Here is a 71,428-nt window from a genome sequence, read left to right on the forward strand (position 1 = left end):
GACTAAATGAAATCATGTATTTGAGAGTACCTGATTAGTAAGCTCCAGGCAGGACCCTGTGACAGTGCCTGGCACACACATGGTGTTCAAGCAATGCTTTTATTTTTGTGCCTCTGGGAGGTGGCACTGCATATTAGGTAAAAGCCTCAACTCTGCAGCCTGAATTCAGATCTGGGCTCTGCTGCTTACTAGATGGGTGATCTTGGGCAAGTTGCTTAACCTCTCTGTGCCTCAGCCTCTTCCTATATAAAGTAGGCATAATCAGAGCACTTTTCTCATAGGGTTAGTATGAGGCTTATATAATATCAGTTCAGAATTATAAAGGGCACATGATACATGGTATTGGAGTGTTATATTAAATAAAATTAAATTAGCCGGGCATGGTGTCATGCACCTGTAGTCTCCGCTACTCGGGAGGCCGAGGCAGGAGGATGATGGCTTGACTCCAGGAGTTGAAGGCTGCAGTGAGCTATGATTACACCACTGCAGTCCAGCCTGGGTGATAGAGCAAGATCGTGTCTCTTAAATAAATTTAATTTAATTTTTAAAATAAAATTTATTCCCCACCTTCCCAGCCTAGACATGCTCATCACCTGTCTGCTGGCCAGGGTTCAGGCCTTTTGCAGGCCCTGTCCTGTTAGTTCAGGGAAGTCCTTCCGGATCTTGTGTCTATTTTTTATGGGAGAGGTGAGGAAGCCATGCTCCAGAAGAGGCTGGGTGAAGGCCTTGACTCAGCCTCTGGTCCTTGCCTCCCACCCCACCCATCAGCCTGGTCAGAAGCCAGGACCCAGAGCTCCTTCGTGGGCTGGCTCTCGGGAGTGGGGGCTGGGCTGGGCTGAGTGAGCTGCTCCTCACTGCTCAGGAAGAGAACGACAGGCAGGGAACACATTCGTAACCACCCAGCGGTCAGCACAAAGGTGGCGCAGGAGGAGCTTCCTCTTCAGGAGGAAGGGAGAAGGTCGGCAGCCCATATCCGGCCCTGCCCGTTCCTCCCAGATGCTGTGGAAAGATGTCCTGGCCACTCCGTCATTGCTGGGCGGGGTCTTTCCTTCACACTGGGGCGGGTCTCTTTGAGGACCCTGGTCTGCAGGGCTGGGCACATACTCACAGGCACACACACACACACACACACACACACACACACACACACACACACACAGTACAGGGGTAAAGCAACTGATTAATGACTTGGCTTGTCTTCCAGGGGGCTGTTCCAGGCTGCAAGTCTATACCATGTGATGCACACTGGGCTGTTAGGGATGATGGCTTAGCTGTCGGTGCTCATTGCCCAAAAGGTCAAGGTCATGGGTCAATCCCTAGTAGGGTCATAGATTTTCTTCTCTTTCATAGCCACAGGTGCCCTCCTGCACCAAGGCTTACTCTCTTCATGTGTGACATGCACAAAAGGGAACAACTTATGACTCAGCTGAAGGATGAAACTAAGTCTTCTTGCTGCTGCCCACTCTTGCTGGAAGTGGGTTATTCCAAGCATCATCTTGAAAGGGGACTATAAATTCTGTGACATGGGCTGTCTAAGAAGGTCATTTCAGCCAGATGCCGTGGCTCACATCTGTAATTCCAGCACTTTGGGAGGCCGAGGCAGGTGGATTACCTGAGGTCAGGAGTTCGAGACCAGTCTGGCCAACATGATGAAACCCTGTCTCTACTTTAAAAAACACAAAAATTAGCCAGGTGTGGTGGCGGGCACCCTTAATCCAAGCTACTTGAGAGGCTGAGGAGGGAGAATCGCTTGAACCTGGGAGGCGGAGGTTGCAGTGAGCTGAGATGGAGCCACGCACTCCAGCCTGGGCAACAGAGCGAAACTCCATCTCAAAAAAAAAAGAGAAGGTCATCTCACTAGGGCTACTGCCATTCCCCTTTACCCAATGTAGAAACTGAGGCTTTGGAACAAGTGGAGACCTGCTCAAAGATCCCACAGCTGGTTTCTTTACAGTGGGGATGGACAACTCCTGCTTTGTGTGTAGGGAGGTGGAGACCTAGGAGGGGCCCCAAAGAGATGGGAGTGCCCCATCTTCAAGGGAGAAGCAGAGTTCTGCAGGAAACCCCAGGCAAGAATACTGTTTCTGAGGCCTTTCTTGGGCAAGTTTCCTGTCATCTCCAAGTAGAGAACAGGCCTGTGTTCATGTGAAGGCTTCATGCAAGTCTCCTGAGTTTGAAACTTTATGCCTCTTCAGTCCACTCTAACCTGAATTGAGAATACAATGAGAACTAGAAGAGCAGATGCTGGGATAAGGTTGCCATGAGAGATGGTGAGCTCCATCCACACATTCATTCATCCATATACCCACCCACTCACCTGCACATTCTCCCACCCACCTATCCAGCCAGCCAGCCAGCCAGCGAGCTACTCATTAATCCATCCATCTATCCATTCATCCATCCATCCATCCATCTATCCATCCATCCATCCATCTATCCATCTATCCATCCATCCATCCATCCATCCATCCATCCATCCATCCATCATCCATCCAGCCACCCACCCATCCATCCATCCATCCAGTCAGTCAGCCACCCAGCCATTCACCCACCACATCCATCCACCCATCCACCCCATCTATCCACCCATCTACCCATCCATCCACCCACCCACCCATTTACCCACCCACTCACCTGCACATCCTCCCACCCACCTATCCATCCATCCAACCAGCCAGCTACTCATTAATCCATCCATCTATCCATCCATCCATCCATCCATCCGTCCGTCCATCCATCCATCCATCCATCCATCATCCATCCAGCCAGCTGGCTACCCATTAATCCATCCATCCGTCCAGCCACCCATTCATCCATCCATCCAGTCAGTCAGCCACCCAGCCATTCACCCACCACATCCATCCACCCATCTACCCATCCATCCACCCACCCATTTACCCACCCACCCATCCATCCACCCACCTACCCATCCAGTCACCATACTTCCATCTACCCACCCTCCCACCTACCCATATATCCAGCTAGCCAGCCACCCATCCACCCATCTACCCACTGATTCTTCTGCCCAGCCACCCAGCCACTCTACACATCCACCTACACAGCCATCCATCCAGTCATCTAGCCACCCATACATTCATCTACCCAGTCACTCACCATTCATCCACCAACTCATCTATCTAACCCCCATCCACCCACCCATACATTCATCCAGCCACTCATCCATCTAGCCAGCCAGCCACCATCCACCCACACACACACCCAACCCTTTCATCCATCTACCCACCTATCTACCCAAACACCCATTCATACATTCATACAGCCATCCATTCATCCATCTACCCACCCACTCATCCATACATCCACCCACCTATCCATCGTCCACTCATCTACCCACCCATCCATCTATCCACCCCACCCATCCATCCATCCACCCACCCATCCAACCACCCCACCCATTCACTCACCCACCCATTCATCCATCCATCTACCCCTGAACCCACCCATACATCCATTAAGCCACCCACCCATACATCCACCCACCTGTTGAGCACCCATAATAAGCCAGATTTGGTGTAGGTTACTGGAATCAGAGAGGTGGAAGCCATGGTTCTCACCTTCCAATTGTTTTCCAGTGAGAGTGACAGCATCAATCAGGATACAAGTACCTGGAAGCCCTACCTGAAATAAGAAGGAAAATTTATTTCACATAAGAAGGCCAGAGGTAGGGAAACTCTGGATTGGTCAATTCAGGGGCTCAAAGGCATCACTGAGAATTCAGATTTTTTTTGGTTTTCTGCTTGACCCACCCTCCAAGTGCCTGCCAGGTCAGCTCATGGTGCCAAGGGGCTACCACACTTCTGGTGACTGCAGACCATTCCTGTAATAACTGAAGTATAAGAGGAAGAGTTTCTTCTTGCATTTTTTTTTTTTTTTTTTTTTTTTTGAGACAGAGTCTCACTCTTGTTGCCTAGGCTGGAGTGCAACAGTGCAATCTTGGCTCACTGCAACCTCCACCTCCTGGGTTCAAGCAATTCCCCTGCCTTAGCCTCCCAAGTAGCTGGGATCACAGGCATGCACCACCATACCTGGATAATTTTGTATTTTTAGTAGAGATGGTGTTTCACCATGGTGGTCAGGCTGGTCTTGAACTCCTGGCCTCAAGTGATCCGCCTGCCTTGGCCTCCCAAAGTGCTGGGGTTACAGGCATGAGCCACCACACCTGGCCCCTTCTTGAATCCCTTTTTAAGAGAGGAGAACTTTCTACAGTCCCAGACAGAACTTCCCTTCTACTGTCATCGGCTAGCACTGCATCAATTATCCATGTGCAAATTAGTTTCTGAAAAGGAATAACCACACCTGGCTTAGGTGAGTCATGATTTATCCCGGAGCTGGAGATGGAGATCCCTTCCCCAAGGGAGAATGGGTATCTGATCAAGACCAGGGCTCTCTCTATCAAGAAGAAGGGGAAACTGACCACTGGGTTGGCTACTCACAGTATCTGTGAGCAACCAGGTGAAAAATCTAAATGTTTTGTGTTTCTTCGTCACCCCAGAAGCAGCATGGTAAACTCATTCCTGGCTTTCTCAGCAACCCCCGACGCAAGCCCCCACTCTGCCTGTTTGTTTTTCCCCTGGACTGACTGGCCACAAACTGCTCGTTGTTTGTTGTTAAAACTTGGCTAAGTGAAAACTTCCTGCCATAGCATTCTCTCTCTCTCTCTCTCTCTCTCTCTCCCTCTATCTTACACACATACACACACACACACACTATTCCTTTATCTAGATTTCAACTGAATTACTCTGAACATCTCATCTTACGGGGAAAGTAAGTTTCAGCACATTTTACCTTCCCCATCACCGACATTCCCCATCTATTTCTGACAAGGTTAGCCTAAGTAGGCATCTATGAGCCTCCATTTCTTCACAATCAATTTACAGCCGAAGACTGGGCTTGACCTAAAGCAAGGGAAAAAGAACACCTAAACTCATATGCACCACCCGGCCTTCCCAGAAGGAAGATGCTTCAGGAGGGCAGCACCCATGGAGGGAAAGAGGCTGCTCACCTCATTGGGTCAACACCAGGCACCAGAAGGAATCCCAATGGTAAAGATCTTTTGGCCGGGTACAGTGGCTCATACCTGTAATCCCAGCACTTTGGGAGGCCGAGGTGGGCAGATCACCTGAGGTCAGGAGTTTAAGACCAGCCTGGCCAACATGGCAAAACCCTGTCTCTACTGAAAATACAAAAATTAGCTGGGATGGCCGGGCGCGGTGGCTCAAGCCTGTAATCCCAGCACTTTGGGAGGCCGAGACGGGCGGATCACGGGGTCAGGAGATCGAGACCATCCTGGCTAACACGGTGAAACCCCGTCTCTACTAAAAAAAATACAAAAATCTAGCCGGGCGAGGTGGTGGGCGCCTGTAGTCCCAGCTACTCAGGAGGTTGAGGCAGGAGAATGACGTAAACCCGGGAGGCGGAGCTTGCAGTGAGCTGAGATCCGGCCACTGCACTCCAGCCCCAGCGACAGAACGAGACTTCGTCTCAAAAAAAAAAAAAAAATTAACTGGGCATAGTGGTGGGTGCCTGTAATCCCAGCTACTCAGGAGGCTGAGGCGGGGAGAAGCACTGAAACCTGGGAGTTGGAGGTTGCAGTGAGCTGAGTTTGCACCATTGCGCTCCAGCCTGGGCAACAGAGTGAGACTCTGTCTCAAAAAAAAAAAAAAAGGCTTGCTCCATCTAGCCCAGAGGCAGTCCAAGGCAGCTGACATTGTGGGGGAAACCAAAGAAGTTGTTGCAAGGGACTCAATTGCCTTAAGCATGAAGAGACATCAGACTAGACCCATTGCTTGGGATTCTGATGTTCTCTTCAGCTTCTTTCCCATTAGAAGGCTGGAGAACTTTCCTATGCCACCTACTACACTGAATACAAAAATCAAGTCCCTCACACACACCTGCTTGCTCTATGTAACAGGGCTCTGGCTCCCTCATGGGTCTTACCTGGTGTCACTCTCTCCGGTTGCCCCAGCTCCAGCTACATTGACTCTCTTGCTATTCTTTAAATGTGCTGGGCTGGGCATGGTGGCTCACACCTGTAATCCCAGTGCTTTGGGAGGCTGAGGCAGGCGGATCACCTGAGGTGAGGAGTTAAAGACCAACCTGGCCAACATGGTGAAACTCTGTCTCTACTAAAAACAGAAAAATTAGCCGGGCGTGGTGGTGCAAGTCTGTAATCCCAGCTACCTGGGAGGCTGAGACAGGAGAATCGCTTGAATCCAGGAGGCAGAGGTTGCAGTGAACTGAGATTGCACCACTGCATTTCAGCCTGGGTGACAGAGTAAGACTCCATCTAAAAAATAAATAAATAATAAAATAAAAATAAATAAATAAATAAATGTGCTGGGCTTATTTTCACTTCAGTTCCCTCTACCTCAAATATCTTCCTCCTATCTTAGCTCAGAAGCCAGTTTTTCAGAGAAATCTTCCTTTAATGCCTATATAGGGCAGTCCTTCCCCCTTTATTTGATTAATTTCCATGGCATTACGGCTGATTGGGAAATACATTGTTTTTCGTTTATTTATTTCTTATCCACCTCCCCTCCCCACTAGAATGTAAGCCTCTGAGCACCAGACCCTGGCTATCTTGATCCCCACTTTGTTTTAGGGCCCAGAGCACAGAGTTTAGCTTGTAGATGGTGCTCAGTAATGAATAAGTTAATGGTGTCTCCAGGCCAAACCACCTTTCTGGGATGACATGGAAAGAAAAAAAAAAAACAAAAAAAAAAAACACATACATCTGCTGCCAAAGTGCCTAATAGAGATTAGCTAGTATTATAGTCTCCCCACCCTACCTTGTACTGTACTGCAGAACACAGTGGAGTGAGTTGAATGCGAGAAGCAGGTATAGACTCTTTCCTAAATGCTACTCCTTCTCCTTACTCTTCACCATCCTCATCCTCTAAGGGTGATTGTACTTCCAGGGGGTTCAAGAACTAGAAAAGGGCCAGGTGCCCTGCCTCACACCGGCAGTCCCAGCACTTTGGGAGGCCAAGGCGTGTGGATCACCTGAGGTCAGGAGTTGGAAACCAGCCTGGTCAACATGGTGAAACCTCATCTCTACTAAAAATACAAAATTAGCTGGGTGTGGTGATACACGCCTGTAGTCCCAGCTACTGGGAAGGCTGAGACAGGAGATGAGACAGGAGAATCTCTTGAACCCGGGAGGCAGAGGCTGCAATGAGCCAAGATCACGTGACTGCATTCCAGCCTGGGTGACAGAGCCAGACTCCATCTCAAAAAAAAAAAAAAAAAGAAATAGAGTCCAGGCGTAGTGGCTCAAGCCTGTAATCCCAGCACTTTGGGAGGCCGAGACAGATAAACAAATTGTGGTATATCCACACAATGGAATGCTATACAACCTGCCTAACACAATTTCCTAGCATATTCTAAATAACAGTTCTATGAGGACACAACTCATATACAGTTCACCCTATTAAAATGTACAATTCAGTGGGTTGTACATACTTAGTGTATATTCACAGAGTTGTGCAACCATCACCACTAATTCCAGGTCAGGAGGTTGAGATCATCCTGGCTAACACGTTGAAACCCCGTCTCTACTAAAAAATACAAAAAATACAAAAAACTAGCCGGGCGAGGTGGCGGGCGCCTGTAATCCCAGTTACTAGGGAGGCTGAGGTAGGAGAATGGCGTAAACCCAGGAGGCGGAGCTTATAGTGAGCTGAGATCGCGCCACTGCACTCCAGCCTGGGCGAGAAGAAATAGAAAAGGATGGGAGGAGGTGGTGAAATCGTACTACTGTTGAATTCCTACTACATCTAACAGTATCGATGCCTGTGCACTCCCTGTGTCCCAGGCACTGTGCTGTGTGGATAAGATACAGATCCTTGTGCCCATTCTACAGATGAGGACTCTGAGACTCATGGAGGTTGAGTGACTTGTCCAAGGTCCCTGAACTAGTAGGGACTGAGCTGAGGTTGTACCCCTACAGTTTGACTGGAGAGTCTGTGCCCTTAACTACCCCCACTATATATCTCCTTAATTCCATGTGGGGTCACTGTAAGAATGAAATGCAATAGCAATCAACCTGCCTAACACAATTTCCTAGCATATTCTAAATAACAGTTCTATGAGGACACAACTCATATACAGTTCACCCTATTAAAATGTACAATTCAGTGGGTTGTACATACTTAGTGTATATTCACAGAGTTGTGCAACCATCACCACTAATTCCAGAGCATTTTTCATTACCTCCTCCCAAAACCCATACCTATTAGCAATCACTCCCATTCCCTCCTCCCTTTAGTCCTAGGCAACCACTAATCTGTTTTCTGTGTCTATGGATTTTTCTGTTCTGGATATTTCTTATAAATGGAATCACACAAAATGTAGTGTTTTGTGTCTGGCTTTTTTCACTTAGCATTATGTTCTCAAGGCTCATTTATGTTGTTTGTGTGTCAATGTCAGTACTTTTTTGTTTGAGACAAGGTCTCACTCTGTTACCCAGGCTGGAGTGCGGTGGCATAATATTGGCTCACTGCAACCTCTGTCCCCCAGGCTCAAGCTATCCTCCCACCTCAGCCTCCTAAGTATCTGGGACCACAGGCACATGACACCATGCCTGGCTATTATTATTATTATTGTTGTTATTGTTATTGTTATTTTGTATTTTTAGTAGAGGAGGGGTTTTTGCCACACTGGCCAGGCTGGTCTCCAACTCCCAAGCTCAAGTGATTTGCCCACCTCAGCCTCCCTTAGTGCTGTGATTATAAGTGTGAGCCACTGCACCCAGCCGTATGTCAGTACTTCATTCCTTTTTATGGTCAAATAGCATTCCATTGTGTGGATATACCACAATTTGTTTATCCGTTCACCAGTGGATGGACATTTGGGTTGTTTCCACCTTTTCCTTATCATGAATAATGCCGCTATGAACATTCATGTGAAAGTTCAATGCATGGACATTTGTTTCAACTCCCTTAGGTAAATACCTAGGAATGCAATTGCTGGGTCCTATGGTAACTCTATGTTTAACATTTTGGGGAACTGCCAGACTGTTTTCCAAAGAAGTTACACCAATTTACATTCCCACCGGCCATGGACCAGTGTTGCAATGTATGAGGGAGGCTAGGTGCTGTTATTATGACTGGTTATTATTACTGTTGAAATATGCAATTGTCTGACTGTCTGTTGAATCTGGCTCCATTAGGCAAAGATCCCGCCTGAAACTCGAGGATTCCCAAGGCAAGAATCACCAGCGTGACTTTCATTTTTTGTTCAGCTGTCGTTCCTTGTCCTCTGCTTCCTATCTTTCCTCCTCGCCCTAGTCTCTAACTCTTCTCCATCCCCAAGTTTGGTTTCCTTCTCCAGGTCTTACCTGTGCCCACCTCACATATAGTGGCAGGCCAGAGACGAGGCCAGGTCTCATAAGAAGAAGCCACGGCCAGGGCGGGCAGAGAACAGCTGAGCAGCCCCCTTCCTGGGGCAACCTTGAACTTGGCAATGGAAACCCTTGGGGTAGCAGGCCAAGGCATCCCATGGGAATTATTTTAAATGCACAACATTTGTTGATGCTACTAAGATTTCATTGTTAACAGTTTGTAACTTTTTCTGCACGTTTTTGAGGCTCTGAGGCCATCTATTTGTTGGCTGGGGGAGGGTGGGAGGTGGAAGGAGAAACGTTCTTTCCCACATTTTCCTTGGGGTATCTCAGCAAGGTCACAGTAGTGCCCAACGCTGAAAAATGTGGAGAAAGGTTGGCCCTTGGGTGAGTGGGATGGAGGGGATGCAATTAGGATGGCCCAGGCCCCGTGATCCATCCCCAGTAATGCTCTGCTCTGTCTCTAGAACATTCATACAGCCTCCTCCAGGACATCCTTTGGCCTACTTCCCAGTGTATTTTCCGGAAAAAGAGGAGATCACATTAGAGTCCATGTACCCCCTCTCTCCCTGAGCAGTCCTCACCTGGGTCCTGGGTGTGCAGGACCCACCCACTTGTTCCTCTTGTTTCCTCTTTGGAAAGTTCACAGCCAGAACCCAGGACCCAGGTAGGCGAGAAGCAAGGGGTTCAGGAGTCTCCATGATATTTTATTATGGAGCAGAGTCAATAAAGAAAGGTGGCCAGCACGGTGGCTCATACCTACAATCCCAGCACTTGGGGAAGCTGGGGTAGGAGGATTGCTTGAGCCCAGGAATTTGAGACCAGCCTAGGCAACATGATGGTGAGACTCCATCTCTACAAAAATAAAAAATAAAAAACAAAAAATAAAATAAAACAAGGTGCACCCAGAGCCTGCACAAGAAAAGCCATTCATCAAGCACGATCACTGCCCCCCCAGGAAGCTTCTCAATCCAGTGTGAGTCCAAGGATGGACTCCACGTCAGTGACTCTGTGGCCCCCAACACTGGCTCATGGTGCCTTAGAGTTCTAGTTTATGGCAACCCTGGGTGGGCTCCTCCAGGCTTCTAGGTCCTATGTCCTGTGGTCCAAGCGGTTCCAGATGTCAACAGCCCCAGGGGAAGGTGATCTTGGCTAATGGTAGCCTCAGGTTCTAGGCATTGATGGTCCTGTTAATGACTATTGGAGACAGTGGCCCTAGACTTTGGTAGCCCTGGGAAATCTGGGTGCTGGTGTTCCTGGGCGTTACTGATGGAGGCTCCACAGTTCCAGGTGCTGGCCGCCTTCTGAAACTAGGTCTCAAGCCTGTAGGCATTGGGCACAGCTGGTCAGAAAGAAAGGAAGAGGCGCCAAGCCAGAGTCGGCCTCGTGCTGCTGAGCAGCTGCGCAAGCATTCCTGGTACTCGAGCAGTTGCAGCAGGTTCTTTCTCTTCTGAAGTTCTCTTTCTGCTTATCTAGCGACCTCCAGGGGCACACCCACTAGCTTGTGGGTCTTCTGTAGTCCCCTCAGGAACCTATGGGAGAGTCACCGTCTATAGCATTTAACTTGAAGCTGCAAAGCCCTAGTAAGACCCAATAGTGTTGACTTGGGGACTTCTTTTGGCCTGGACTCTGGTAGGGGATGTCCAGCCCTAGATGCCCTCAGGGGCCCAGGCCCATGCTGTGTGACTTTCTCCCCACACACTCCCCTCCTGCTTGGGCACTGGAATCCAGGAGGAATAGGGGACAGTGAGTGGCAAGGACTGCCTTGTGGTGGGAAGGACGTCATTAGAAAGCAGCACATAGCTGCGAATGGAGGGAAATAGGCATGGCCAAGCTGTCGCTTTGCCTTGAGAGTGACCATGACAGAGCTTGACCAGTTCATGACCTGTGCGCTAACCTTGGTCTTTTTCAAATGTGTTTATTTGAGACAGGGTCTCTCACTTTGTCACCTAGGCTGGTCCCAAACTCCTGGGCTCAAGCGATCATCGTGTCTCAGCCTCCCAAAGTTCTGGGATTACAGGCATGAGCTGACACAGTGCCTGGCCTTGGTCTTTCTTTCTTTCTTTCTTTCTTTTTTTATTTTGAGAGAGAGTCTCACTCTGTCGCCCAGGCTGGAGTGCAATGGCGCGATCTTGGCTCGCCGCAACCTCTACCTCCCAGGTTCAAGCGATTCTGCTGCCTCAGCCTCCTGGGTAGCTGGGATTGCAGGCATCCGCCACCAGACCCAGCTAATTTTTTTTGTTTTGTTTGTTTTGGTTTTTTTTTAGTAGAGATGGGGTTTCACCATGTTAGCCAGGATGGTCTCGATCTCCTGACCTCATGATCTGTCCTCCTCGGCCTCCCAAAGTGCTGGGATTACAGGCGTGAGCCACCATGCCCGGCCTGGCCTTGGTCTTTCTTAATTCCCAGATGGAACCTCCTCTACCCCCACCAGCTTCCCCTTCAAGACCCTGCTCAGCACCAAGTTCCCGCCCCTCAAGCTCAGATCAGGCCCTGCCCCCACTCATCTCCTGGATCCTCAGGCACCTGCAGTAGGACCAGGGGCTTGCCCAGCAGCAGATGGTTCCAAACAAGGCAAGGTTCTTGGAGTAGCAGAAACTATTTCTGCACCTACCATATACCAGCACAGAGCTGTGGGGAAGCTGCTTCTCTGCAAGATGGGAGTAACAGGAACTGCCATGCAACGTTGCTGTGAGGACTGGTCAAGTCAATTATCAATAAGAAAATAAAACCTGGGAAATTCCCAGGCACAATCTTTCGGAACCTCTGCAAGACAGGGTAACAGCAATTATCTAGAGGCCTACTGAGAGAACCAAATAGTGAAAATGGTGGGGACAGAATGCTCAGACAGGCCAGGCACTGTGTCAAGCACTTCACTGCATCATCTCAATCTTCAGCCTCCATGGTAGGCACCACGGCCACTGTCCCCACCTCACAGGTAAGAGAGCTGTGGCACAGGGAGGTTCCATCCTCGTAACACAAATGGGGAAGTTAGGATTTGACTCTTACAGCCCAGCTCCTGAGCCTGCCTGGTTAAGCCTTGGGCTGCAGCTATATCAGAACTGGAAGCACTTTGTAAGGCTCCGTGTACAAGTTAGTTATTATAAGTCACTTGTGGGGCCAGGGTGGGGGATCCCAGCCAGCAGCCTCCGCACTGACCGGTGGCTGAACCCAGGCTGGGCTGTCTGCCCTGGGAGCAGGGCGATGCCTGGGGACGGATGGCCCTGTGTCCTCTCAGCTGGGCGCTGCAAGGGCCTAAGGCCACCTTCCTGTGGTCTCTGCTGCGGTGCGGGCAGGGGCCACTACCAAGGAAGGTGGGATCTGACCTGTCTGGGCAGGTCTGCTCTGCCAAGACCTGGCTGGCTCTCCAGTGGCTGGGATGCCCCAGAGCGGGCAGGCGAGCACGTCTCGAGCACAGGCCCCTGCCCGGGAGGCCTCGCTAATGACCTCGTGCATTCCGGCCTGCACAGCCCGGGAATTGGCTGTGGGCAGGCCCATTAGCTGGAATCCTCCCAATGCTCACACATCAGAGTAGAAGGGGGAGAAGTGAAAAGTTGAAAAAGAGCTAATTATCGCTTTTATCAGAGCGGGTGGGTTGATGGATCCTGCCCGAGGGCAGCTGGGACTGCATTAAAGATTAAACGCCAGGTGGGGGGAATGAGCTCGTCATTCCACAGGAGGGGGGCCGGCAGGCGGCCCCACGGAGACCTGGTGGCAGGCGGCAGCCTTAGATCTGTCAGCCAAGCCCTCTGTCCCAGCACCCACCACAGCCACATTCCACCAGGGGACCCCCGCAGTGCCGGCACTTCCGCCCCATGGGGAGGGCAGCTGGAGTCCACCTCTGCTCCCTCAAGGGCTGAAGGGTCGGGGCAAGCCTAATTATCCAATTGGTAGGTTTCCTGGCACCTGTCTTGGGGGACTTAATGACCCCTGCACATCACGCAGTGACCTTTTGTGTAAACCTACATTGGAATCTTATGAGGCCTGGCAAAATCCAAGTTCGGGTAGGCTGATCCGCCTTGTTATTACAGAGCAAGAACCCAAGGCCCAGAGAAGGAAAGGGACTCAGTCAATCACGTTGCCCACTCTGAAGTTAGTCCCGTGAGGCTGCAAGTCCATCGAGGACTCGGCAGCATCTTCAGCACCGGCCTTTATACCTAAGGTATTGAGATTAAAGAACAGGGCAACTAGCTCAGAACAAGGCCAGGATGACTTTGTTACACCATTGCAACCCAACAGTGTTTTGGATGTCCGAGGTGTTTCATGGGTGTTTGTTGGCTGTGATCAGGGTGGCACCTAAGCAGTCACAGTAGGCATTCTCCAAATCTTGGGGGCGAATTCACTGGCTGCATATAGAGGATGAGTATCCTGGTCTGGAGTTACAAACCAAGCCACGGGTGAGCTAGCTGTGCTAACCCCACCGTGCTCAGCATCATTGTTTGTGTCTTGATGAAGATGTCCACCACGACACCTCCACGCCCACTTGAAGCATGACATCCACTCTCTGGCCCCACCAGGGACCCTCAGCCCCTGGCTACCTTGGCTCTTCACGGGCTCTGCCCTAGCTCAGGAGAATTAATTGGACTCTTTGCTTCTTTCTCTTGCTGACACTTGCAATCTTTCTAGATGCCTCTAGAAGCCACAGCCTTCCAGTTTGTTGTTTTCAGGATTCCAACCTCAGCTTAGAACTCGATGGCTGTTCTTACATCTCCCCATGCTGAGGAGATTCCACAGGTGACATGTAGATACTCAAGTCAAGGGGGTCCTGGCCTCCCCTACTCTGCTCATATACACTGTCCCATAGGCAGACACCCTCCACCCAAAAGGCTCTGGGCTAGACTGCTCTAGGAGAGCCCCATAAATGCCTGGCTGGGAGAATGAAAGAGTCTGGACAAAAACAGATAAAAAGGATCTGAGGTCCATAAAGAACCCCAAGCTGTAGCTACACTGGCCACATGAGAATAAATGAGTTTGAGCAAAGATAGATAAAAAGGATCAGAAAGGCCGGGCGCGGTGGCTCAAGCCTGTAATCCCAGCACTTTGGGAGGCCGAGACGGGTGGATCACGAGGTCAGGAGATCAAGACCATCCTGGCTAACACGGTGAAACCCCGTCTCTACTAAAAATACAAAAAACTAGCCGGGCGAGGTGGCGGGCACCTGTAGTCCCAGCTACTCGGAGGCTGAGGCGGGAGAATGGCGTGAACCCGGGAGGCGGAGCTTGCAGTGAGCCGAGATTGCGCCACTGCACTCCAGCCTGGGCGACAGAGCGAGACTCCATCTCAAAAAAAAAAAAAAAAAAAAAAAGGATCAGAAGTCCCTAAAGGACCTCAAGCTGAAACTACAGTGGCCAGTGTCTGAGAGGCCAGCCAACATGATGCCGGATTGCTATGAAAGATTTGAATACAGGAACCTACTCCTCAGAACCAGGTATTTCTTAAGAAAGTTCAGGTAGCCAAGCAACGGGGCTCATGTCTGTAATCCTAGCACTTTGGGAGGCCGAGGCAGGTGGATCACTTGAGGTCAGAAGTTTGAGAACATTCCGGCCAACATGGTGAAAAGCCACCTCTACTAGCAATACAAAACTAGCCAGGCATGGTGGTGGCTCCTGTATCCCAGCTGCTCAGGAGGCTGAGCCACAAGAATTCTTGAACCTGGGAAGCAGAGGTTGCATTGAGCCAAGATCGCGCCACTGCACTCCAGACTGGGCAACAGAGTGAGACTCCACCTCAACAAAAAAAAATAAAGAAAGAAAGAAAAAGAAGGGTCAGGTAGCCCTGGACTGCATAAGCCAGCACTCTGTAGTTCTTCAACAGACACTTACATAGTGGTGATGAATCTTTTGATCAATTGTATGTATATTTGATGATGTACATCAGCCACTAGATTGAACATCTGTGAAAACTAGGATCATGTCTTTTTTTGTCCATCCCTGAGCCCGCAGTACCTGGCCTGGCACTTTGCAGGACTGTCTAAATATTTATTGAAGGAGAGAGGACAGACAGGAGGAAGGAAAGAAAGAACGGCAAGAATTTTTTCAGGAATTGAGGTGGCTGAGAGCCACTTCTTGCTCATAGAAAGCTCACAGTCCAGTGTGGGGAGAGAAAGAGATGGACAGATGGACACACACCTACAATGCTAGTGCAGGCATAAAGGGAAAAACAGTCTGATGGTGGAAGCTCAGAAGAGGAAGTGATTCAGGGGAGAGATTGGACATTTTCTACAGCTTGAGTCTTCAAGGCTGAGCAGGAGTGAGTTGCATGGACAAAGGCAGGAAAGTCATTGTCAGTAGGACTGGCATATACAAAGGCACAGAGCAGGGAACATGTAATCGGCATTCAGACAGGTGATTCGGCTCAGGGGATGGGGCTGTGGTGTACCTTGAGGGGCATTGGAGGTGTGGGTCTGGGAAGGTGGGCTGGATGGTGGGGAAGAGCTGAGGGACTTACCTGGGGTTTTTAGGCAGGGGTGTGACATTTCCAGCCACCAAGGGTAAAGGGAGGAGGCCGGCACAGTGGTTCACGCCTGTAATCTCAGCACTTGGGGAGTGCTGAGGCAGGTGGATCACTTGAGGTCAGGAGTTCGAGACCAGTCTGGCCAACATGGTGAAACCCCCTCTCTACTAAAAATACAAAAATTAGCTGGACGTGGTGGCATGCACCTGTAATTCCAGCTACTCCAGAGCTGAGGCAGGAGAATCACATGAACCCAGGAGGTGGAGGTTGCACTGAGCCGAGATTGCACCACTACACTCCAGGCTGAGTGACAGAGCAAGACTCCATTAAAAAAAAAAAAAGAGGCCGGGCACGGTGGCTCAAGCCTGTAATCCCAGCACTTTGGGAGGCCGAGACGGGCGGATCACAAGGTCAGGAGATCGAGACTATCCTGGTTAACACGGTGAAACCCCGTCTCTACTAAAAAAATACAAAAAACTAGCCGGGCGAGGTGGCGGGCACCTGTAGTCCCAGCTACTCGGGAGGCTGAGGCAGGAGAATGGCGTAAACCCGGGAGGCGGAGCTTGCAGTGAGCTGAGATCCGGCCACTGCACTCTAGCCTGGGCGACAGAGCGAGACTCCGTCTCAAAAAAAAAAAAAAAAAAAAGAAAGAAAGAAAGAAAAGAAAAGAAGAGTAAAGGGAGGAACTTGGAAACTCTAAGGACTGCCATTAACATTCACTAGAAACACAGACCGTTTAGTTTGGAGCCAAGAAAGTTCCAGGGTTCCTGAAGCCCCTGCAGAGGGAAGTCCTCTGGTCAGAGGATAAAGAAGGACCAGACCTAGCGGGAGGATGAGACTGGGCCACATGCAAGGATGTTTCTGGCTGGAAGGCTGTCAGGTCGGGTGGAACGGGAGGCATTTCATGGCAGTGATCATTTTCTCCCTGGTGTTCTGTACAGACAAACTGACATCCTCGCAGCTGAACTGATAGCCTGGGAAGGGGGAAGGTTTGAGGGTCCCACATGAGAGCCCCTGGCTGGGTATCCCCTGGAAGCCTCTCAGCTCTTGGCCCAACTGAGGACGCTGCAGATGGTGTGGTGAATGCCTACCATCCATCAAAGAGGTCAGAGTGCGGTGTCCTCACTGCACAGCTGGGCCCTGGCGACCTTGCTTTGGGTTCTGGCTGAGTCATCTCCCATCTGTGACCTTGGCAAGAGGCTTCATCTCTCCGAGCCTCAGTTTGCTCATCTGCAAAAGGGGACTATAAGGCACCCCTGCCTGCCTTGTGGGCTATGGTGAGGCTCAAAAAGAACAGCCACAGAAGACGCTTTGTAAACAGGAATGTGCTACACAAAGGTTAAATAGGATTATTAACACGTAATACCCAAGTCACAGGACAGGGAAGACCCAGACACAGAATTTCAGGGTCTGGACCAAATTTTCCAGAGGCTGGGACTAGCCAGAGAGCCTTGAGGCCACCAGGGGTCCCCCTCCTGTTTCTCCCCATCAGGTGCTTTGCAACCTGAATTCAAAATCCTACTCTTCCCCTTTCCAGCCTCTGGCAAGGCCCTCAGGCAAGGACCCTTCACTTCTCTGTGCCTCAGTTTCCTCAACTGTCAAGTGATGATAGGTGCACCTACCTCGGGGGCTGTCATGGAAATTAAATAGGATGAGGCTGGCAAAGTCCTGGCTCAATGTTGGGCCCACTGAACATAAGCATTAAAACGGGTGGTTCTTGGCTTCCTTCCTTCCTTGTATCCAACCCCCGCCCGTGCCTCTTGCTCCTGCTTTTGTCTCTTCCTGAGAGCCTTGCCCAGGGTTCCTGAGGGACCCTATGATCAGTGAGATCCTTGGAGCTTGGGCCTTTGGAAGGAAGCTTGTGACAAGGTCCAAGGGTTACTATGGACAATGCCATCCCAAAGAAAGGCCATGCCTGTGGCTGAAGAAGATAGACCCCAGTTCAAGGGCTGAGCACAGTGGTTTTGTGAGGAGTCTCTCAGTTGCAAAATTTCACAGCCCTGGGAATTCTCAAATGGAGTGACCAAAATGTGGTCCCAGAGCAGTGCCGTCACACGACACCAGTATGAGTCTACCCCGTGGCAGTGATGCTGGGATGCCAAGACCTTCCACTCCCTGGTCTTGGGGACTGAGCTCCTGATGAAAGCCCAGGAGGAACTGCTCCCCTTTGCCCACTCCCCACCATCCAGCCTCTTCTCGAATTGGCAGGAAAGAGGAAAGCCCACCAGGGAACTCACAGACCCGAATTCTTCCTCCTGAAGCACCCTCCAGCTGGGCAGCCCTTGTCCCTCATGGAGCACTTTAGGCAGAGCTGGGAAACCACAAACATTTTAAGCTGAGATGAAGGAACGTAATGGGCTCTAATCTGAACTGACAGCAGCATGATCAGTCGGCACAAGACTGCAGGAGCAGCGGGGGACTGGCAGAGAGGGAAGAGGAGCAAGGAGGAGGAGGGACGAGGGACAAAAAGACATAGAGCAGACCCAAGAATGAGGCAGAGCCTCAGGGGTGGAGATGCAGGCCGGGCTGAAATGGTGACATGAGAGGGGCCACTTAGGATAATATTTACGGTAATGGTAGTAATCGCAGAGAACGCTTATTTAGAGCTGACCATGTGCCAGGCACTGTTCTAAGCACTTGTATTAACGACTGTGATCCTTGCGACGTAGGTGTTAGTATCTTGATCCTCATTTTACAGATGATATAGAAATAAAGGCATGGAGAGGTCCATCGATAAAGAATGTCAGTCCTGTGTGCAAGGCTGAGGTCTGGTTGCTAGTAGAAGCTGCCTTCTGTCCTCTAGAGGTCAAAAGTCAAAGGTCCCACTTAGGAGTCCATGAAATGCAACTGACACTTTCAGAATGAATAAGTGCTTGGGGTCTGTGGCGAGGAGGGTGAGGGAGGGTTGTGTGGACCCCTCCATCCAGGGTTGGGAGGGAAGAAAAGGCATACTCTAATAATCACAGCACAGGTATGGATGTCGGGGGACCAAGAACACAGAAGTCAGAGGTCTTAATTAGCTTTTTAGGACTCAGAGGTCCATTTATCCCGGTGGGGGCTGATGGCCACGATCCCTGACAGCTGGCTGGTCTCCACTAAGACCATGATGAAGCTATGGGTTAATACATGACTTCCATGTTCTTCCAAGAAAGGACAGAGGGGACTTGGTCTCCAGCTCTGTTTGCCTGTTGTTAGCTGGCCCCACAGCTCTCCGAGGGTCAGACGTGCTGAGCCACCCCTGCCACGCCCAGGGAGGCACTTCCTGCCTGGCTAAGGCAGTCACACCCAGAGGTCCTGATTCTGAAGGGGACATCTCTGAGTGAGTGGTTCATTCCCTCCCCATCCTGCATCTAGATATAGTCAATTCCTGACCATCTGCCCCACCTGGAAATCAGATTTTCAAAATCTTATTGATGCCACCATGGGTTCTAAGTCTAGGACACGAATAAAGGTTGGGTTGTACTTAGTAGGCTGGGCAGAATCAGGAGAAATGATTCTCTTCCTGCTGCAGGGAAGAGCTGCAGAGGACGTTTTAGATATGAGAGCTCTGCTTTAGGGTCAGGAAGGGGCTAAGAGGCACCTGGAGTCAAAGCTTGACAATGTGACCTCAGGCAGGTTACTTAACCTTTACATGCCTCAGTTTCTTCATCTGTAAAATGGGGGTAGTGATTACAGTAGCTTGCTCTTGGTAGGGTGGTTGTGAGGTCAAGGATTTAATCAAATCCAAGTAAAGCATTTTGCACAGCACCAGGTGCATTGGTGGCGCTTGGAAACACTGGTTTTCATTGCTATGAACAGTATGCTGCTGCCTTGGGTCTGGCATGGGGAAATTTCTTGGTCTTCCTAGAAATGGGGAAATTTCTTGGTCTGTGACATAAGATGAGAAACCAGACAGTGTGGGGTTGTTTTGGTCCTGTGCTTGACAGGGAGCTGATTCTAGAAGAGCCAAGAATCCCCCTCACTTGACCACCCTGAGCTTCAAACTTTTCTCTGCCCTCCTATACCCGGGATTGGATTAGTGTAAACTGTAAAATGCAGCAGCAGTGTTAGGAGTTCCTGTCACCAAGCGCCTTTCAGAGGCCCAGGAATATATCAGTAGAGTCAGTGGCAGCCTTAGGGTCCCCTCTCCCTAGCCTCTGTCAATGACAGCAACCATAATTGAGGAATAATAATAGCTACCATACAGTAAGCACATCCTGTGTGCCAGGCACTTTCTGGGGACACTTTTAATCCTCCCAGTGACCTGCAAGGTTAGCGTTTGTCACCCAGCACCATAAAATCCCACTGACACCTGCATCCCTCTCCCTTCAACTCCCCACCTGACCCACACCTCCCTAAGATTCAGGCTGTAGCTGGGCTCTCACTTCTCTGGGAAGCTTTCTCTGACATCCCCCAGGCCAGTTAAGTATCCCTTCTCCCTGCTGATGTTCCCATAAGCATACTCTACGTCCCACTTGTGAAAACTCATCACATTTTATTTTTATTTATTTTGGATCAAGAATACATTCACATGGTTCAGAATTCAAAAGCAACAAGAAATGGAGTAAAAAGTCTCCCTGCTCTCCCTATCTCCAGTTCCCAGCCACTGAGTTTGGCTGCCCAGGGTGAGTAGGGTTGTCAGTTTCATCACATTGAATAATGATGACTTGTTTATCTGTCTTCTGTGCTTTAAGAGCAAGGACTCTGCCTGTCTCACTAATTGCTTCATCCCTGGGGTCCAGCACAGTGGCTGGCACGTAGTAGGAGTGCTACATGTGTTATCTATCTCTTTGAGAGATTTCTTTTTTTTTTTTTTTTTGGGAGAGGGAGTTTCACTCTGTCGCCCAGGCTGGAGTGCAGTGGGGTGACCTTGGCTCACTGCAACCTTCACCTCCTGGGTTCAAGTGATTCTCCTGCCTCAGCCTCCCAAGTGTCTGGTATTACAGGCATATGCTACCACGCCCGGCTAATTTTTTGTATTTAGTAGAGATCGGGGTTTCACCATGTTGGCCAAGCTGGTCTCGAACTCCTGACCTCAGATGATCCACCTGCCTCAGCCTCCCAAAGTGTTGGGATTACAGGCTTGAACCACGACACATGGCATTCTCTGAGAGATTTCTATAGAAAGATATCTATATAGAGATTTTTTTTTTTAATGAATGAGGCTCAGAGAAGAAAGGTGACTTTGCCTGCTTAGTTCTAACTCCCAAGACAGTGCTCACTGGGGACTCTGTTTATCTGAATTTTAATGACCGCCTGTCCCTTCTTCTTGGGCATTTGACCATCCTCTGTGAAATGGATCCTGATTTCAATTTTTCAGGCTTATTTTTAAATAGGAACATAAACAGTATCCTTCATTAATTATCAGGAAATAGAGCAATGCTATACTCCCAAAGTCCCATTGGTGCCTGCCCAGTCCTGACCTCATTTTACCACGACTCCAACTTTGTGTTAAGGATGTTATTGCTGGCTGGGCGCCGTGGCTCATGTCTGTAATCACAGCACTTTGGGAGGCCAAAGCAGGTGGATCGCTTGAGTCCAGGAGTTCGAGACCAGCCTGGGCAACATGGTGAAACCCCATCTCTACTAAAAACACAAAAATTAGCCAGGTATAGTGGTGCATGCCTGTAACCCCAGCTACTCAGGAGTCTGAGGCAGGATAATTGCTTGAACCCAGGAGATGGAGTTTGCAGTGAGCTGAGATCGCACCACTGCACTCCAACCTGGGCGACAGAGTGAGACTCTCAAAAACAAAACACGAAAAACAAAAAACAAACAACAACAACAACAACAACAAAAAACAGATGCTGTTGCTCACCTGGCCTCACTTTGCCCACCTGTAAAATGGTGTCAAGAGACAAAATGACAACAAATTTTGTTTAAAGATCTTAATTGGCTTTTATTCATGATTCTAGAATTGGGCAGCTCTCTGAACCACAGCACATTCAAAGAACTCCAACCAGCAACATGATCAGGCAGTATTTATGGACAGAAAACAGAAGTGAGATGTAGATACAGCTTAACTGGTAAGAGCTCAGCATCCTTGATTGAATCACTTGGCCACCTACATTGACAAATGCTCAGCTGCTGTAACTGCCCCAAAACTCAGAGATTTGTTACAACTTTTTGCAACTTAGGAGTATACTCCTAAGTTAATTGCATTTAGCATGAGTGACTCCATATTTGTCTGGTCTGTTGGGTCCATTAGAGGCACATAGTACAAACTGATGGCCTCCTACAAATCTTACTTAATAATTGTAAGGGGCCCAATAATTCTATGCATCTTTGATGTCTTCTTTAGTTTAACCTCCACCCCCACCAAGTGATATAGGTTTATATGCCTGCAGTAAATGGGATAGTTATAAAGTTAATGCTTATTACCAACACAACTAGTGCATGAAGTGGGTGAGGACAGCTTTCTGTCCTGGGCTCCATATCAGCCAGACTGGCTATGTCCCCAGCACTAGCCCAGGCCCAGGGTCAAGTACACACCGCTGTGCATCCTCTGAAGTGCTGGAGGGAGAGAAAGAAGTCCATCTGGGGAAGCGGGTGGAACTGAGACGGGGGGACCACCTTGGGGAGGGTGGGTTAGTCCAAGCGCCATCTCTCCCAGCGACCAGCATGCTGCTTTCCAGCTGGGTTAGCTCATTTCCCACCTCATCTTGCAGAAGCTCCAGGTTCAGCCTTCTGCACAGCTTTGTTCTTGTGGTTAAGGCAGCCAGGGATTCTGAGAGTTGGGAAGGGGAAGCCAGGGGGAATGAAGGAAGGAAAGGGAGAAGAGAAAAGGGTAGGTAGCATGGGAAATAAGGAGCCTGTGTGTCAGGGAGGGATGTGGTGCCAGCTACACCAGGAATCCTGCTATGGCAGGACACTGCCAGTGAGGGAAATAAGGATGGGTAAACAATATGGAGAACAAGATTTATAAATTCATTTGTTCATTCATTCATCCAATAAAACAAAGGATGCCAATATTGACAGATGGCTGTCACTTAAGACATACACAACATGCTAAGGCGGCCGGGCACGGTGGCTCACACCTGTAATCCCAGCACCCCTGGGAGGCTGAGGCCGGCGGTTCACTTGAGACCAGGAATTTGAGACCAGCCTGGCCAACATGGTGAAAACCCGTTTCTACTGAAAATACAAAAATTAGCTGGGCGTGGTGGTGCACACCTGTAGTCCCAGTTACTTGGGAGGCTGAGCAAAGAGAGTCACTTGAACCTGGGAGGTGGAGGTGGCAGTGAGCAGAGATCACGCCAGTACACTCCAGCCTGGGTGACAGAGCGAGACTCTGTCTCAGAAGAAAAAAAAAAAAAAAAAAAAATGCTGGCCAGGCACAGTGGCTCACACTGGTAATCACACCCGCACTTTGGGAGGCCGAGGCAGGCAGATCACCTGAGGTCAGGAGTTCGAGACCAGCCTGACCAACATGGAGAAACCCCATCGCTACTAAAAATATAAAATTCGCCGAAAATACAAAATTAGCCAGGTGTGGTGGCGCACCTCTAATCCCAGCTACTCAGGCGGCTGAGACAGGAGAATCGCTCAAATCTGGGAGGTGGAGGTTGCGGTGAGCCGAGATCTTGCCACTGCACTCTAGCCTGTGCAACAAGAACAAGACTTCATCTAAAATAAAAAGCTAAGGAAATATAAAAGAGTTGATGGGTTGCAGGAGTTGGGAAGCTGGGGGAGTTCACAAATTTCACTGGAGATATTTGAACCAAGTCAGGAAGCAAATATAGAAGCCAGGCCATAGTCCTCCCAGCTCCACGGCCTCTCCCTTCCCAGATCTCCCAATCCCAGTCCAGCTGTTGCCCTCACTGGGTCTGAACACTGGCCCTGCCACATACTTGCTGTGTGACCTCAGGTAAGTGATCTAACCTCTCTGAGCCCCAGTTTTCTCAGCTGCAAAGGAGGGATGACACCAAATTGGAGGGTTGTCATAAGATTCAAATACAACAATGCACGTGAGAGGCACTCTGCAGAGCACTTGGTAGCTGTATGAAGCCTGCGCAAAACAACTACTGTGGCTGTTGTCAGTACTGGCAGAGCAGCAAGCTCCATTTACCAAACCCTGGGCCTCTGTCATCAGGCTGGAAAGGAAAGCAGAGGCCATTCCAGGCGTCCCCCATCCCTGGCCCCCAGCCCTTGGGGAAACATGAGAAGCAGAGCTTGAGGATCTCCTGTGTGCCCCCTCACACCCCTTAATCCTTCCTGAACTTGGGGAGGGGGCTGGGTGTGGGGGGGGCGGCACCACTGCAACACCTGCACAGCTCTGACATCTCCCGCCTCTGGGCAGAGAAAGCAATTTCAGAAATGACATGTTGCCAACAAGCAGAAATCAGCTTCTGAATTAAAATGTGTCGGCGTCAGGTGACCCCGGGCTCGGAGGGCTGGCTGCATGAAGACAGCTGAGATTAGAGCCTGTCAGGCTCTGGAGGGGCTGTGTGGGAAGAGGTGGGGGTCCCGGGGGGCTATCGTTGCTCCCCAGGCTTCTGGCCACCCTGGACTTGTTGAGACGTGGGGGCAGGAATTCGGACGCTGAGTCAGGTTCTCCCGCGCCTCTGCCCGGCCTCCACCACTCCACTGCCCACTCTCCATGGCGGGAGGACAGTGGGGCAGGGGTAGGGGCTCAGCTCCCCTGAGACAGCTCCAGCGTAAACACACTAATGGGCCCAAGAGAGCCAGTGAGGAATGTGGGCCCCACAGCCCCTGGGGACTTGAGGAGGGATGGGAGTGGGGGGGATAAGACGCACAAGAGGCATCAGCCTCCTCTCCACAGGTATGCAGGGTGGGGAGAAAGAGAGAGAGGAGAAGACAAGGAGGACCAAGCAGCAGGATTAGAAGATGCCACCAGTCACCCTGAATCCTTGCAACTCCCTCATACCCCTTCTGTCTGTCCCCAGGCCATGCCTTGCACTCCCCAGAAGAGACAGTGACGAAGCTGTTTCATTTCCAGCCCTGCTACTTATTGCGTGGCAAGGGAGCCCCTCTGAGCTTTAGTTTCCTCATCTATAAAATGGGGATCATAGGCCAGGTGCAGTGGCTCATACCTGTAATCCCAGCACTTTGGAAGGCTAAGGTGGGTTGATCACCTGAGGTCGAGAGTTCGAGACCAGCCTGGCCAACATAGTGAAATCCCGTCTCTACTAAAAATACAAAAATAAGGCCGGGCGTGGTGGCAGTCGCCTGTAATCCCAGCTACTCTAGAGGCTGAGGCAGGAGAATTGCTTGAACCCGGGAGGCGGAGGTTGTAGCGAGCCAAGATCGTGCCACTGCACTCCAGCCTGGGTGACAAAAGCAAGACTCCATCTCAAAAAAGCAAAAACAACAACAACAACAACAACAAATAATGCCGGGCGCGGTGGCTCACGCCTGTAATCCCAGCACTTTGGGAGGCCGAGGTGGGCGGATCATGAGGTCAGGAGATCAAGACCATCCTGGCTAACACGGTGAAACCCTGTCTCTACTAAAAATACAAAAACAAAATTAGCCGGGCGTGGTGGTGGGCACCTGTGGTCCCAGCTACTTGGGAGGCTGAGGCAGGAAAATGACGTGAACCCGGGAGGCGGAGCTTGCAGTGAGCCGAGATCATGCCACTGCACTCCAGCCTGGGAGACAGAGGGAGACTCCATCTCAAAAAAAAAAAAAAATGGGGATCATGGTTGTATGGACCCTTGGGGACCTCTGGGGTTGCCCAGAGGGGAATGTGAGGAAATGGCCTGCACAGGAGTGCCTGTGTGGAGTGGAGCCTGCACAGAGCCAGCTACTGGAATTCTGGACACCGTGCATGTCAGCCATCTATTTGCTTGTCTCTCCCCTTGTATGGGACCTCCCTGAAGGCTGGACCTAGTCTCATTACCATGGCGTCTAGGACCCCGTCATGTGCCTCGTGCACCATAGGCCACCAATCGGTGTCTGCTGCATGATTGGTTGCAAGAAGGAACTGGTGAGAGATGGGGTGAAGCCAAGAATGGGAAAGAAATGGGGAAGGTGGGGGCAGGCATATAGGATGCTTCACCCCAGTGCCTCTCCTCCAGAATGTCCCCATCCCCATCATGGGTGAGCCTGTAATCCCAGCTACTCTAGAGGCTGAGGCAGGAGAATCGCTCAAACCCAGGAGGTGGAGGTTGCAGTGAGCAGTGAGCCGAGATTGCGCCACTGCACTCCAGCCTGGGCAACAACAAACATCCTGTGGCTCCTAACAGCATGCACAGAATAGGATACACATCACTCAAGCAGCTTCTTACCAAAATGTTTAACCTGAATCCAAGTATAAGGAAAGGATCAGGCATATCTCAGTTGAGAAGTGTTCTATGAGACATGCAGCCTGAACTCTTCAAACTATCACTACTATGAAAGCAAAGAAAGCAGGGGACTATTCTAGATTACAGGGAGGTGGAGAGACATAACAACAATGTGTATTGCCTAATTCTTGAGTAGATCCTGGGCCAGGAAAACATGTTTTAAAATGTTTTTAATTTTAATTTTTTAGAGACAGGGTCTCGCTCTGTCGCTCAGGCTGGAAGGCAGTAGTGCAATCACAGCTCACTATAGCCTCAAACTCCTGGGCTCAAGTGATCTTCCTGCCTCGGCCTCTCCAACCGCTGGGATTATGGATATGAACTGCACCTGGCCAGAAAATAATGTTATAAAGGACATTTTGAGAGACAATTGGGGAAGTCTGAATGTGGACTATGTAGTAGATAATTTGTGTCAATGTTACATCTCTTAGATGTGGTGATGGCCTTGTGGTTCTGTTGGAGAATGTTCTTGTCCTTAGGAGATACATGATAAAGTATGTAAGTGTCTTGGTGTCTTCAAAGGTCTCACAAATGATTCAACAAGATAGATATTGCATATGCAAAGAGAGATAGCACATGTGGCTGTTTTTAAAGGAGGGGGATATTGTGGTTAGGGTACCCACCTAGTGATTGTCTGCACAAGCCCTGGTTCTCCTGGAAGATGGTGGCACTGAGCAGCTGGAGGTGGAGAGGTCTGCCGGCCTGTTTGGGAACCAGTTTGCAAGTAGGAACAAGGTAAGGCTCAGATGGGGACAAGAGGAGGTGAGGATGGTGTATGGTAGAAAGAATATGGGGTTTGGAGGCAAAAGGCCTGGATTCACTTGCTAGCAATGTAGCCTCTGGTAAGTCACTTAACCATTTTGTGTCTCAATTCCCCTATCTGTAAAAAAAGAAGAAGGGTGTCCACCTTTTGAGATTTAAGAGAGGAAACAGATGAAAAATCCCTTGATAAACTGGAGCCTGCTGCTGCATGTGGACATGTCTGTCATTACTCAGAGCCAGCTGGTTTCCGGGCCCAGGAACACTGGGTAGAAGGAGCATGTTAGGACAGGGATGCTAGTGGAAATGTAGGCCCCTGCAGGGCTGGACTGCCTTCCACCCTGGGGAGCCCAGGTAAGGCAATGTGGACCCCAGCAGGGCTGAAGAACTGGGGCAGGGCAGGCCTGAGCCAGGAGACAGGCACACTCTGCTGTGCTTGACTCAGAAAGAGGCCTCCTCTCCCATCAGACCCCCAGGAGGATCCTGATGGGTGAGGCCTCCCAAAGCATGTTGGGAAGGCACTGTGGCCAGAAATGGGACACAGGGTTCATGTGTAAATGACCCAAACCACTGCATGGCTGTGCTTCCCATTTCTCCTGTTAGACTGTAGGTCCCTGAAGGCCCCTGCTTGGCTTCATCCCACCCCACCCTGACCTACGCTGCTTGCCATAGCATGAGAGCTCCGGAAACGCTTATCACCTCCAGGAAGGACCCAGGCTCTGGTCTGAGTTGGTGTGTAATCCAGGATGGGTTACTTCCTTCTTCTAGGCCTCACTTTACCCAGAATCCATAAAATGGGGCGATCCATCCCTGCCTGACCTATACTAGTACACAGAGGAAAAATCTCATACTTTGGAGGCTGGGAGATCTGTGTTCCAATCCTGGCCCCGCTGCCTGCCAGTTGCAACGAGGAGGCATCTCATCTCACAACCTCCATTTCCTTATCCATTACAGGGAACCTGTCCAGTGTGCAAAGTTATTGCAATAAATTGAGACAAAGTCAATGCAAATAACTGGCATGTCATTTATTGGTTTATTGTCTTTCTCACCCACTAGGATGTCAGCCCCATGAGGCAGAGACTTGGTCCTGTTCCTTGCTGTACCAAGCACCCGGGATGCTGCCTGGCATTCAATAAGAGATCCCTAAATAATCGTTGGTTGAATAAATGGACATAAGGGGCGCTCAATAAATGATGGTTTCCATTGTTATTCTAAAGTGTCCTGAGACAAAAAGCATTGGAAGTTCATGGTTTTTGGGAAAGGAAAGGTTCGAAAGCAAGTAATCTCCAGGGTTGGCACGGGGCTGTCTGTCTGCCAGGTGATGAAGGGTACCAGGAAAGCTGGGCTTATCTAGACCAGGGGACAGGACTATGTGCTCTCGAGAGGCAGGCAGGAGCATCCATGAGCAATGGGGGCACTCGGGGCATCCTGGCCAACAGGCTCCCTCGCTCTAGCTGCCTGTGGCCAGGAGGAAATGCAGGCCCAGTCTGCCAGTGCAGCTGACTTTTGCTAAAGCAGCCAGAAATCCAGTGGAAAACAACGAATTTTTACAAGCAAAACACAAATGAGAGCAAACAAAATTCATCTGTAGGTTGGGAGGGGCCCGGTAGTGTAGCCCAACCTTCTTGGGCGATGTGGGCAGAGGGACCCCTTGGAGTGGCCTCCGTGGGGTTCTGGTCTCTCCAGCCATCTCAGGCAGCCTCAGTCCCTGAGACATGGGACTCCACTTGGAGGAAGTGCCAACATGCCATCCAGATCCGAAAGGCCAGGATCACAGCCCGGGAAGGAACTGCTTCCCTGAGTTCTTGGGCTCACAGTGGTATCCAGGCTTTGGGACTCCTGGGCTCAGAGAAGTCAGCCCATAGCGCCTGGTCTATGGAGATGTTCAGTAAATATTCACCGAACAAGTCTCTTCATTGTGACTTTGAGCACAGCTCTCCGTCTCTGGGCCTCATCTACAAAATGGCCACAGTAATGTGGCCCCACCCACCTCGCAGAGATAACAGAGAAATCAAGTGAGACGAAAGGGGTAAAAGTTTTTGTTTCTGAACAGCAAAGTGCTTTACAAATGCCAGGTGTGGGCATTCTAGTTGTCATTATTATTATGAGCAAGACACTTTTGCCAGAGCAGAAGAAGGGGGCCTGGACCCAGAAGAGCAGAAAATCTATAAAAACATCACAAGGAGGGTCTGGATGGAGCCCACCAGGGCTCATCACAGAGGGAACATGTGCTCACCAGATCCGAGACAGACCCAGTCATGGGACACAGGCTCGACCTCCTTCCCAGCCACTTGGCCTCCTGCTCAGTGGGGGACCCGGTCAGGTCAGGCTGTATCTCCCTAGAGGGTTTCTGGGAAAACACACAAACCCCACCTGTGCTGTCCATGAAATACAGCAACTATATAAATAATATAAATACTTTCTCATATATCTTAGCTATATAAATTATACTCCTTTGCTCTAAAAACTATATATTTGAGGTAGACAAAAATACCCTGTGAGCATTTCCCTTAAAGCTGTAGAATGAGGGGTCAGTGGTCACTCTAGTCCCCAGGGGCCCCAAGAGGGCAGAGGTGGGTCTTTAGGGGTAACTGGAAAAGAAAGGGATGAGAGCAAGGAAGGAGAAGAGAGGGAGAGAGACAGACAGAGAAGACCCCACAAGCCAAAGAGCCCTCCGAACCTGCACTGTGCCATTGACTTGGGGTGTCCATGTTAGCAGCCAGCCACTGCCTAGATGGCTTAGAGCCTGCCCTTTGCCCTCCCGCGACCCTGGCACTGCCAGTCATGAAGTCAGAATGTGGGTGGCGTGTTGGTGGATCAGGGTGCTCTGGCCCCCAAGTTGCTCCCAGGCCCCCTGTTCTGCCAGTGAGGTCCCTGCTGCCTTATGCCCAGCACTGAGCCTGGGTGGAGGCAGAGTTGGGGTCTCAGAGGAGCAAGATGGATTGGGAAGGCAGAGAAAGTCTCTCCATGCTGTGGGAAAGTGGAAGAAACAAGAAAACCAGCCCTCTCCCCGTTTTTCTTCTGCCAAGGTGTGGGCCAGGTGCTTGGGTCAGCAATGTCATTTTAATGAGATGGGCGCAGGTCAGTTTGGCTTCTCAGCTGAGCCTCTGCAGTCAAAAATCCTTCCAGCATCCACCAGACTGCCCTGATCCACTGGAGACTCGGCAGCTCCTCCTCACCCTTGGAGGTCTCAGGGAGTCGGCCGGGACCCAGGGAGTAGGTCTTTGTCCTGGCGCTGGCACAGGAGAGGTTTCTGAGCATTCAGCTGATTCTGAAGTTTCCTGTGTCAGTGAAGGATCAGCAATTCTAGGTTTAGGGAGAAAGGAAGCTGACAGAGGGGCGTGGCAGGGCCAGCAAAGTGGCCAAGGGCTTCCCGAAAGAAGTCACTTCCTCCTGGCTGGCATCGGGCCCCACTCTGGGGAAGTACAATGCCTCCAGCAAGGTGACCCCTGCAAGGTCTTCATCCTGAACCAGAGGGGCGTGTGCAACAGGAATCCCCAGTTTGGTTCAGGGGCTGTGCATCCATGTGTGCCTGTGCGGAGGTGCCAGTCTCTCCTCCTTTCACAGAGGGCCTTGGCAGGTGTTGCTGAAAATGTCCACAGGATCTGAGGAAATTATCAAAGTCACGTCTCCTCAAGTAAGAGCCAAGGTGAGGGCCAAGTGAGAGGCCATTAGGCACTGAAGGAGGCTACCCAGGAGCCAGGCTTAGCAAGGACTCAAGCACCTATAACCCCAGCCAGGGCAAAAGCCTTAATTAGATGAGCAGTCATAAGAATAGAAATGTAACTTCAAGTCATAGCTCCTGAGCCTGCTGGTCTTCAGTACTGTGAACTCAGCTGGTGTGGGGGCATCACAGACCAGGCAGGCCCTAGCCACAGGAAGTCACCAAAGCTGTCTCAAGAGCCAGCTGAGAAACTGAGCTCGCCACGTCACTGCCAGGCACCAGGAAGCTGTCGCCCTCCTCCTCTGGGCTGGGAGTAAAGATTCCTTTGGCCAGGAAGGAACACAGGGAGGGGCCACTGTCTCCCTGTTCAACCTCAGGTCACTGAGTCTCGCCTTGGTGACTGGTTCTCCCACCTGTCTTACCTGCACTGGTGGTCATTTTGAGCACAGCTGGGTGAGTGTGCATAACCCAGCTCTCGAGACAAGAATAAGGCCTCAGGGGAGGCATATTTGAAAAGCCAAAACAAGGACACAGGGCTCCAGGGCACAGATCTCACTTGGGTTCACTCAAGCGTAGAAAGCTCTCCTTTCTCTGAATGGATGGCTTCTACCGCTTGGGCTTTCTCCCCATCTCTGGCACAGCAAAACCAGGGGAGTGGGGGAGGTGTGTGACACCTGGAGCTCACTGCACATGAGCAGGGCCACAGGACCCAACTGGCCCATCCCAGCCAGGATCCCACCTTCACTTCCAGCTGGCACTGCCTGCCTTGGCATTCCCAGCCCAGCAGTTCACCTTCCAAGAACATGCTGGCTCCAAGCCATTCATCCCAGGAAACAAGATGGAATAGGCCCTCTCGCCCTCCAAAACTTCATCCTGGTGTGCTCTTGGTCTCCCTTATTTCCCTCCACATCTTTCTCACTCTGCCTTCCTCTCCAAGTCCTCAACCAGGTTGGCGATGCTTGGGTTCAGGGATGAGGCTTTGCTTCTCCTTGTTGAGTATCAAGAGAGGCAAAAGGCAGGCCAAGGAATGGTGGTGAGTGGCACACTTGTGTGCATTGGCACACATGCTGGTTTATGCATGTATGTGATGACTGCCTGCCCAGCAGGCTGGCTGGGCAGCTGGAAGGGTGCCACGGGAGGTCCTGGCAGTGCAGACTGGCTTGCTGGGCAGTAGGCCTAGTGCTTGCAGGTGTACACAAGCTCCTCCTGCACACATTGCTGGCACTCCACATAGCAGCACCACTGCACCTGGCAGTGGCAGGAGAAGGCCACCAGGCGGCTCTGGGTGTCATAGCCCCGCCCGCAGCACAGGCTGCTGCAGCTGGCCTCCCGGGAGCATACCCTACCTGCCGTGCCAGGCGAGTACTTGCTGGGCCGGCAGAAGCTGGGCGAGTCCTCCATGTAGACCAGGTCCCCAGACCTCGGGGCCAGGCCTTTGGTGGGGCTGCCCTGCCTGGAAGGGGCCCACAGCTCTAGGCGGCCCAAGGCCTCATTGGTGGCACTGGACACCTTGACAGCCGAGTCATAGCGCAGTTTTAGCACTTGGCCCGTCTCACGGAACGGGGAGAGCTGCTTCCAGCAGGTGCGCACGGCACAGGAGCCTGACACGCCGTGGCACTTACACGTCGTCCTGAGGCCACTCTTTACAGCCTGTGGGGGGAGGCAGAACAGAGGCGTGGTCAGAGGCCTGGGCCCAGCAGCCAGAGCCTGCCCCCAGAGCACCACCCCCAGCAGGGCAGCAGCAGGAGAATGGGAAAGAGACAGAGGAAGGTTCCCATGAGAGGGAAAGAGAGAACCCAAGCTAGCCATGAGGCACCTTTGTGCAAACTATTAATAGTAAAAGACTCCCTTCCCCTCGGCAGAGACAGCCCTGTACTGTGCCAATGTGCATGCCTTGGTAACAACAGAATGGGCCAGGTCTCAGTCCCAGCTCCTCCCCTTAGCCTGGAGTTCTTGTGGAATAGACCACTTATGCAACTGAACACAGCAGCCCCAGTTCACACCAACTCAGTGATTGAACACAGTGGCCTAGGTTCACACCAACTCAGTGACTGAACACAGCGGCGCCGGTTCACACCAGCTCAGTGCTTGAACACTGTGGCCCCGGTTCACACCAGCTCAGTGATTAAACATAGTGGTCCCCGTTCACACCAACTCAGTGACTGAACACAGCGGCCCCGGTTCACACCAACTCAGTGATTGAACACAGTGGCCCCAGTTCACACCAACTCAGTGACTGAACACAGCGGCCCCGGTTCACACCAACTCAGTGATTGAACACAGCAGCCCTGGTTCACACCAACTCGGTGATTGAACACAGCAGTCCTGGTTCACAACTCAGTGATGACAACTCAGAACTTAATCTCGTAAACAGCTAAAGCACTGGCATCTCCCAGCCTCCTCGCCTCAATAGACCAGATACTTTTCACCCTCCAGGCCTCCCACTACTGTGTACCTCAGCCCCTTCCCTTCTCTGGGCCACTTCCATCTTCCCACCCATAAAATAGAGGAGAAGCGGGGTTGCTCTAGATGGAGGTTATCAAACAATGTTGGCTTCTAGGACCTCCAGGAAGGCCCAGTCCTTGGAATGGAGACCCCTCTCCAAGCATCTCCCTGCTTCACCAAGACCTAGTCCTAAGCCTGGCTCCCACTGCTGACCACTGCTCCCACCGATGACACTCATGACCCTTCCCTATTTCCGCTGTGTCCCTGGCACCCAGTCATGGCCCAGAGTAGATGCCAAGGGAATGTTGGTTGAAGACGTGAAGTTCATCCTGCCTTCATGAAGTTCATGGCTCTTCATCTGTTTTGGGGGGTGGGGTGCTAGCCTTCTTCAAGCCTTGCTCCCCGGCTCTGCACCCTGGTGGGAAGGCACTGTGGGCAGCCGGGGACATACTCACCTTGATGCCCACGTGGGTGTTGTGGGCGTCTGCCCGTGCCCGCAGGTCCTTGTTTCCTCTTTTGGACCCCAGGAAGTTGCTCAGAAACTTGGTGCTGTACTTGAGGTTGTCACCACACACGCCCCACTGCCAGGCCTGCCGGCTCTCCAGCCCCGGAGAGTCATCACAGGTGCAGCGCTCCATGCGCCCAGCGCTGCAGGCCCGGGCCAGGGTGTGGGTTAGGGCGGCAGAGGACACCGCGTACAGGAAAGCTGTCTCTTTGAAGCCTGGATCGGGCACCCAGGGGTATAGGGAGGGAGGAAGGGGGGAAGAGAGGAAAGGAGGAAGCTTAGAGGCTGTCTGCCACCCGCTGAGGGCAGGAGGCGGTGGTGGCAGCGCCATGATGGACAGGACAAGGGAATGTGGCTTGAGGACACAGCTCCGGGTGGGTCTCCCTGTCAACTGCCCCTTAAATTCTGACTGCAAGTTGCCATTTAAATGGAACTTCCAGGCTGGGCGCAGTGGCTCGTGCCTCTAATCCCAGCACTTTAGGATGCCAAGGCGGGTGGATCATTTGAGGTAAGGAGTTCAAGATCAGTCTGACCAATATGGTGAAACCCCGTCTCTACTAAAAATACAAAAATTAGCTGGGCATGGTGGTACATGCCTATACTTCCAGCTACTCAGGAGGCTGAGGCAGGAGAATCACTTGAACCTGGAAGGTGGAGGCTGCAGTGAGCTGAGACTGTACCATTGCACTCCAGCCTGGGTGACAGAGGGAGACCCTATCTCAAAAAAAATTTAAAAATTTGTAAATAAATAAATAAATGGAACTTACAAATTCACTGTGGAGTATGTGCCCAGATTCCCAGAGGGCAGCAGGCCAGGGGCTACAGCCTCCACCTCTCAGAACACTGAGATGCAAAGAGAAGCTACTCAGAAAACTGGTACAGGCACAGTTGGGGCTAAACCTGCCATTTTGACTCCAAGTCAGTGTGTGACCATTCGGACCAGCCTATTTCTGAGGCCCCTGAGATAAGCCCCGGGGGCTTCCTGTGAGGCATGATGGTTCTCATATGTCATTCTCTGCTACCCACTGTGGAATAGACCCAATGACAGAGTGACCTTGAGTCTCCTGGCTGACTTGCCCCAGACTGACCATCCCACCCACTCCGGGACCACTGCTCTCCTCTCTGCTGGGTGTGGCCCAAAGCTGGCCTCCCACCAGCTCACTACTTCCTGCCTGCCCTCCAGTGCATCTGGGTGCTGGTGACATCCCACAAGAGACACAGAGAGAGGCCATTAGCTTGGCTGCAGACTGTGGAGAGCACCTGGCCTAGGAGGGGCATGGCTGCCCTGTACAGCATGACTGTTTTTTTTTTTTTTTTTTTTTTTTTTTTTTTTGAGACAGAGTCTCGTTCTGTCTCCCAGGCTAGAGTACAGTGCTGCGATCTTGGCTCACTGCAACCTCCACCTCCCAGGTCAAGCAATTCTCCTGCCTCAGCCTCCCGAGTAGCTGGGATTACAGGCACCTGACACCATGCCGGCTAATTTTTGTATTTTGGTAGAGATGGGGTTTCACCATTTTGACCAGGCTGGTTACAAACTCCTGACCTTGGCCTCCCAAAGTGCTGGGATTACAGGTGTGAGCCACGGCAACTGGCCAACTGCAGTTTTTAAATATTTGTATTTTTAGTAGAGATGGGGTTTCATCCTATTGGCCAGACTGGTCTTGAACTCCTGACCTCAAGTGATCCACCCGCCTCAGCCTCCCAAAGTGCTGGGATTAGAGGCGCAAGCCACTGCACCCAGCCTGGAAGTTCCATTTAAAATGGCAACTTGCAGTCAGAGTTTAAGGGGCAATTGACAGGGAGACCCACCCAGAGCTGTGTCCTCAAGCCACATTCCCTCGTCCTTCCCCTTCAAAAGTCCTTTCCCCTTAGTGAGGGAGTCACATGGTGATCTGTGTTCTCCCTTCCAGAATGCATGGTTCCCGAGGGCAGCTGGGGTCTTGTTCAGCATCTGGCACAGTGCCTGGCTCACCATGAGCCTCCACGGATGCTTAGTGGGTGGGTGGAAGTGGGAGGGAGGTAGAATGGGAGTGGAAGGGAAGGAGGGACTGATGGATCGATGGATGTGATGAACAAAGGGACAGATAAAGGAGTGAACAAATGCATGGCCTGGCTCGTGTCATCGGGCCTGGAACCAGCTGCTGCCCATCCTCACATCTTCATGTGCCTTGTTTTGTGTGTGTGTGTGTGTGTGTGTGTGTGTGTGTGTGTGTGTGTGTGTGTGGCAGAGGGAGACAACTGGGGGACCCCCATCTCATCTGTGGGCTTCTCCAGGAATAGGCTTGTGTCTCCTTCTCTCTTGGATCTTCCTTGCTGCTCTGCTCCCCCAAACCTGAGGCTGGGCCACACCTGGCCTTCAACTGTCCCTCATTAATTCCTGGGACTCTTCTCATTTGGGACTGTGCTAGGGCAGGAAGGGCAGTGTGGCCTGGGCACAGGAGCCAGGAAAAAGGAAAGGGCAGCCTCCCCCAGTCTCCTCCTCCCTGAAGCCTTCTTCCCCCAGCCCTCCTCCTCCCCGGCCCTCCTCCTCCCCGGCCCTCCTCCCCACCTCTCTTGAGCAGGCCCGTCCTGCCCTCCAGGCTACAGTTCCAGCGCTCATGCCGGAACTGGAACTGGCACTCAAGCAGGCCGAGGTGCGCAGCGTCCCGCAGGGTCTCAGCCAGGCCAGGCTCCCTCCGGCAGAGCTGCTTCTGCCGCCGGGACAGCTTCAGCAGGTCGCACTGCTTCAGGTGGGCCCCGCCCTGTGCCGGGGCCGCCGCAGTGCCCAGTCCTGGGAAGGGCGTCAGGACCTCCCGCCCAGTCAGGCTAGAGAGAGTGAGAGGAGGGAGACGGGTGAGCCTTGGGGATGGTGGTGACGGGCAAGTGAAGGGAAGGGGCCTCCTCAGGGGCTTCATTTACTGCCCTTCTGGGTGGCAGGCTGACCCCCTGGAGGTCCCGTCCCCATTTTACTGGAAACCAAGGTTCATGTAACAAGGGTTGCTGCAGGACCTTAATCCTGCATTCCAGATTCCAGTCTCTGCTCTTCTTATCCACCCTATTTCCCAAACTGGCCCAGTTAGAAAAATCATCTGGGGTGCTTATTAAAAATATGCTTTCCCAGGATCCATGCTGGGCAATTCTGTATCTGTTGGTTTGGAATTGGGCCTGGAAATCTGCATATTTACCACAGTCCCTGGGCAGCTTTTGTGATCTGGGAAGTCTGGGAAATGATATGCAGAGTACTGGTGACTGCCTGGCCAGGAGAGCCACATTCCTAAGAGGGGGCAGGCAGAGGGGATGTGGACGTCGAGCAGACACCCAGCCAAGGTCCCCTGACATCCCTCTCTCCCTTATATTATGCTGCTGCCTAAGTAATGCCATACCAATCTAACATGTTTCCGTAATTCCCAGATAGATCTTCAACCATCCGACCACTCGGTGCCTGGAACAAATAGATGCCTGGGGAAACAAGGGGATGGAAGGAAAGAGAAAGGAAGGAAGGAAGGACTGATGGATGGCTAGATGAAGGTGTAGGAGCTGAATTCCCATCAGGCCATCAGTCCCAGACTTCTTGATCTCCTGCATTGAAAGTTCATCAATTCTGGAGCCAAGCTGCCAAATTCTAAGGCTGACATTCTAGCTATGCAATCTTGACACCTTGTTTTTTTCCCTTCTGGAAATTGGGCAGCATAATCTTCTCCACCTCCTAGGGCTGCTGGGAGGATTATATGAAATGGACTAACCACAGTGCCTGGGACATGCAGGCCTACCTTTCTACTGCCTGGAGCTTCCCAAACTTCTCTCATTTTGCAAGATGCTTTACTCTCCAGCTAAGCAGAGTCTCCCCTTTATCCAGATGAGGAAACGAAGGATTTATGAGGAGGCAGTAACTGGCCTGGTCATACAACAGATCAGGAGCAGGGTGGGAATTCGAATTAGAGTTTGCCTTCCCTCTTCCCAGAAGCTCTCTGTGAGATGGCTCTGCTGGTTCAAAATGTTTGCTGTCCTATACCCTGGCGCCCCCAGTGTGGGTGGAATATACATCATTCCAGGACCCAGCCCCAAAGAAGTAACCCCGTTCTGGGACATCCTGGCCTCATAGCCAGGGTAAAAGATCAAAGGTGGGCTGGGTACAGTGGCTCGCGCCTGTAATCCCACGCTTTGGGAGGCCGAGCAGGTGGATCGCTTGAGTCCAGGAGTTTGAGAGCAGCCTGGGCAACAGCAAAACCCTGTCTCTACTAAAAACAGAAAAATAAGGTGGGCATGGTGGCACAAGCCTGTAGTCTCAGCTACTTGGGAGGCTGAGATGGAAGGATAGCTTGATCCGGGGAGGTGGAGGCTGCAGTGAGCTGAGATTGTATCACTGCACTCCAGCCTGGGCAACAGAGCAAGACCCTGTCTCAAAAAAGAAAAAAAAAAGCAAAGGTGGAAGCAGGCAATGGCTCTTAGGGCTCCTGCTTGGATGTGGCACTTGCCACTGTGGCTGATGTGCCACTGGCCAAGGTAAGTCCTGTGGTCAAGCCAGGAGTGGTCAGAGAAGCCCACGTTCCTCTGAGCCAAGGGCACAGTTCTCCTGTTTGGAGCCACCTGCCTTAGCCAGAATGTCTGGCTGGAAGCCATGCCCTCTCTGTATGCCCCAGAAGTTGGAAGCCTCACCAGAGGGTATGTGGCCTGGCCAGGCCCCAGGTGCCCTCAGAAATCACCCATAGATTCCACACCCATCAGGTGCAGTCAACCCATCATGGAGCATATCTCCGAAACCTCCGAGCAGAGACAGATGCTATCGGGCTCCCCCTGGCCCAGCCTGGCCCTGGGCTCCTCTCCCAGACAGGGTGAGGGCAGGGACCTGTTAATCATTAATCTGGGGGCAAATGGGTAATTTTCCAGTCCACCAGGTCTACACCCAAACCCCTCCCTGCAGCCTGGCAGGAAACCCTCAGAGTTTGACCCTTGGCAGGTCCAGAGCAGAAATGGATGTCAACTCCAGCTGAGGAGGCCACGCCTTGACTGGCTTCCAGTGTGGAGGGCAGCTTGGGGGCTGCAGTTACCTTGCCCTCAAATGTCCTCCTCCTCATACTGAGGGCTGGTGTGAGCGGCAACTTTTGCTCACACAACTCCTGTGTTTCAGAAACTGGACCTCCCTGGTAGCAGCTGATTGACAGAGGGGAGAGCAAGCAGGGAGTAATGGAAATTTTGGCCAATAAAGCTGCATATCCTTCAAGACCTGCCTCACATGCCATTTTAAGAATAATAGCCGGCCGGGCGCGGTGGCTCAAGCCTGTAATCCCAGCACTTTGGGAGGCCGAGACGGGCGGATCACGAGGTCAGGAGATTGAGACCATCCTGGCTAACACGGTGAAACCCCGTCTCTACTAAAAAATACAAAAAACTAGCCGGGCAAGGTGGCGGGCATCCGTAGTCTCAGCTACTCGGGAGGCTGAGGCAGGAGAATGGCATAAACCCGGGAGGTGGAGTTTGCAATGAGCTGAGATCTGGCCACTGCACTCCAGCCTGGGCGACAGAGCGAGATTCCGTCTCAAAAAAAAAAAAAAAAAAGAATAATAGCTATGATTATTACATCATTATAGCTACATTATATGTCATATGATATGACATGATATATAACATATGATTATTATTTTTTGAGACAGTCTTGCTGTGTGGTCCAGGCTGGAGTGCAGTGGCATGATCTCAGCTCACTACAACCTCTACTTCCTGGGTTCAAGCAATTCTCCTTCCTCAGCCTCCCAAGTAGCAGGGACTACAGGTGTGTGCCACCATGCCTGGCTAATTTTCATATTTTTAGTAGAGACGGGGTTTCACCATGTTAGCCAGGCTGGTTTCAAACTCCTGACTTCAAGTGACCCACCCGCCTCAGCCTCCCAGAGTGCTGGAATTACAGGCGTGAACCACTGCACCCCGCCCAAGCTATGTTCTTGTCTGGGACTCCCCTATAGTGTGGGGTGAAGGCTCAAAGTTGGTTTGTCCAACTAAAGGCATCATCCTTGATTATGACCTCTGACATCTGAAGAGTGCCAGAATTCCCTAGGCTGTACTTGGGAGCCAGACCCAGCAAACCCCTTCACTCATTCAACAGGCATCTGGTTTTTGTTGGTTGGTTTGTTTGTTTTTGTTTTTGGTGTTTCTGGCATGGAGTGGGTGGAGGCCAGGGATGCTGCCCAGCACCCTGCAGTGCCCAGAACGGCCTCACCCCACCACGATGTCCACAATGCCCAGGGGAAGAGACCCTGGAGGGGTCAATGGGTCTCAAACAGTGCCCAGCTCTGCATGGCCAGCGTTGTTGGGAGCTCAGTGGAATGCAAATCCTCAGGCCCCACCCCAGAGGCATCTGTTTTTTAAATTTCATCTAATGGACCCTGAGATTGATGGCTCAGAGAGTCCAGTATCAAGTCGGTTAATTTTATTAGTGGTAATGACACTTAGTAGCGATTAATGACCAGGAAAGGCAGCCAACCGCATAGAGGCCTCAGGCCACATTGGGCCCTGGTCTGCCCAGGGCTGCTCTCAAAGAAGGCTCCCTGGCACAGCCTTGGGAACCCCACGGGGCCCATGAAGACAGCCTGGGAGGCCCAAAGACCCAGTTCCCCTCTGTTTGTTTTCTGTGTTGCTGTTTGAGATCATATTTCCTTTGAAGAAATAGTACCATGGCATCCCATGTAGAAAATGACCATCTATTTTCCTAAACAGTGAATTATCCTACACCTGCTCAGCCCATGGCTTCTGCTGGGAAGGTGTCTTCCTAGACCCCATAATAATTCTGGCTGTGGCAGGCTCCAGCCTGCTCAGAGGTCAGCAGGCACAATGTCATCCCCTGGAAGAAATCATACTCTTTGGCATCCCAGGCCTGCAGACACCGCTCACTGGGTCCTTCTGTGAAATCTCAATTACCCACAGTTAGCTGAGTGCTGAGGGGGTAGGATGGACAACTGGAGAAATTTGAGTGGGCTTCCTTAGTCTTATGAACCCAGAAAAATAAAAGTGTTTATTTTGGTGTTTTTTTTTTTTTTTAATGGAGTCTCAGTCTGTCACCCAGGCTGGAGTGCAGTGGCGAGATCTCGGCTCACTGCAACCTCTGCCTCCCGGGTTCAAGCGATTCTCCTGCCTAAGCCTCCCAAGTAGCTGGGATTACAGGCATGCACCACCAGGCCCAGCTAGTTTTTTTGTGTGTTTTTAGTAGAGATGGGATTTCGCCATGTTGGCTAGGTTGGTCTCAAACTTCTGACCTCATGTGATCCGCCCACCTCGGCCTCCCAAAGTGCTGGGATTACAGGCATGAGCCACCACACCCAGCCAAATACGGGGGTCTTAATGAAGACGCTGCCTTGTGGCCAGTCAGATGCAATCAGATCAGTCAAACAAGTAACCAGGGTTCTGAACTAAAGGGCAGAGGAAGGGTTATTTGCCAACTTGCTAATTGCTCTTCTGGGCTGGGGGCTACTGCCTGGCTCAGGTGCTCCTGAGCCTCCTGGGGCTACCACTCTTTTTTTTTTTTTTTTTTTTTTTTTTGAGAAGGAGTCTCACTCTGTCACCCAGGCTGGAGTGCAGTGGCCAGATCTCAGCTCACTGCAAACTCCGCCTCCCGGGTTTACGCCATTCTCCTGCCTCAGCCTCCGCAGTAGCTGGGACTACAGGCGCCCGCCACCTCGCCCGGCTAGTTTTTTGTATTTTTTTAGTAGAGACGGGGTTTCACCGTGTTAGCCAGGATAGTCTCGATCTCCTGACCTCGTGATCCGCCCGCCTCGGCCTCCCAAAGTGCTGGGATTACAGGCTTGAGCCACCGCGCCCGGCCGGGGCTACCACTCTTATCAGGCTGCACCTGCTCTGGCCCAGCTACCTCCACTATTCCTGTCTGTCTCAGGCTCCCCCAGGCCAACTTCCAGCCTCTCTTTTCCTATTAAGAAAGCTATGACCCCAAGTGAACAGCGGCTGCCTCCTCCCCTCGCTGCCCCCAGTCTGTGTCCCTCTGCTCTCTGCACTCTCACCCCATGGTCCTTGGTGGTCAGGTTGATCATAAGACCAGAGCCCCCACCTCCACACATACAATGACCTCTGGCTTGGACCCCAGGGTACCCCCAACCACTTAACAGACTAGCCTGTCTTTCTCTAGAGTGGGAGAAGTCAAGGGTGCCCCTCAGGGCTTCATCTCACAGACACTCCCACCCTCAGATCTCTTCCGACCTTCCTGAAACCTCCTGCCGCACCTCCTTTCACACTCTCCAACACACACCCCACCCACAATTGTGGCTAAAGCTGCCCTATTGGGGTGACCTTGAAGGAAGCAGAAGATGGCTCTCCCAGGTTTTAGGGAAAGCCTCCCAGGAGACTGCTCTGTCCAACATCAGCAGGACCCCGGGGACCTCACCCTTCAATAATCACCCACCCCCAGCCTTGAGAGTGGGGCCCAGGGATCTCATGCCTCAAGGCTGTTCTGGCCTGGGTACTCTGGTCCCAGGTCTGACTCACTCAGAGGTGACCTCAGGGTTGCCCCCTCACCAACTGAGCTCATTCCATCAAACAAATACATCTTAACTCATGGGAGGGCATGGCTGGAGCCAGACTGCCTGGGTTCAAATTCCCACCTCCACCTCTTCCTAGTTGTGCTACCTTGGGCAAGGTGCTTTTCCTCTCTGTGCTCTGAGAGCAGTGCCTGGCATACAGTAAGCTCCAGATAAGTATTTGTCATTATTGAGCACCTACCATGTGCCAGGTACAACTGGGATACTGTCCTGCCCTCAAGAAGATCACCATCTGGAGGGAAGCTGGTTGGATTCAGGAGTCCTCCAAAGTCTCTCAAGGCCCCAAGAAGGGGAAGGAAGAGAAAGCTTTGAACTGGCCTGGCTCCTTGAGGAAACACCAGTAGCTGCTCAAGGACCCAGATCAGAACTCCTGGCACCATGCAGGTGAGAACTTGATCCTGACCTGTCCCATCCTGCCTGTAGGAGGCCTGGGGGTGAGGAGGAGGCACCGGGAAGCTCTCAGGGAGCACTCCAGGCTGTGTGGGGAAGACACAGTGGGTGGAGAGCTTGGCTTATCACCTGAGAGTGCTCCAGGCTCTGTTCTTCCACCTACTCCCATCCTAGTTTCTGCTTGAGAGGGTCTGATGCTTTCAGCAGAGGCTATCCCCAGGATGTGGTGGGTGGGTGGCACAGGACAAGGCAAGTGGTTTCCAGGGCACCAGGTAATGCCAGTGTGTCTGGACTCTTAGCTGGAGGGTCCAGGAGTGGTACATTACACCAGGGCCATGCCAACTGCAGGCAGCTGCCTGGGAACCAGGAAAACCTGTGCTGCCGGGGGTGCTGGCCTCCACCCTGAAAAACCCCATCAGATGCTCCTGATAACAGGCTTCCGCTGCAGGGCCATTTGCATGGTGAGTGCGCCCTTTGTGCTTTCATCTCAGACGTCTCAGTCTACCTCTCCTGGCCCTCACTGATCCCCCTACACACACAAATACACACACACACTCACACTTGCTCTCACACACATTCACACTCATACACACACACACACCTGCACTCACACATACTCACACTCTCACACACACACACTCACACATACACACACACATTCTCACACACATACACAGTCACACACACACACACTCACACCCCCCTAGCCCCTCCCCTGCTCTCCACTCCTGACCTCTTCCCAGCAGCGGTGAGTTCAGTGAGGGCAGTGCCTGGCCCAGCAAGAGAGGGCACCATGGCCCTGGGCAGCCCTTCTGTGAGGGTGGCTGCTCAACACCAACTCCAGGCTTCCCTCCCCTCCTGCTTTTACACTGGGAGGCCCCAGATTTCCCCTACTATGAGCACACCCTCTCCTCCACCTTCCGGATGCCTTTCTCCTCTACAGCAGCCAATGCCACCTTGCACCTCCTCCATGACGTCCTGCAGCCAGGCACATTCGGAAGCTACTGTTTCCTACCTTCCTACCTTTATGCCCAACTCTCTCCACCCCCTCTTTTCACTTACTCGCTCATTCATTTATACCTCTATTAACTGTGTATCAATAAAAAAAGTACAACTATAAAGGATTTTTTGGTCGGGTGTGGTGGTGCGCACCTGTAGTACCAGCACTTTGGGAAGTCAAGGCAGGTGAATCACTTGAGCCTAGGAGTTTGAAACCAGCCTGGGTAATGTAAGTGAGACTCTTTTGAGTCTCTACAAAAGAAAAAATTAAAAAATTAGCTGGGCATGGTGACACGTGCCTGTGGTTCTAGCTATAGGCTAGGAGGATCGCTTGAGCCCAGGAGGTCAAGGCTGCAGTGCGCCATGATTGCACCACTGCACTCCAGCCTGGGCGTCAGTGAGACCCTGTCACACACACCAAAAAGGACTTTTCTGAGCGTCAGCTTTGTGCCCGGCCCACCCACAGACCTTGACACCACTTGTTCCTCCTGTCTCGGCTCCCCCACCCTCACCCCTGAATCCAGCCTTCCTTCCCTCCCCAGCTCTCACCCTCCATCCCCATGAACCCACCCTGAGGACTGAATCTGGCCACACCTCCCCGCTGGAGCCCACCCCACAGCTTCGTCCCCCACCCATCCCTGACTCAGAAAGGAAAGAGCCGGGTCCAGCTGTGGGCTTTGTCTCTCCAAGCACAGCCCCACTTCCTGTCTCACAGCCACAGACCGGGCTGCCTGCAAGGGATGGCATCAGGGAGATGTGTTCAGGGGCTAAGTGGGTAGTGAGCAGCTCGCACAGTGAGCATGCTTTGCATTTCAACAATCCCTGGCATTTAGAGTGTGGCTAGTTCAACATCTGTGAAGGAAATGCTTCCTCTTCTTCCTCCTGTCTCTCTCCCTCTCCACTCAGGCTTGGGCTGAAGCCAAGGAGAGGAAGCCTTTGTCCCTGGCATGCATGCGTCAAGTGTCACAGTGGCTGCGGAGGGTCCCCAAAGTCATTCCTGCAAAGAAGGATCCATCACCTCTTCAAGTCTGTGACTATAAACATCTCCCCCAGTTCCTATGCTGAGTCCAAACATGCACCATTCAAATAATTATGCATGAGAGCTGCAGAAACCCTTTAAGGTTACCAGGCCCAGAAGTTTTGCTCTGCTGGCTCCTGGAAAGTGTCCTGGAGGCTGTGTGGGGAAGCAGGAGGGCAAGGGTGTGCCAAGTGTGCAGGTCTCCGGTGCCCCACAAGTTCATGCAAGATTGGTCGTCCAAGGCGACCCACTGGCTTGGTAGCAGGGCTGGGTCTGTGGCCCAGGTCTCTTGATTGCTTCCACCGGACTGGCAGTTTCTGCTTGCTGACCCAGCACGTCAGGGAAGCCAAACCAGCCATCACCACAGCAAACATCTAAGGTGGTGGAAATGCAAGACAGCTAGGTTTTGAGGGGAGGAAGTCTGGTCAGGACTCCTCTGACCCCCTGGGTGCCCCAAGGGTGGGCCCCCAGGAAGGGAGAGAAAGACCCTCTGTTTAAAGGCTACTTTCCCTGGTCTGAGACTCAGTCTCTTTTCAACAAAAAGTCAGGAATCAGGCTTACAGAAGTGGCCTACCTATTCATACTAAAGTGTGAGGGTCTGATACAATGCCAGTGCTTGAGAACATACTTGGCTAGATAGAGGGAAGATCAAAGGAGAGGGCCTCGTATGTGAAGAGAAGGAGTTGGGGGAGCTTGGTGTGGGGATGAGGAGGCAGTGGGTGGGAACTTCAGGGAAAGGCAAATCATGGCTGAAACTGCACTCCTGGTGGTAAGTTCCTACCCAACCAGGGTACTGGGTGACTCTGGCTGGGTGACTCCAACCAAGTTATTTAACCATGACGCGTTGACCAACTAACTAGTTTGGCAGGCTCTTGAATGCACCCTGGGCTCTGATCACCCTCTTTCCATGCACAGGCAGGCTCAGGCTGGGCTTGGGCCCTGAAAGGGCCAGGCATCTGGGGAATACCTTGTGCGTGACCCCTCAAGGATTTGCACAGGCTCTAGGCAGAGATGTTCCATGCTGCAGATTCCACTTGTTCTCCTACAGGTCCCACGGATGGCCCACACCCTCCGCCCAGTTCTAGGGACAGCAGGAACCTCCCTGCCTGATCAAGGATCCACCCCCAGAGTAGTCCAGGATACCTGCTGGAATGGATGTAGTTGTGAGCAGCTCCCTTGGGAATAGAACCACTAGGACTGTCCTAAACCCAGAGCCAGCCAGGGCTGGAGCAAGGGGCTCCTCCCCTCAGCCAGGCTAGTTCTCTCCCTGTCCTCTGCCATGTCTAACTTGGTCCGACCTCCATGCCATAACCTCTGCCTGGGATACCTTCTCCTAGTCCAAAAGCCGTCATGGATCCCCTGGAACCTTTTATAGCCACGTCCTTTTTTAACACTTGACTCAAAAATGCAGAGAATGGGAAAGGTGATCCTGAGGTCCCACACAGCTCTAGCATGATGTGATGTTTGTTTGCCTCCTCCAGGAAGCCCTGCTTACTTGCCAGCCCCATCCCCCTCTAACCATCCTCTTTCTTTGTCTTCTCCAACTTTCATGTATATAGTGCCATCAGTTCTGCATGGCTGACACTTCTTTCTTCTGCTTCAAAGCTGTATCCTGTAAGGTCCTTGGTAAAGGCCATGGTTTTCCATACCCTGAAATCCATTCTTTCCCAGTCCAGATGCCTGCTCCTCCCAAGCAGATGCTCCACAGACACCTGCTGGCTGCATATTATGCCCCTTAGGTGTCTAACCCCACACAAGGAGTGCAGCTCGGGGCTCTCCCTCAGCCTCCCTGCAGTCCCACCCTGCTGGCCTCACTGTGGTCTTGCTCTCTGGCTGCAGAGGCTACCACCTAACGTTACCCTGCCACCAAACCTTCCCAAGCTCAGGCTGGGCGGGCTTTGGGAGGGCGTGGCTCTGGAGGAGGCTGACTGTGGCCACGCCCTCCCTCCCCTGTGACTGATTGTTGGCATATGCTCTCCCCATTGCCAGATCTCCGGGCCATCTGGCCCTGGTACTCAGCCCCTGTGGGGCCCTCTACCTTGGGGTCTGAGAGCCAAGCCGATTCCCTCTGAACCTCAGTTCCTGGGGAAGAACTGTGCTTGGGTAGCCTGGTGACATCCAGTGAGGACCAGCCAAGCATCTGGCCTGAGTCTTTGTTTAAAACTCAGCTTAGGCCGGGTACACAGTGGCTTATGCTTGTAATCCCAGCACTTTGGGAGGCTGAGGGGGGCAGATCACTTGAGGTCAGGAGTTTGAGACCAGCCTGGCCAACATGGTGAAACCCCATCTCTACTAAAAATACAAAAAATTAGTCAGGTGTGGTGACAGATGCCTGTTGTCCCAGCTACTCAGGAGGCTGAGGCAGGAGAATTGCTTGAACCCGGGAAGCAGAGGTTGTAGTGAGCCAAGATCCTGCCACTGCACTCCAGCCTGGACGACAGAGCAAGACTGTCTCAAGAAAACAAAACAAAACAAAAAAAACTCAGCTTGCACAACCTCTTGTGGTGACATGGGCTCAAAGTTTGCCACAGGTTCACAAACCTTTATCCACAATTCCAAATTCCAGGAAACTCAGAAAACTACAAGTTTTTTTTTTAACAATTGTGGTGAACTCATATGGCAGCAAGCCCTGATCCAAACCAGGGAGAATGTTGTGGTCTTTGTTTATCCCAACCTGTAGATGTCTTCCTGCAAAAACAATAGAGTCTGATGACAGGTGCTGCCCTCAACCTTGCTAGAGGTGCTGTTAGCCACAGAATATACAATACATTACCTTTCTATACTTTTACTTTCTTAATTTTATTTTTTTCTGCCTTCCCTACCTCCTATATCACTTTTCTTTCTTTTTCTTTTCTTTTTTTTTTTTTGAGACGGAGATTCACTCTTGTTCCCCAGGCTTCAGTGCAATGGCACGATCTTGGCTCCCTGCAAACTCCGCCTCCCAGGTTCAAGTGATTCTCCTGCCTCAGCCTCCCAAGTAGCTCGGATTACAAGCGGCTGCCACCACGCCCGGCTATTTTTGTATTTTTAGTAGAGACGAGGTTTCACCATGTTGGTCAGGCTGGTCTCAAACTACGGACCTCAGGTGATCCACCTGCCTCAGCCTTCCAAAGTGCTGGGATTACAGGTGTGAGCCACCGCACCCGGCCTGCTTTTCTAAAATTCAAAAAGCAATGTTGAATTCTGACAGCATCTGGCCTCAAAGGGGTTGTAACATCAGGAAAAACAAACCCTTTGGTCCTGCCCTAAAACCAGCCTCTTGGAAGTTTCCAGGACTGACCAGAGCTTGGGAGTTGAAGTCTCTCTGGCTCTAAGACTCTTCACCCTCCTCTTCAGCCTTCATCTCTCCACTGAGGGGCTTGGGTGTGGAAGAGGCCACTTTATCCCCCCAGCTCATGTCTGCTGCTACCAGCATGCCATGAGGCGGTGGGTGTGGCTTATTTCTGGAGTCTGATGGGGATAAGTCTCTGCTCTCTGCTTTGTGTCCAGTTCCCATCCTGATAGAAGCCAGGCCATGGCTCCCAGTTGGCCAGGCCTAGGTGAGGTAGTATGTGCCCCAGAGAGCCCCATGGAGGCAGAAGATGAAGGAGTGAATGGGACAGGGTACAGAGGGAGATTCCAGGGGAAAGGAAGGGCCAGTGAAAAGGAGAGGGCACTGCCCACCAAGACATTCACTGCAGACCAGGGAGCAACGCTAGGGACTGTGGGACTCAGCCAACAGCAGGGCCCCGAGGTCTCTACTGAAGGAAGCTACAAGTGAACTGAAGACCTGAGTGCCTGAAAAATTGGCTAATGAGCCAAGAGTTTGAGACACACAGGGCAAGAGATACCCAGGACATGTGCCAAGTGCAGGGCCTGGGCCACAGGGTAGGGCTTAGAGGGACAGAGCTGCCCTAAGGGGGCAGGCCTCCAATTGGGGTTCCACTGCCAGCGTAAGGCAGAGATGAAGATGTTGGCTTGGATTCTGACAGTTTCTCCCCAACACGCACACCTATAAATGAGGATAACTGACCAGGTATGATGTCCTGTGCCTGTAATCCCAGCTACTCAGAAGGCAGAGGCGGGAGGACTGCTTGAGGCCAGGAGTTCAAGACCAGCCTGGGCAACATAGTGAGATCTCATCTCTTAAAAAAATAATAATAATAATTAGCCAGGCATGGTGGCATGCAACAGTATTCCCAGCTACTCAGGAGGCTGAGGTGGGAAGATAGCTTGAGCCCAGGAGTTCAAGGCTGCAATGAGCTATGATCATGCTATTGCACTCCAGTCTGGGTGACAGAGCAAGAACCTATCTCTCTAAAAATTTTTTTTAAAAAGTGAAATTTTAAAATAAGTGAGAATTATATCAGCACCTACCTCCTGGGTTGCTACAATGTGAGGCTGAAGTAATACACATAAAGTGCTGAGCACAGAAAAGGCTGGGATTGTTCTGAATTGTACAGTGGCTGGGATACAGGCACAGAGAAGAAGGAACAGATGTTACCACCAAAGACTCCTCTTAACTTGGGATGCTGTATGGCAGACCACTAGATTTCTTGGAATCCTTATATAGAGATAGCATTTTAATACTTACATATACATTTATTTAACCCTTACAACAAGCCTAGGAGATCAAGATTAGCCCATTTTACAGATGAGAAAACTGGGGTCAGAATGGTTATCTGACTTGCCCTGGGTCAGTCAGTAAGCAGTAGATGGAGATTTGAACTCTGATCTGTGTGACCCCAAGCCCAGTGCCCCTTACACTATAAGAGGGCCTTGGGCCATGTCCCATCCTGCTCATGCTGATGCCAGGGTGGGAGTCACCCTCACAGCACTTGGCCCACCTCCTCTTGAGCCCAACTTCCTCCTGAGCACATAATCCCAAAGGCACCAGAACTTTTCTTCCTTAGGATATTCCAGCCTGGGAGTCTGCCAGCCCCGCTTCCCTCCTCTCCTCCTTCCCATTCTCAGTCACAGAAAGTCCACCATCATCCACTGAAGAGGCTAGGCTGACTCTCAACTCTGGAGCCCAGCTCCTCAGGGGTTACAGCTCAGCCAGGGACAAGCTGGCCTAAATTCCTTCCCAAAACACAATGATTCTTATCAGCGATGTTTGGCTTTCAATCTACCACCCCCAAAGCACTAAAATTTCTTTTACCCTTTCTTCCCTCCAACTGTGTTTTTCTCAGGCCCCAAGTCAATTTCTAAAAATGTGGGGGTTTAAAAAATAAAAACAATACCATCCAAATACATAGAGTGCATAGGAAGAATTTCTTTTTTAAAATTTTCAATGCCTGCACACTGAAAACTAGAAAACACCGCTGAGAGAAATCACAAAAGCTCTAAATAGAAGGATATGGCCTTTGTGCGAATCAGCAGACTCAATATTGTCAGAGCGTCAATCTTCCATAAATGGTTGTATAGATTCAGTGCAATCCCAGTCAAAATCCCAGGAGGCTTTCATGTGGATATTGACAAGATACTACTAAAATTTATGCCGAAACACAATGATCCTGAATAGTCAATGCAATTTTGAAAAAATAGTGCACGGTTAGAGAACTTACAGTAAGTAGTTTCAAGACTTACATAAAGCTATAGTAATCTAGGAATACAAAAGACTTATTGGGGAAAACATTTTTTTAAGTTACAGTAATCAAGGCTGTATAGTATTGGCATAAGGATAGGTATATAGATTAATGAAACAGAATAGAGTGTCCAGAAATAGGCCCACAGATATTGAATCAATTGATGAGCAACAAAGATGACAGTGGAGAAAACATCATCATTTCAACAAATGGCACTGAAACACATGGACGCTCATGTGCAAAATAATAAGCTTGCCCCTTACTCCATGCTGTACACACCAGTTAACTCAAAATGAACCATAGACTCAAGCATAACAGCTAAAATTGGCTGGGTGCGGTGGCTCACGCCTGTAATCCCAGCACTTTGGGAGGCCGAGGCAGGTGGATCACCCGAGGTCAGGAGTTCAAGACCAGCCTGGGCAACATGGTGAAACCCCATCTCTACTAAAAATACAAAATTAGCCAGGCACGGTGGTGGGCATCTATACTCCCAGTTACTCAGGAGGCTGAGGCAGGAGAATCACTTGAACCCAGGCGGTGGAGGTTGCAGTGAGCCAAGATCATGCCACTGCACTCCAGCCTGAGCAACAAGAGTGAAATTCCGTCTCAAAAAAAAAAAAAAAAAAAAAAAAAAGAAAGCTAAAATTATGAAGCTTCTAGAAAACAGGGCTGGGCGCTGTGGTTCATGCCTATAATCCCAGCAGTTTGAGAGGCCAAGGCAGGAGAACTGCTTGAGCCCAGGAGTTTGAGACCAGCCTGAGCAACATAGCAAAACCCCATCTCTACAAAAAATAAAAAATTAGCTGGGCATGATGGCGCATGCCTATAGCCCCAGTTACTCAGGAGGCTGAGGCAGGAGGATCACTTGAGTCCAGAAGGTCGAGGCTGTAGTGAGCTGTGATTGTGTAACACATTTAGTTTCCTTATGGGAACTATTTATACCCATCCTCCATGGCTCTAGAGGAACAGCTCTGAGGATCAGGTGAGAGAAGGGGCTATACAAAAAGTGATTTGTGAACTGCAATACTCGTTATTATGTTTTTATCACCATCAACAGAATTAGGCTCCAGGCTCACTCAAAAGCAGCAGAAGCAACTCTAGCCTGGAGGACGGAAATTCTCAAAAAAAAAAAAAAAGGGAAAAGTGAGTCTCTTGCTCTGTTGCCCAGGCTGGAGTGCAGTGGCACAATCTTTGCAACTTTTGGGCAGGCAGAGATTTCTTGGGTAGAACACCAACAAAGCACAAACCATACAAGAAAAGGTTGATACACTGGACTTCATCAAAATTAAAAACATCTGCTCTTCATAAGACAACAATAAGAAAATGAAACGGCAAGTCACAGGCAGGAATAAAATATTACCAATACTTGTGACAAAGACTTGTATCCAAAATACATAAAGAACTCTTAGGCCAAGTGGCCCATGCCTGTAATCCCAGCACTTTGGGAGGCTGAGGCGGGCGGATCACCTGAAGTCAGGAGTTCAAGACCAGTCAGGCCAACATGATGAAACCTTATGTCTACTAAAAATACAAAAATCAGCCGAGCATGGTGGCGCATGCCTGTAGTCCCAGCTACTTGGGAGGCTGAACCATGAGAATTGCTTGAACCCAGGAGGTGGAGGTTGCAGTTAGCCGAGATGGTGCCATTGCACTCCAGCCTGGGATACAAAGTGAGACTCTGTCTCAAACAACAGCAACAACAACAGCAACAAAATATATAAAGAACTCTTACGATTCAATAAGACAAATAACCCAATGAAATGATATTCAAATGACCAATATACACATGGAAAAATGTTCAACACACCATTCATCAATGGGGAAATACAAATTAAAACCACAATGACATACTACTACATACTTAGGAAAATAGCCACAAGTTAAAACTGACGATAGCTGACCATAGAATATGGAGCAACTGGAACTCTCATACATTACTGTGTAAAATGGTAAAACCACTCTGAAAAATGCCAATTCTATAAGTTATGCATATATCAACCATATGACCCAACAATCCACTCCTAGACAGTTATCCAAAAGAAATGAAAACATGTACCCACAAAAAGAGGTACACATGGATGTTTATACCAGGTTTATTTGAAATAGTCCAAAACTGCAAATAACCCAAATATCTTTTTTTTTTTTTTTTTTGAGACAGAGTCTTGCTCTGTTGCCCAGGCTGGAGTGCAGTGGCACAATTTTGGCTCACTGCAACCTCTGCCTCCTGGGTTCAAGTGATTCTCCTGCCTCAGCCTCCTGAGTAGCTGGGATTAGAGGCATGTACCACCACCACCACCACACCCAACGGATTCTTGTATTTTTAGTAGAGACAGGTTTTCACCATGTTGGCCAGACTGGTCTCGAACTCCTGACCTCAAGTGATCTGCCCGCCTCGGCCTCCCAAAGTGCTGAGATTACAGGCGTGAGCCACCATGCCTGTCCAAAATAATCCAAATATCTATCAAGTGGGGAATGGATAAACAATTTATGGTATAGACGTACGAAGGAATACTCAGCCATAAAAAGGAATCAGCTATTGCTATATTCAATGACATGGATGAATCTCAAAAGCTTTACGCTGAGTGGAATAATCCAAGCATAAGAGGCTACATACTGCATGATTTCTTGATATAAACTTCTAGAACAGGTAAAACTAACATATAGTGACTGAAAGTGGAGAAGTGGAGTAGCCGTGGGCTGGTGGGAGAGGGTTGATTGCAAAGAGGAACGAGGGATCCTTTCGGATGGTGGAAATGTTCCATGTAGTTATTGGAATCACCACAAATGTGTTATACAGGTGTATAATTTGTTAAAACCCAAACTGTGCACTTTAAAATGCATGTATTGGCCAACGGTGGTAGTGCACACCCATAATTCTAGCACGTTGGGAGGCTGAGGTGGGTGGACCACCTGAGGTCAGGAGTTTGAGACCTGCTTGGCCAACATGGTGAAACCATGTCTTCACTAAAAATACAAAAATTGGCTGGGCGTGGTGGTGTACACTTGTCATCCCAGCTACTTGAGAGGCGGAGGCAGGAGAATCGCTTGAACTGGGAGGCAGAGGCTGCAGTGAGCCGAGATTGCACCACTGCATTCCAGCCTGGGCAACATAGTGAGACTCCATCTCAAAAAAAAAAAAAAAGAAAAGAAAAAACATGCATTTCATTGTATATAACAACGATTTGGGGGGAAAATAAAGATTATGTTTTGTTTCTCTAATGGAATTATAGTAATGACACTTCCACCACCTGGGATGGTGTTTAGAACCCCAGCAACCACTGAGAGCGAGCCTGGACTGAGCACTTAGCACGCATGTGCCAGGTACCCCATCCAGCCCTTTCATTCATTGTTTCAATTAAGCCTCAAGCTCGCCTCTCAGACTGGTATTCTCCTAACCCAAAGCTCAGCAAGGTTAAGACATTTGTCCAAAGTCACACAGTTAGCAACAGGCAAAGCTGGGGTTCACTATCTTGTGCTTTCATAAACTTCTCTGTACTGTCCCTAGAGAGGAAAGAAATTCAACCAGTGCAGAGGTTACACACTGAAGAAACATCACCAAAGTTAACTATGATTTAAAAAGTTGCATCCACAGAAACTATTTCTTTTTTTTTTTTGAGGCGGAGTCTCGCTCTGTTGCCCGGACTGGAGTGCAGTGGCCAGATCTCAGCTCGCTGCAAGCTCCGCCTCCCGGGTTCACGCCATTCTCCTGCCTCAGCCTCCCGAGTAGCTGGGACTACAGGCACCTGCCACCTCGCCTGGCTAGTTTTTGTATTTTTAGTAGAGACGGGGTTTCACCGTGTTAGCCAGGATGGTCTTGATCTCCTAACCTTGTGATCCGCCCGTCTCGGCCTCCCAAAGTGCTGGGATTACAGGCTTGAGCCACCGCGCCCGGCCAGAAACTATTTCTAGTTACGGAGCCATTGGGATGACTTAAAGACTGGATTGGGGGCCGGGCACGGTGGCTCACACCTATAAGCCCAGCACTTTGGGAGGCCGAGGTGTGTGGATCACTTGAGCGACCAACATGGCGACCAACATGGTCTCTACTAAAAATACAAAAATTAACCAGGCATGGTGGCACACGCCTGTAATCTCAGCTATTCGGGAAGCTGAGGCGGGAGAATCCCTTGAACTTCGGAGGTGGAGGTTGCAATGAGCCAAGATCGCGCCATTGCACTCCAGCCTGGGTGACAGAGCAAGACTCCGTCTGTAAATAAATAAATAGACTGGATTGGGTAACTGGGCCTGTCTTGTGCGCAGCTCATCACATAATGCAGTGCATTTTCATTTATACAACATCACAGAAGTTAACATTTGTGGAATTCCTAGGCATTCAAAGCCAAAATAAAAACTCTTTGGCAATCCTGGACTTCCAGAGCCAGGACCAGCCCTGTTAGCGTTAGGGAACCTTAGGACCTCCAGGTGCTACTGACCTTGGAGATGAGTGACTTGATGAGGGACAACACAGAGAGTGTCCTAGAGCCAGGACTAGCTCAGCCCCTGACCTCTGGTCTGCCTCCTGTCCCACTGCCATCATGCTGTTCTGTGAGCCAAACTGACAGCCTAGCAGGGGTCAGTGCATCCCATCTCACTACTGAGGACAGAAAAGAACGTGTGGCCTTGCCCATCTCACTACAGCCAAGAGGGTCTGAAAGAGTCAATTAAGCAGGGAAGGGAGGCTTCCCTCCACCCTCACCCTCTGTAGCCTCTCTGCAGCCACTGCTGCCCTGGAGGAATCATACTGTCTCAGCACTGGAGGCTGTTCCCTGTAGGTTGAAGGGCCCAGACTGGAAGCAGGACAAGGTTTCTATTCATCCTCCCCCACCAATTCGCTGTGTGACATTGGGTTACTCACTGAACCCTTCTGACCTTCAGATTCCTTGTGGGAACTATTTATACCCATCCTACATGGCTCTGGAGGAAGGGCTCTGAGGATCAGATGAGAGAGGTGGCTGTATAAGAAAGTGATTTGGGCTGTGCATGGTAGCTCATGCCTGTAATCCCAGCACTTTGGGAGGCCCAGGCAAGTGGATCACCTGAGGCCAGGAGCTCGAGACCAGCCTGCCCAACATGGTGAAACCCCGTCTCTGCTAAAAATACAAAAATTAGCAGGGTGTGGTTGGGGGCACCAGTAATCCCAGCTCTCAGATGGCTGAGGCAGGAGAACTGCTTGAACCCAGGAGGTGGCAGTTGCAGTGAGCCGAGATCATGACACTGCACTCCAGCCTGGGTGACATACCGAGACTCCGTCTCAAATAAAGAAAAAAAGTGATTTGTAAACTGCAATGCTAGTTATGTTTTTTTTGGTTTTGTTTTGTTTTGTTTTCTACCACCATTAACAGAATTAGGCTCTAGGCTCACTCAAAAGCAGCAGAACCAATAGCTGGCTCACTGTGGTTTGGGGTTGGGGGGTTGCCTCACCTGAAAAATTAGGATAATAATACATGCTGCTTGAAGCAGTGAGTTTTGGACCAGAGATCCTTCTGGGGTCACTTCCAACTCTGAAGTCTATGATTCTATGATTTCAAAGAGCCCAAGAAGATCGGCCTCACTTGCCTTCCTGATGTTTGCATATTCTCTTATCAGGATGCCAAGGCACTTCGTGTTATAACCAAATGCAAATGACTGCAGAGGAAGAAGCACTTTGCCTCACTTTCCCACTACAGTGTAGATGACTGATACCAGATTCCTCCCAGAGAGCAAATGCAGATGGGAAGCTGGGAAACCTGGTCTGAGTCACAAGAGGGTTTTTTCACTGAGCGCTCAGGCTGAATCCTGTCTGTTCCCTGAGACCAAACACTTAACATCACGAGGCCCCAGTTTTAGCTGATTCTCTGAGCATCTGTCCTGCTCCCAAGATTGGGGTGGTGGCAGCTTTTGTGTCCTTTGTCAGCTCTTTCCAGCTGGGCTCCTGACCTGGAAGAGGTGGCTCCTATACTCCTCCCAGCTCTAACCCAGGCCTATTTGACCATCTCACCTGTCATTTTCAAGGCTGCTCCATGTTCAGTTACCTCAAATTCTAACCCCATGCACTGCTGAGAACACCTTTCCCTTCCAATACAGCTGCTAGGGTGGTCCTCCTGGAACCCCTCTCCTCTCATCCCTCCTGACTCTTGCCCCATTTCCAACCATAAAAACCAAGTAAACAAATGAATTGTGGAAATGAGCCAATGTGTAAGAGAATATAGGTACCATTTTTCCCATCCCTTTCCATTCCAGCTCAGAAAACTGTTATGGCTGGGACATCAAGATTCTATACCTGGTGTCCTTAATGAAAACAAACTATCCAGGCCCAGTGGCTCATACCTGTAATCCCAGCACATTGGGAGGCTGAGTTGGGTAGATTGAGGTCAGGAGTTCGAGACCAGCCTGGCCAATATGGTGAAACCCTGTCTCTACTAAAAATACAAAAAATTAGCTGGGCATGGTGGCATGCACCTATAGTCCCAGCTACTCAGGAGGCTGAGGCAGAAGAATCGTTTGAACCCAGGAGACGGAGGTTGCAGTGAACTGAGATCGCATCACTGCACTCCAGCCTGGGTGACAGAGGAAGACTCTGTCTAAAAAAATAAAATAAAATAAATAAAAAATAAAATAAAAGTCACTAACATTAGTTGAGCACTTACTGCATGCTAAACACTGTCCTAAGGGTTTTACACATACTAGCTCAATCCTCTTATAAAATAGGCAGTATAATCTTCATTTTACAGATTGAGAGACTGAGAGACAGAGAAGTTAAGTGACTTGGCCAAGAGGACACACCTAGCAAGTGGCACGACTGACCCCAGAGTCTATGCCCTAGTGATGACATCCTGCCTGCCGAGGCAACAACCATTCCTTCAAGCCTGAAATCTTTGGGCAACAAACATGTTGTGTACTGCTCTTGGGATGGATCGCAAAAGGATCAGTCATGTCAAGTTCAGCCTCTTCTTTGTACAAAAGGAGAAAGTGAGGCCCAAAGACTGAGTGGTCTTCGCATGTCATTAGCAAGCTGAACCCAGAGCTAGGGTCTGGGATGATACCCTCCTCCACAGCCCAGACATGTTTTCACCAGGGGTCATGACCTGGAAATTAGCCCACAGCCCTTACTCCAACCTGTGCAAAACTTCTCAGACCTTTACACACCTCTCCCTAGCTACTTCTTCAAAGCAGCCTCTAGCAGGTCACTTGCTTGGTGTTTTCTTGCCTTTGCTGTATATATCCAGACTGCAAGCCTCCTATTGATTAGGGGTGAAAATTTTAAAAGGAGGCAAGGCTTAAAGTAACAGGCTGTACATATTGGAATTGGCTTTGGGTGGAGGGTGGGAAGGTGCCTTCTTACCCATGATACCCGCCCCCATCCCTCACCAAATCCCTGCAATTCAGGGTCAGAGAAGAAGGGACTTGGAAACAATTGCCCTATAACTTCTGATCCAAACATTCCCCTCGTAGTTCCTGTCCCTCTCTCTCCCCAGTGTCACCTACCCCACTGTCTCTCCAAGTGTCACCCCCCACTGTGATCCTCCTTTTCCAACCATGTACACACACACACACATACACACACACGGCCCTCTCACTCTTTCCGGTGTTCTCCTGAGAAATCACCCCATGCCAGGTCTGAGATGTGGTCGGGTTTCCCCAGCGCACGGTTCCTTCCTGCGTCTCCAGCTGGCGCTCTCACGGTCCGAGGCTTCCCCCATTCACCCTGCACGCGCACGATCCTCTGCCCCGAGACCGGGAACAGCCCGCCCCACCCATCCACCCAGCCCTCTCGGTCTCCGCTCCGCAGGGCGAAGGCGGAGGGTGGGAAAGGAGTCCGAGGCAAGGACGGCTCGACGGAGGCCAGGATGGCGGCAGACGGGGCACCCGCGTGAGGATCCCGAGAGGGCATCAGAGAGCTGGACTGACGCCTGAACGGGCGGGGCCAAGACAGACGGGACCAGGGTCCGAGGCGTGCGCAGAGTCCAAGACCCGGCGGGATGAGAAGAGCGGCGGCGGAGGGGACCAGAGACTCGGACACTGAGCAGGGCGATAGAGTCGGAGTCGGGGAAGCAGGAGACCGAGCTCAGGGCGCGAACTCCGACTGCGAAGTGGGCTGGGTCGCGCCAGGCTAGGGTCTGAGTTCGAGACCTCGGCGGGGCCAAGGACAGCGGGAGGGAAAATTTGGCCCAGCTGTAGTGGAGGAGGGAGAGACAGGCGGGCCGGGGAGCGGGCCGGGGGCGCGGCGGGCACTGACCCGAAGTAGGAGGCGGCGGCGGCGGGCAGCGCCAGCAGGCAGAGCCCGGCCAGGGCCAGCGCGGGCTGGGGGCGCATCGTGCCGGCGGCGTGGCGCCCTCTAGCATCTCCTCGCGCCGCTCAAGCTCGCAGCGCCGCCACCAGCCGCCCGCGGGACTTTAAACCCAGGTGGGGCGGGGCAGGCGGCACTGGGGGAGGGAGGAGAGTGGGAGGTGCCCCAACCCCCGGCGGCGAGCCCCCCGCCCCATTGGCCCCGCCGCCCTCGCTCCGCCCCCTCGCGGGTGGGGCCACCGCCCCGAGCCCGCCCCCTCCCCGCCCCCATTGACCCGCCCCCCGGCCCCAGGTGAGCGCTCACCTGGCGCCGCGCCCGCCCGAGGTCGCGGCGGAGGAACGTGAAGCCCCCCGGGCCTGGAGAGGCGGGGAGGAGGATACGAGGTGGGAACGGAGGAGATTCTGCCTCTCCGGGGTGGGGCGGAGGCAAGCGCAATGGCTTCTCCGAGGTAGAGAAGGTGGACGGGGAGGAGGAGGGACGCACCTGGAGTCAGTGGAAAACCCGGGTCATTGTCCGCCCTCCTGCCCAGCGAGTGCGGGTCTCTTCGCCGCAGCCCCCAGACTCAGGGCAGGGCCGGGTCCTGAAGCAGAACCGCTCTCTGGAAGCGGGGGAAATGCATGTCCAATGGCTCGGGGGACCCTGTTGCCAGGCAGAATCTTGGTTAGAGGGGAGAGAGGAAAGGGCGCCCTGTTTTTAAACGGGTGAGTGACTGTCACTGGCGAGGTGCACAGCGTGGGCCTCCGTGGGATTTTGACAAAATGCTTCTGATGTTCTCCAGCGCAGAAATCCAGAGTGGACAGTGGGGCAGACAGAGGCCTGCGGGAGGAGGGACCCACTTTCCAAGATGTGTAGATGCCAGAATCTCTGGTAGATTAGGGTGGGACCTTCAAGTGTTGGGCCCCAAAGTTCTGTTTTGCTTATTATTTTTTTAAGTTTAACCCCAATTTCTGCCGCAAAGGTGCAGAGATCAAAGCAGTGGGTGGTACCTGTCTAGAAAGCAGACATACAACCAATGACCCAAGTGAGAGTTCAAATGTTTTTGAGTCTGGAACACTGGGTCAAATCAAGCAAAACAAAATATAGCTTGCAATGAATGTCAAGATCTGCATGTAAAGTTTCCAAAAAATTAGCCATGCATATGGAACATCAAGTGACAGCGACCTTGGCTTTTCAGTGGACACCAGCATGGTAGGGGGCTGGGAGAGGTGATGGGAAGATGGTGGCTACTGTGTTAGGTGGCATTAACAGAGGAAGCCCCCCCCTCCACCGCCCCTTTGAGCTTCTTTGAGCTCAGTTTCTCTGTCAAATGAGCACAGTGATTAGATGATCTGATGATTCCTAACAGCTCTGCCAGCCCTATCAAATTCCACGGTTCTATTTATTGAGGCCACATGGCCCAGTGTAATGTGCAGAGACCTGGAGTCAAATCATGTAAGTTATGAGCCCCATATGAAATATGGATGATGAGAAATATCTAACAGGATTTTTGTGCAGGTAAGATGTTAAATGCCAGTCAGGCACCGTGGCTCATGCCTGTAATCCCAGCATTTTGGGAGGCCAAGGTGAGAGGATCACCTGAGGTCAGGAATTCAAGACCAGCCTGGCCAACATGGTGAAACCCTGTCTCTACTGAAAATACAAAGACATTAGCCAGGCGTGGTGGTGCATACCTGTAATCCTAGCTACTCAGGAGGCTGAGGCAAGAGAATCACTTGAACCCGGGAGGAGGAGGTTGCAGTGAGCCGAAATCATGCCATTGCACTCAGGCCTGGGCAATAGAATGGGACTCCATCATAAATAAATAAATAAATAAATAAATAAATAAAAAGATGTTAAATGCCTTGCAGGTGCCGGCACCTAATATCAGTGATTGTTATACCTGCAGGCAGGACCGGGGTGTGATGGTGTTTATAACTGGTTCTCGAGGAAGGTTGACGGTGGTCTGATTTGTATCATTTGTTGATCTCTGTGACTTAAATATTCTCATCATGGCTGACTTCATGCCACCAATGTGGCATCATTTCTGATCACTGGAGTTAGGAAGAGATGTGCACAGCTAGCCCTGCAGGCCAGCTGGACCCAACTCCAGCATATCACTGGTAAGACTTTGAACCATGGGCCAGGTACGGTGGCTCAAGCCTGTAATCTCAGTACTTTGGGAGGCCGAGGCGGGTGGATCACAAAGTCAGGAGATCGAGACCATCCTGGCTAACATGGTGAAACCCCGTCTCTACTAAAAATACAAAAAAATTAGCCAGGCGTGGTGGTGGGCACCTGTAGTCCCAGCTGCTCTGGAGGCTGAGGCAGGAGAATGGCGTGAACCTGGGAGGAAGAGCTTGCAGTGAGCCAAGATCGTGCCACTGCACTCCAGGCTGGGCCACAGAGCAAGACTCCATCTCAAACAAACAAACAAACAAACAAACAAACAAACAAAAGACTTTGAACTATGATCACAGAAGCTAGCGCATGAGGGGCCTGAGCTGGACCAGTATGAGTCAGAGAGAAGGAACAGCCATGGACTAGGATGGCAGATAGACCCCACCAGGCCCCAGCCACACCCCCTAGGCAGGTGAGGATGGAGTGGGTTCGACTCAGGCTGCCCAGCTACTCTTCCTGTTCTCATGCCCCTAAGCACACACAAGCATGATTGTGCATGGAGAAGGCAGGGTGCATTCTCCCAAAGTGATACCTTTTCACAGTTTCATGAAAGTTACATGTTGATGTCTGATGGGTAAGCCTATGAATCAAAGAGACTGGAAGAAGCACCCAAGACTCAATGGAGACATCAGTGGTTGGAGAGTGAGGAACACGAGGAAAATATTTAGATGGATGCTCTTGAGTCCTTGCCAGCCAATGGCATGGCCCCATCCTTGGGCTCCCTCCTCCTGATGTTAGAACTGTACAAGGTTTCTGTCTGCTGGGGTGTCCACCCAGCTTGCCCACGGAGGCTTCAGAGTTCTGCTTCTGCCTTTTTGGGCAACAAGGCTGCACAGAACTGCCCAGATAATAGCTCCTTCTTGCTAATAATAATTCCACAGCAGCTCCTGTGTACCAAGGCGGGGTGTGTGTGTGTGTGTACGTGTGTATACACATGCACATGTGCCCAGCCTGGCTTTCGATCTCACTAAAGCCTCAAGCCCTCTGGGAGGCTGGGACAGTCATAACCCCATCGCACAGATAAAAAAAAACAGAGGCTGGGAGAGCTTACGTAGCCGGTGTAGGTGGGCCAGCTGTAGTGGAGGCAGGAATTGAGCCCAGCCCTAGCCAGAGATACTGTCAGTACTGACTGTGGCTTATGATTGGCCGTGGCTGGCTCAGAACTGCCCAGACACAGCCTGACTCACAGACACCTTTGCATTACACATCCTTACAAAGCATCGAGTACCTCCTAAGTGTCCATCCCCAAGGGGCTCATAGCCTGGAGGGGGAGATGGCAGTGAAAACAGATCATCCTTGCAATTGTGATATTATAGGATCCCTGAGGAAGGACATGAAGAGCAGCCCTTGGGATCTACAGCCTGTGCCATAAATGATTTGTTGCTCTGCCACCTTCCCTCTGCCTTGTGGGTTCCTGAAGGGCCGGCCTGAGTTTTACTTCTCTCTGTGTCTCCAGAGCCTGGCACAAGTCCCAGCACATAGTAGGTACTCAGTAAACAAGTGTTGTTTTCAGCTTATAACCCTGGTTTGTGGCCTTTTTATGGCTGTAAAGATGTATCATACAAACACATGTGTGCTCATGGAAACACTCCTTCCCGGGCTCGGACACAGGCTCCATGGGGCACACACACTACAGCCCAAGTCCAGGCATTTGGTGACACACAGACCCCCATTGCTCCCCTATGGATATCTACATTCCTGGGCAGCCCCACAGCTGGTCCTGGGTCCACACGTTCACACAGGTATGCAAGAGAAGCATTCTTAGATATCCACATGCAGCTACCTGTCTCCATTAACCAGCCCAAGGCAGCCAGCACTCAGGACTGGAGCCCTCTCCTCTTGTGCACACATGCACGTGCACACACACACACACACACTTTGGAAATCACAAACATGATGAGGCTGAAAGCTTTGCTACGGCCACACCAAATCTAGCTCCAGGATGTCTGCAGACCTCTCCTTCCTCTTCCTGGCACCTGCTCTCAGGCCAGCCCACCCTGCCTGAAGCAAACCCTCAGGAACCATCTGTCTTTGGTTGGCTCCAGATCTCCTGTGCCTCCTAAGTGGAAATGCGGTTTTCCAGGCTGGCTCTCTCCTCTAATCCCCTCAAACTGCACTGGAAATGAACTCTGGAACCAACAGGAAGTGGAACAGATGATGCCCCAGCAGCTCCGAGGGAAGGTGCCCATGATAACCGGAGACACAGCTGTCCAGGACGGCTGGTCCTGTGGAGCCTGGACAGGACTGGTGTGGGTGTGGGCTCACCTGTCCCTCTCCCTGTCCTTCACCATCCTCCCTGTGACCTGGCCTTCTTGCCATAGCCTTATGATGACTGGCTCTGTCCTGACCACTCCCATCAGTCCTAGCCCCACATATTTGAACTGTATTGGCAATGCCCTTGCAACATTCCACTAGCATTGACTCTGGAGCAGTGCGAGGTAATGTGTGGGTCATGATTCTCCCCATCATACAGATGAGGACACTAAAGTCCAGAAAGATGAATGACTTCCTCAAGGTCATAGAACTCACTGGCTCTCGGGGATGGGAGACTTGATTTTTCTGGAACATCAGACTGAAATAGGACTGAAGCTGAGTGGGGAGAGTGGGCTTCAGAATCCCTTCCAGGGAACTCACAGCCATGCCTGAACATGACAGAAAACGGGGCAGAGAAGGACACCAAAATGTTAACAGTGGCTGCCTTGGAGGTTGGGAGTGTGGGTAAGAAGCAATTTTATCCTCCTTGCGTTTTCCTAGTTTTCTATGACAAGCATGTTTGACATAATGAAAAAAGTTACTGAAAATCGGGAGGAGACAAATACATAACAATGAATCTCCAATGGTGGAACTTCAAGCATTTGCAGGAAAGGTATTTGGGAGGAGCCGGGCAGTATTTCCAGACTGGAGTCCTCTGTGACCTTCACTCATCTGTCCTTCTGCGGGAAGCGCCCCTGTCCTATCTTGGGGAGCTCACTCCAGAGCTGGCAGAGCTCACCACTCCCCATGGCACTTCCAGTTTGAGGCCTTCTCACTTCTGTTCCTCCCTCCCTCCTTCTTCTTCCTCACAGAACACTTTAAATTGTCTTGTGGGAAGAGTGTGGGACTGACCTTCTCTTGCCGCCTGCCTGTCCAAGGCCATTTTCCAGCTCTTGATCCAGCAGCATCTTTGAGTTCAGTCAAGGCAGGCTGAATGCAGAGAAGCAGTCCTTTGGTGTCCCCCCACCCAGCCATGCTTCTGTGGCCAAGGGCAGCTGGCTTCCCCCTGGAACCCCACCTTGACTGACCACTCCTGCCTCTGCCCACTCACCACGTTGGTTCTACAACCTTTATTGGCACAACTGTACTTTGTTCCAGTGCCTATGTTGATATATACTGTCCTTGAGTTTGGGAGATTAGGATCCCTGCTATGTGTAGATTGCAGACACCTCAAGATCTGAGACCCTGTCCCCTGTTTCTTTTCTATCCCACACTTCCTCCCATAGTGGTACTGAGTTTCAGCCCACAGTAAAAAGATTGTTAAATAACTGAATTAATGAATGAATAACTGAAAGAATAAACATTGGATCCTGGAAGGTCTGACCTGACTTATCAATGGCTACAAACACTGCCCCAGATTTTATAATGTTCATGAGAGACAGGATGAGCCATCTGTACTGACATGGTTGAAACTAGCAGGAGTGCTTTGAGCAGTCCAGTTCTGTCTAGCAGTTCTAGGTAAGTAAGTAGTGACTTGAAGGGGAAATCTCAATTTCAGATAACATGGTTGGGCGTGGTGGCTCATGCCTGTAATCCCAACACTTTGGGAGGCTAAAGTGGGTGAATCACCTGAGATCAGGATCACCTGAGATCACCCTGGCCAACATGGTGAAACCCCATCTCTACTAAAAATACAAAAATTAGCTGGGCATGGTGGCAGGCGCCTGTAATCCCAGCTACTCAGAAGACTGAAGCAGGAGAATCGCTTGAACTCAGGAGGCGGACTTTGCAGTGAGTGGACATCGCACCACTGCACTCCAGCCTGGGGGACAGAGCAAGACTTGATCTAAAAAAAAAAAAAAAAAAAAAAAAAAAGAAAAAGCTGGCACTGTGGCTCACGCCTGTAATCCCTGCACTTTGGGAGGCGGAGGTGGTTGGATCACGAGGTCAGGAGTTTGAGACCAGCCTGGCCAAGATGGTGAAACCCATCTCTACTAAAAATACAAAAATTAGCCAGGTGTGGTGGCAGGCACTTGTAGTCCCAGCTACTCAGGAGGCTAAGGCAGGAAAATCGTTTGAACCTGGGAGGCAGAGGTTGCAGTGAGCCGAGATCGCACCACTGTACTCTAGCCAGGGTGACAGAGCAAGACTCTATCTCAAAAAAAAAAATTCAGATAACTCACTACATTGTCCCCATAAGTCGACTCATGTATGTCAGGTGACATATGTGTCCAAGCTCTGCTTGGGCACTGGACTCAGCATGAATATAATCCCCACCCCAGCCCTGGTTACCACTTTTAGGAGCATAGAACACAGTGAGCTGACCTGGAGACCAGGAGATGGCTGGGCAGGTGGCATGGAGCATCAGGCCATTCTTTCTTCAACCACTGTGAAGTCCCCTAAGGGCAAAGCGCTAGCGAAAGACTCTACACTGGGGTGTTTTACAACAGAAAAGGGTTCCACACAGGGCACAGCTATGGATACTGCTCAAAAGAAGGAGGAAGGAGGCCAGGCACTGTGGCTTACGCCTGTAATCTAAGCACTTTGGGAGGCCAAGGCAAGTGGATCACCTGAGGTCAGGAGTTCCAGACTAGACTGGTCAACATGGTGAAACCCTATCTCCACTAAAAATACAAAAAATTAGCCGGGTGTGGTAGTGCATGCCTGTAGTCCCGGCTACTCAGGAGGCTGAGGCAGGAGAATCGCTTGCACCTGGGAGGCAGAGGTTGCAGTGAGCAGAGATCCCACCATTGCATTCTAGCCCTGGGGCAACAAGAGCAAAACTCCATCTCCAAAAAAAAAGAAAAGAAGAAAGGAAGGAAGGAAGGGAAGGAGGGAGGCAAGAAAACAACTTTCTTAGGGAAAAGAAGTTAAAAAAAAGCCATAATTTACTATAAATAAAATCCTATAGATTTGGGTCTGCACAGAGGCATTCTCAACATTTTTTAGTTTGTTTTCATCTGGGTAAGTTCTTGCTCTCTAAAAAGAAGGATGAGAGGAAAGGGGTCCCATCATGAAGTTCGTAGGTGCCTGGAGGAATGCAATTCCTTTGCAGTTAGTTTTAGGAGTCAGCCACCACCAGACCATTTCCTCCAGGTCATATTATCAGAACTGCAGGTACAAATAAGTTTGCAGGAAGTGCTCATTAACCATGTCCTGACTAGCAGACAATTGGACCACAGCATGTTTTCCTGAGCTCAGGGTAGGACTGCAGTGGCCCAGCCAGATGTGTTTCTTTAAACAAAAGAGAGACTCGAACCTTGGTTTATCTCTGGGAAGCAGTGAGCTGAGTGTTAACTTAAAAAAAAAAAAAATGGCTAACTCCACCTCACTACATATTTTCCATTTTATATAAAGTATAAAGCTAGATACAGTGGCTCATGTTTATAATCCTAGCATTCTGGAAGACTGAGGCAGGAGGATTGCTTGAGGCCAGGAGTTCAAGACCAGCCTCAGCAACACAGTGAGACCCTGTTAACACAAAAAAGAAAAAAATGTTTGTCAGGCATTGGGGCACATGCCTGTAGTCCCAGCTACCCTGGAGGCTGAGATGGGAGGATTGCTTGAGCATGGGAAGTTGAGACTGCAGTCAGCCATGACGCCACCACTGCACTCTAGCCTGTGCAACAGAACAAGAACCCTGTCTTAGAAAAAATAATGATAAAGTATGAATATATAATATTCAATTCAACATACTTTGAATAAGCATCTGGTGCTAAATCCTGGGGTAAGAGATAATGAAGTCAGTTCTTGCCCTTGAGGAGCACACAGTTTGTTGGGAAAGACACATAAATAAATACGGAGAGCATTCTGACATTTCTATATAAGTGTGAACTAGTTATTGAGCACTTACATTGCATGAGGCATTGTTCTAAGTCCTATAAAACTGCTAACCCATTTAATCTTCACATTTTACAAATGAGGAAATGGGCACAGAGAAGTCAAGTAACTGGCCAGCTAGTAAGCTTAGAACCGGGATTAGAACCCAGGGAGCTGACACCAAAGACACATATTTAACCACTGTGTGGCAGTAAAGAGAAGAAAGTACCAAATAAGGCAGGAACGAGGACAATCAATTCATTGTTCCAGGGAAGAGGTAGCTAAGACAATAGCGACTGAGATGCAGCAATGTTTGAGCTAGATTTTGCAGAGTGATTTTTTTTCAGTCCTTCTTTCTTCACTTTAACGGATGGAATAGTCCCTCCTAATTAGCCACACAAATGTTTGAAAAGAAACCAAGTTCTCCCATTGGTTGTCATTATAATTATAAGGGTTCACCCTAAAAAGCATGCCTTTGCTATATTAAGGTCTACTTTTGGAGTGAGAGGAGGTTGAAAAAGTGTTGGGAACTTAAGGATAGAGAATGTTTTACCAGGTGTAGTGGCTCATGCCTGTAATCCCAGCACTTTGGGAGGCCTAGGCGGGCGCATCAAGAGGTCAGGAGATCGAGACCATCCTGGCTAACTAACATGGGGAAACCCTGTCTCTGCTAAAAATACAAAAAAATTAGCCGGGCATGGTGGCGGGCGCCTGTAGTCCCAGCAACTTGGGAGGCTGAGGTGGGAGAATGGTGTGAACCGGGGAGGGTGAGCTTGCAGTGAGCCGAGATCATGCCACTGCACTCCAGCCTGGGTGACAGAGTGAGACTCCCTCTCCAAAAAAAAAATAGGGAACGTTTTTAAGCTAGCTAAGCCTTTCCAATATGCTATTGATTCTGAAATATCATTTTTATCCCCTCCAGCTCCAATATTAATATCTACCCTAGTTTCTTCCTCTCTGATCTTGTCACCCAGAATGTGCCCATCTTCTTCCTCATGAGGGGCATTCAGTGTCTAATGTGGCCTGGTTGCAATACCACGTGTCTCCAATAGGAGTCACTGGCAACAACAGGCTCATTTACCTGAGGTTGCATGGAGAGAACTCTAGGTCCTAACTTAAAATCTTGTCTCTGGCTTCCTCTGTGACCTTGGTTTCCTCATCCATAAAATGGATACAAACTGTCTGTCTTCCTCACAGAACAGTGGTGAGAAATGTGAAGATGAATGTGGACATCTTCTGGTGTGATTCAGAAGAGGTGCACTGTCTGATTTTCTAATAGCTTCTGTCCGGATGATTTAAAAAAACTAATCATTCCACAGCTACGTTTTGAGCATCACTCACCATGCCAGGCCATCTGTAGGATCCAGGAATTATTTCTATGTTTGCACAAAAGGAGTTTGAATAAAAGTTTAAAGCAGGGTACGGTGGCTCACGCCTGTAATACCAGCACTTTGGGAGACTGAGACAGGAGGATTGCTTGAGCCCAGGAGTTCGAGACCAGCCTGGGGCACCATAGCAAGTTCTCATCTCTACAAAAAAAATTAATAGCTGGGCATGGTGGTATGCACCTCTGGTCCCAGCTACTCAGAAGGCTGAGGCAGGAGGATGGTTTGAGCCGAAGAGTTTGAGGCTGCAGTGAGCCGTGATTGCGCCACTGCACTCCAGCCTGGGCGACAGAGGGAGACCCTGTCTGAAAAAAACAAACAAACAAATAAATATTTAAAGCAAACTGTAACCCTGAGGTGGTAGAGCCGCAGCCCCTGCCCTGGGAATGATATTGGGGCGTGCAACGGTGGCGTATCTACCTCACCTGTGGCTGGAAGGCTCTCCTGACCAATAACTCATCTCTTCCTCACACAACCCAGTTTGTGCCTGAAGAAACTGAGGCACAGAGAGGCGAAGTGACCTGCTCAAGGACCTAGATACCAGCAACTTCCCAAGCCTATAATCCCAGAACATGGAGTGGGAAGGGGCGGTGTGAGAAGGCAAGTGGTGGGAGCGGACCGGGAGGGTTGGAGGGGGAGGCCTCCCGGGTCCCCAGGCCAGCCCAGGCTGTGCCGATGGCGCCACCTAAGCCAGCCTTCTGCAGGAGCGCCCCCTGCCGGTCAGCGCTGCTCGCGGTGGCCGCGGACGTTGGAGGACGCTCGGCGCAGCAGGGGCTGTCCTCCCGCGGACCAGAGACCCCCCCCACACCGCAGAGGAGAGCAAGAAGGGCCCTGCGGGGTCGGCCTACCCCTTCACTTTGCACACGGCAAACGCGGAGCTCAGAGGAGGACGTGGTTGCTCAAGGTCTTTCAGCTGGATGCGGCCTTCCCCGTCCGTCTGCCTCACACTGCAGAGCCTCCATCTCCCCTGCCTCCATCTACCCCGCACTCCCGAGTCCAGAGGGTCCGTTCCTCCCGGTCCTGCTCCTAGCCAGCCCCTAAACGCCCCACCAGCCCCGTCTCCTCAAGGAACCCTCTGGCATTGCAGCCCCCAGCACTTCCTTCTCCAAAGCCCTGTTGCTTAACCTGCTCTCAATTTGGGACATGGCTTAGTTGGCCTGTTGGCACGACCTTGAGGACCAGGGAGGGGCCTCTTTCTTTCGGATTCTCCACCCACCCGCCCAGAGGTGCCTGGGACAGGGCTGAACTCTTAACTCTCACTCGGGGATGAATATTGATGCCTGACTTTTCTTCTTCCCACTGGGAAGCTTCACAGCAGTGTCTCTGGTCCTGGACGGCCAGGATACCTAGGCTGGCCTTTTGGCTTTCCTTCCTAGCTGAGTGACCTTGGGCAAGTCCCTTACAATCTCTCAGAGCCTCCGTTTCTCTGACTGTACATAGGGAGAAAGCTGCTCTTTGGGCTGCTTGTGAAGATTAAATGAAATCATGTGTGTAGTGTTCCTGGCACATAGTAGGTGCTCAATAAATGGTAAATTTGATTTGTCAGGCTTCCAAGGAGCCTTGTCTGTCGGCACCCTCTTTCCTAGGGATGAGCCTTCTGACCTGAATTCTCCCACCCTCTGCCTCCTGTTGGAAGTAGCCTCGGGAAAGGGGTTCCATGGTGATTACACAGGGCACAGGAAAGGAGAATGCAGTTGGAAAACAGAACCGGCTACTTTCTGCCTCCACTTCTACTCACACCTACTTCCTGATGCTTAGAATTTACAGCCTGCAAAGGGCTAATATCCAGAATCTACAAAGAACTTAAACAAATTTACAAGAAATAAACAACCCCATCAAAAAGTGGGCAAAGGATATGAACATACATTTCTCAAAAGAAGACATTTATGCAGCCAACAGACATGAAAAAATGCTCATCATCACTGGTCATCAGAGAAATGCAAATCAAAACCACAATGAGATACCAGCTCATGCCAGTTAGAATGGCGATCATTAAAAAGTCAGGAAACAACAGATGCTGGAGAGGATGAGGAGAAATAGGAATACTTTTACATTGTTGGTGGGAGTGTAAACCATTGTGGAAGACAGTGTGGCGATTCCTCAAAGATCTAGAACTAGAAATACCATTTGACCCAGCGATCTCATTACTGAGTAATGAGATATACCCAAAGGATTATAAATCATGCTACTACAAAGACACATGCACATGTATGTTTATCGTGGCACTATTCACAATAGCAAAGACTTGGAACCAACCCAAATGTCCATCAATGATAGACTGGATTAAGAAAATGGGCTGGGCATGGTGGCTCATGCCTGTAATCCCAGCACTTTGGGAGGCCGAGGCGGGTGGATCATGAGGTCAGGAGATCAAGACCATCCTGGCTAACAGGGTGAAACCCCGTCTCTGCTAAAAATATAAAAAATTAGCTGGGCGTGGTGGCAGGCACCTATAGTCCCAGCTACTCGGGAGGCTGAGGCAGGAGAATGGCATGAACCCGGGAGGCAGAGCTTGCAGTGAGCCGAGATCATGCCACTGTACTCCAGCCTGGGTGACAGAGTGAGACTCCGTATCAAAAAAAAGAAAAGAAAATGTGGCACATATACACCATGGAATACTATGCAGCCATGAAAAGGATGAGTTCATGTCCTTTGCAGGGACACGGATGAAGCTGGAAACCATCATTCTCAGCAAACTATCACAAGGACAGAAAACCAAACACCGCATGTTCTCATAGGTGGGAACTGAATAATCAGAACACATGGACACAGGGCAAGGAACATCATACACCGGGACCTCTTGGAGGGTGGGGGGCTGGGGGAGGGAGAGCATTGGGAGAAATGCCTAGTGTAAATGATGAGTTGATGGGTGCAGCACATCAACATGGCACATGTATACCTATGTAACAAACCTGCACATTGTGCACATGTACCCTAGAACTTAAGGTATAATAAAATATATATACACATTATATATATATATATATATAGATAGATAAAGAATTTACAGCCTGTGCATGGCAGTCATGGCTGCCTTGATGCCTGTGTTGTGCTATAGTCATATGGCTTTGGGGCCCAGTGGCATCTACCATACCTCCTGATGCAAGTGTCTGAGAAAAAAGGGGACACCACATCAGTGCTAGCTGGATCCGCCAAGGGCTAAGGGTGCCAAGGGTCAGGTACCCACAGCTAGTCCCATTGGCAGTGGCCACAAGGACAGAGTGTATGCTGGGTCGCATGGCCACAGACATAATAGCATGAGCTCAGAGCTAATAGAATAAGCATTCCATAAACATAACAATCATATTTGAAACTCTTGGAAATTCACTTAAAATTCTTTAGAGGCCAGGTGCGGTGGCTCACGCCTGTGATCCCAGCATTTTGGGAGGCCGAGGCGAGTGAATCATCTGAGGTCAGGAGTTCGAGACCAGTCTGGCCACCATGGTGAAAGCCTGTCTCTACTAAAAATACAAAAATTAGGTGGGTGTGGTGGCGGGCACCTGTAATCCCAGCTATTCAGGAGGCTGAGGCAGGAGAATGGCTTGAATTTGGGAGGTGGAGTTTGCAGTGAGTCAAGATCACTCCACTGCACTCCAGCCTGGGTGACAGAGTGAGACTCTGTCTCAAAAAACAAAACAAAATTATTTA

General features: G+C 50.8%; 1 protein-coding gene across 1 annotated transcript; it reads right to left on the minus strand.

Moving 5' to 3' along the window:
- Positions 1-27,860: 27,860 nt before the first annotated feature.
- WNT9B (Wnt family member 9B) lies at positions 27,861-58,309 on the minus strand. The gene is made up of 4 exons (XM_010389041.2): positions 58,176-58,309; positions 36,019-36,275; positions 33,421-33,686; positions 27,861-32,170 (listed from the first exon to the last, which is right to left on the minus strand). Exons 1-4 carry the CDS (start codon positions 58,250-58,252, stop codon positions 31,697-31,699), a joined length of 1,074 nt encoding a protein of 357 aa, XP_010387343.1. The 5' UTR covers positions 58,253-58,309; the 3' UTR covers positions 27,861-31,696.
- Positions 58,310-71,428: the final 13,119 nt, after the last annotated feature.

Source organism: Rhinopithecus roxellana, chromosome 19 (genome assembly GCF_007565055.1).
Source record: "Rhinopithecus roxellana isolate Shanxi Qingling chromosome 19, ASM756505v1, whole genome shotgun sequence".
NCBI lineage: Eukaryota > Metazoa > Chordata > Mammalia > Primates > Cercopithecidae > Rhinopithecus > Rhinopithecus roxellana.

Coding starts and splice junctions, on each gene's coding strand:
- WNT9B (XM_010389041.2), bottom strand. CDS start 58,252: ATGCGCCCCCAGCCCGCGCTGGCCCTGGCCGGGCTCTGCCTGCTGGCG. Junction 36,276..58,175: donor GCCGCCGCCTCCTACTTCGG/GTCAGTGCCCGC, acceptor CACTCTCTCTAG/CCTGACTGGGCGGGAGGTCC. Junction 32,171..33,420: donor ACACCCACGTGGGCATCAAG/GTGAGTATGTCC, acceptor CTCCCCCCACAG/GCTGTAAAGAGTGGCCTCAG.